Source organism: Solanum dulcamara, chromosome 12 (assembly GCF_947179165.1).
Source record: "Solanum dulcamara chromosome 12, daSolDulc1.2, whole genome shotgun sequence".
Taxonomy (NCBI): Eukaryota; Viridiplantae; Streptophyta; class Magnoliopsida; order Solanales; family Solanaceae; genus Solanum; species Solanum dulcamara.
In genome coordinates, this window is record NC_077248.1 from 46,319,373 (window position 1) to 46,391,461 (window position 72,089).

General features: G+C 36.1%; 1 protein-coding gene and 1 long non-coding RNA gene across 6 annotated transcripts; both read right to left on the reverse strand.

Moving 5' to 3' along the window:
- Positions 1-12,464: 12,464 nt before the first annotated feature.
- On the reverse strand, positions 12,465-44,917 carry LOC129877261 (uncharacterized). Its single transcript, XR_008763502.1, has 4 exons — positions 44,538-44,917; positions 15,028-15,325; positions 13,881-13,962; positions 12,465-12,946 (listed from the first exon to the last, which is right to left on the reverse strand). It is a non-coding gene; the product is annotated as an uncharacterized LOC129877261 (long non-coding RNA).
- Positions 44,918-55,325: 10,408 nt separating this feature from the next.
- Positions 55,326-59,825, reverse strand: LOC129876085 (tubby-like F-box protein 8). 5 transcript variants are annotated; one of them, XM_055951391.1, is made up of 7 exons: positions 59,704-59,825; positions 59,282-59,342; positions 58,952-59,145; positions 57,832-58,323; positions 57,650-57,737; positions 57,153-57,285; positions 55,326-56,267 (listed from the first exon to the last, which is right to left on the reverse strand). In XM_055951391.1, the coding sequence occupies exons 4-7, from the start codon at positions 58,177-58,179 to the stop codon at positions 55,556-55,558; spliced, it is 1,281 nt and encodes a 426-aa protein (XP_055807366.1). In that variant the 5' UTR covers positions 58,180-58,323; positions 58,952-59,145; positions 59,282-59,342; positions 59,704-59,825; the 3' UTR covers positions 55,326-55,555. The 5 variants fall into 5 exon arrangements, with proteins under 5 accessions (XP_055807366.1, XP_055807367.1, XP_055807369.1 ...); XM_055951392.1 differs by lacking the exon at positions 58,952-59,145; XM_055951394.1 differs by lacking the exon at positions 59,282-59,342 and having other exon boundaries at positions 59,704-59,807.
- Between the last annotated feature and the right edge of the window lie 12,264 nt (positions 59,826-72,089).

Here is a 72,089-nt window from a genome sequence, read left to right on the forward strand (position 1 = left end):
GGAGAAGAAGAAGAAAAGAGAGAGAAGCTAGGGCTTTTTAGAGAGAGAGTGAGGCTGCAAAGTGTGTTCCCAAAAAACCAAGGGTAACATATATATAATTTGGGTAAGTTCCCAAATTACCCCTCCTCAAAAGTTCTGAAAATAGGCTAAAAATGCACCTGGTGCGATAGTGACGCATCTCGCCATGGCAGCGCCAGGCTGAATACGCCTAAAACCTGCACACCTCGTAGTGGCACGCCGCGCCAGAGACCAAACTACTGAGGCATGTTTCTGGCGCGATAGTGGCGCATCGCGCCCTTACAGCGCCAAGGCCATTGCTTCTGAGTTCTGGGAAATTGGCCTGAAAAACCCTGCACAACTTTTAGTGGTGCGTCGCTCCAAGGACCAAACTACTGAGGCATGTTTCTGGTGCGATAGTGGTGCATCGCGCCCTTACAGCGCCAAGGCCATTTCCCCAGCAGTTGCAACCCAAGCCAAGAATGAAATTCCTGCCGTGCTAGTTCATCTTAGGATCATCATATCTTTTGACTCCGAACTCCAAAATTTACCTTCTTGGTGGCATTGGAAAGAAGACTCAACGACCTTTGATTTGATAGTTCGTGGGCCATCCAGATTGATATATTTTAAAAGATAGGGTCGTTACAAGTTGACCCTTATACGAACTCATTCTAAACTTAGCCACGACGAATCTTTTGGATTTAATTTGATCCTAGGGATCCTTCATGACCCCACCTCACCTCTAATACTGCTTAAATTCTCAAAGACTCATCTCAACTCATGCATACGCTCCTCAATACTCGAGTTTGACCCTACCCATATATAAGAAGGGTCCGAATCCTTGGGAAAATTTTGAGGGGTGTTACATAAAGCCTCCAACCGGAGGGGGTAGAGTTTGTAATATAAAGAGTTCAAATGGAGAGGCAGCTATTAATGTAAAGCCTCCGACTTGCGAGGCGGTTGTAATGTAGAGCCTTAGTCTAGCGAGGAAAAGCTTGTAATGAAAATTTATATTTATCGGTGACGGTGTTACTAATATACATGCCCCTGATTGGTGGAGCTTTGATGATGCTACTATTATATGGTCTCTGATCGATGCAGTGACAATTTCTTTGCTTACATAAGGCTTTGTGTCACTCTCCAAGAGGGTACCCTGGGTGTAGCCAGCACTCGAAGACCATTTCTGGTCCCCAAATGAACCACTTGGTCCAATCTTACATTCATTCATTCAGTGGAAGACATAAATGCAAAAAAAAGGGGACAATCGTGAGTCCGAGAGGGTACCCTGGGCGTAACCAGCACTCGAAGACCATTTCTGGTCCCTAAATAAACCACTTGGTCCAATCTTACATTCATTCATTCAGTGGAAGACATAAATGCAAAAAAGGGGGACAATTGTGAGGTCAAATCAAATCAACAACGCATCAAAGAATAATATATTTAACCAAATACCAACTCAACCCAAGTCAAAGAATAGTTTTAAAAACTAAAACAATGAATCAACACTGTCACTATATGTCTATGAATCCTCTAATACTATTCGGAAGGTGCCAATGACAAGTTCATATCTATCCAAAAAGAAATACTCAAAGAAAAGATAACTAATCTAGAGTACCTCCGGATGCAAGAACAACTCACCAAACTTGAGAGTAGAAGTGATCTTCAACTATGCGCCTGTTGAGGATCTCTAACACCTGTATCTGCATCATGAAATGATGTAGGCCAAATAGAGTCAATACATGGAATGTACGAGTATGTAAAATCATAAGAAGGAGAAACAGTCAACAACACTTACCTCAAGCTCATCAATTATCTCAAAGGATATGTAAAAATTTATAATTTAGCAAATGTTTCTCAAATCGACTCAATCATCTACAATCTCAATCAAACAATCCTATCAAACAAGATCATATCCTAATTGGGAGTTTCTCTAATCAAAAACCATTACCTATGAGCCGGTGATGTACAATAAAGCGGTGTTGTTGCCATATTCGTCCAATACCTTGCTAGAGTAAAGGACGATTCACTATCATTAGATCTACAATCAATCAAAGTCCATTGTTTTGGGACTTAAGAGCTTTAACCCTCCATCCTACTGTCATGCCCCGGGAGGATACCCTAGATGTAACCAGCACTCAGAAACCATTTCTGGCTCCCAAGCGAACTACATAGCTTGATCACACATCCGCTCATTAATTCAATCAGTGGAAGACAAAAAAAATAAAGAGAATATTCGGTGGGCAACTCAAAACATCAATCTCACCCAAAGAATAAAGGTCATGGGCCAACAAATCAACTCTACTATTTGCCATTAAAATAGTTTGACAAGAATAATTTAAGAAAAGAAATACTTAATCAATCCTTCACTATCTAGTCTATGAAGCCTCTATCACTACTATCTAATTGATGCCAATGACATATTCATGGCTACCTCAAATCGAATGAAAAGGGCTAACTCGACGCAAGAATGACATAAGCGGTGTCCTCTGAATGTAGGGGAGGACTCACCAATACGCTGAATACGATTAGATCCCCAATGGTGCTCCTATTGACGATCTCTTAAACCTGTCTCTGCATCATAAAATGATGCAGGTCGAAATGGACATCAGTACATAGAATGTACGAGTATGTAATATGGCAGAATGAAAAATACCTCAAGGAAGAATATCATCGATCCAAATATCTCACATTAGAAAGATAAGAGAGACTCAAATAAGGCGTCATAATTCTAAAGTAAGAATACATTTTTAGACAAAGACCAATCACACATCATACAATCTAATCCAATCATACACGATACAGTTCAATCAAATCGTATATCATCCGATTCAATCTAATCATATACCTTTCCATCGTACACTATCCAATCACATATCATATAATCCAATCCATCACACATCACCTAATCCGATCATATAAAATCAACTTAACAAGCAACTCAACAATTAACTCAAAGGACTCAACTCAATAACTATGCAAATTAAATAATGCAATGTTTTACAATTCAATTCAAATCATCTACAATCACATTCAAATCAATCATATCAAGCACAATCCATTCAATTGGGAGTTTCTCTAACCGATAACCATTACCATATGAGCGAATGATAGTACAACAAGCCAATGTTGTTTCTACGTCCATTCATACCTTGTCAGGGTATGAATAAATCAACCAATCATGGATCCCATCCAACCAAGTCCTATAATGTCAGGACAATAAAATGGGAAGCATCCGACTTTAATGGTTCCATCCCCTCCTATGTTTGGCGTGGTAGTTTATTAGTTCTAGTATGGACAATACTCTTACCCAATTCGGTGCTTGATACTCCTCCCAAAACTCAATATGCTCATATCTATCAAGTGAGTAAAATATTCAAAATACTCATTTAGTCTCATTGGACTCTTTCAAATCAACTCATTTAGTCTCATTAGACTCTTTTCAAAACTCAAATCAAATCTGGCCTCATTGGACCTTCTTTCAAATCGACTCATCTCAAATCATCAAACGTTTCTCTTTAAATTGATACCATCTCAACTCAATGGATGTAGAAAATATTATATGCATTTAAAATATAATTCCAACTCCTCAACTCTACCTCAAAATAGACATTTTTATGTAAAAATATTCAACTCATTTATACTCAAAATACTCATGTTCAAAATAATTAAAAGACTTTTCAAACTCAACTCATGCTTAAACTCTTTTTAAATCATAGATGAAACTAATAATTCTTTAGACTCAAAATATTGTGTAAATAGTTTATGCAAAAAGGTTCACAAATAATTTATTTAAAGCTCCTCCTCAAAAGATCATTTATTTTCAAAATATTTCTATAACTCCAATCAACTCAAATTATGCACATCACATACCACAAAATCGCATTAGACTCCACTCCACTTCATCACACAACATCCTCATCAACATAACCTCTCCATTCACATCATCGTCAAATACCATTATTCACATCGTCATCAAACATCATCATCAAATCATCATCATCATCAAACATTATCATCACATTATTGTCAAATATCATCATCATATCAATTGTCAAACATCTACTCCAAAATCCTTATTTTAGTCCTATGTTCAATTTATAGAAGCAAAAGGACATTCTTAACTATCCAATTCATTATTTTCATTCCAATCAATACACATATACACAAAACCATCCATCTCAAATCAATACAAATTATGACCAAAGAAATCTCATCTTGGGTTTAAGTGAATGAAACATGAATCCATACTCTCAACAAAATGCAACTCAAGAATATCGTCAACATCTATAAATCTATATACAAAGATACATTTGTAGTCAATTATATGAAAGATAACTATTTAGTAACTCAAGTCATTAAAATCATCAACCAACCAATAGTATCTAAAAACATTCTATAGTTTAGGAAAACATTCAAGAAAACCTTCTTAGAAGGTTCAACTCTTTCACAACTCCTATCCAACACATCTATGGGCATATGGAAGAACTCAATCCATATTTTAGGTTAGCCTTACATACCTTATGAAGACTTGAAGAGACCTAGTTGCTGGGTATTTAATGGGAGACTTGAATTCTTGAAGCTCTTGGAATAAATCCTTGTTGGAAATGGAGAAGAAGAAGATAAAGAAGAAGAAGAGAGAAGGATTTTCTAGGGCTTTTTAGAGAGAGGATGAGGGATTGAAAATGGTCCCAAAACGTGCTAAGGCTGATACATATATAATTTGGGACAATTCCCAAATTGCCCTTTCTCCAAAATTCTGAAAAATAGGCTAAAAACGCTCCTGACGCGATAGTGGCGCATCGCGCCATTGCAGCGCCAGTTCGATTAAGTCTAAAACCTGCACACCCGTTAGTGGCGCGCCGCACCAAAGACCAAACTACTGAGGCGTGTTCTTGGCGTGATAGTGGCGCGTCGCGCCCTTACAGCGCCAAGCCCAAGTTTTCTGGGTTCTGGAAAATAGGCTTGAAAAACCCTGCTACCCAAAAGTGGCGCATCGCGCCAGGGAACAAAATACTGAGGCATGTTCCTGGCGTGATAGTGGCGCATCGCGCCCTTGCAGCGCCAAGGACATATTCCCAGCAGTTGCAACCCAAGCCTAAAATTCCTGTCGAGCTAGTTTATCTTAGGATCATCATATCTTTTGACTTCGAACTCCAAAAATTACCTTCTTAGTGGCGTTGAAAAAAAGACTCGACGACCTTTAATTTAATAGGTCATGGCCAACCAGATCATCATATTTCAAATGATATGGTCATTAGAAGTCGACCCTTATACAAACTCCTTCGACAACCTACCCAAGACGAATTCTTTTGGACTTAGCTTGGTTCTAAGGATCCCTTATGACCCCACATCATCTCTAACACTCTTTAATTACTTAGGAACTCATCCTAACTCATGCACACGCTTCATAATAATTGAGTTCGACCCTACATGAATACAAGAAAGGTCCGAATCTTAGGAAAAACTTTTAGGAGGTGTTACAATATCTCCCCCTTGGGATCATTCATCCACGAATGAAGATCAAGCAAAGCTGGACTCGAGGAATGAATAACAATCGCGACTCAATAACATCAACAAATCAACCAATCGAGAAGTTTGGAAAATCAACTACCCCCCCCCCCCTCCGCTCAAGAATAACAAATCGATCAAAGTCAAGAGTAGGGACATCTCCTTTAACACCCTTATCATTAGGAACGAATAGAACATGGAAACTCTACCAACCGAATCATTCAAACATCTACATCCTCAACCGTCGAACTCCAATTCATAAGCGATATTCCCGATCCTCTTCACAATTTCGTAAGACCAATATATCGGTGCCCCAAACTTCCTTTCTTTTCCAAGCCTTATAGCACCCTTAACGTACCTCCAATCTTTCCCCCAAATGCTATTATTAGCCACTACCATCACTCTCATAGTGACAACCATACACTCAAGCTTATCACTCTAACTACCTTACTCACATATAAGAATTGTCATGCTTACTCTAACACTTATACCCTCGTCATTGTATGAGCTCTTTCCCGAAAACACACTAACATACTTTTACCTATCTATTGCTCATCACAAGGTTTTATCTTGCTCCTCCTCCACATATTTATCCTCGACTAGACAAGTGCAACACAACTATCACAATCGGGAAGCACTCACTCTCTCTCATCTACTTTCGCTCAACTCTGTCTACTATCATCTTGGCCAACTCATCACTATCGAAAGCTCAAGACTTACATTGGCTCATTACCCTATCATCTTCCCCTTAGCTTAAAGGCATCGACTAAAAAATACTAATTAGTCACCCAAAGCAACTCATAAATTTAGAACCTCATATAACTCTATACTATCTCATATGCACATTTTAAGCCTCTTCTTAACAAATAACTTAGCCTCAACTCACTACTTACATTTGAGGGTCACATACCCCTCTTTCTATGACACGTACTCCTCATGAGTTAATATCCTAATCTCTTGCATATGTCATGTCAAGCCTACTGAATCAAACCTTAAACTAGCACTATCATAATCATTCTCTACACCTCGTTACTCACCTTATAAATACTCCACCTTAGCTACAGGTCTCAATCAACCACCATTCTCACTATTTGAGTTCTACTCCTCTAACTCCCTCTTTCTAACTCTACAACCATTATCTCAACCATAGCTCTCCCTGCCTCGGATCATATTCCATCGGATGGTGACACTTATTACTTAGATACGTAACTTTCCCCTCGAAGGTAACATTCGAATCAAGACGTAGAGATGAGATTCTAGGATACATCTCGCTCTGACTTAACGCACGATCTATATGAATGAGAGTACATCCTTCCAGATCAATAGAGTTAAGCACAGTAATCTGCTCCTCTCAAGCCTTATGCAATCCCTTCACTTCCTCAAGACTTTATCTTAACTCATCAATAAGAATCTCATACTTACTGTTTTAACTATCTTGAGTATGAGGGGTAGTCGAATGGATATGAGCAACGCATGAATTAGAAGGGAACTTTCCTAGAGTTAAACTCTATCGCACGAATCTAGAATATGAAAGAAGGGAAACAATTTTTAATGTCCTATAGCCTCCTGATTATAAGTGTGGTGCACAACATACCCATAAGCAAGACTCTACTAGACATGGCTTCATAGACTCCCTAGGACTCTTGAACTCTATGCTTTGATACCATATTTATCACACCCTGGGAGGGTACCCTAGATGTAACCGGCACTCAGAAACTATTTCTGGCTCCTAAGCGAACCACATAGCCTGATCACACGTTCACTCATTCAATCAGCGGAAGACAAAAACAAATAAAGAGAATATTCGGTGGGCAACTCAAAACATCAATCTCACCCAAAGAATAAAGGCCATGGGCCAACAAATCAACTCTACTATTTGCCATTAAAATAGTTTGACAAGAATAATTTAAGAAAAAAAATACTTAATCGACCCTTCACTATCTAGTCTATGAAGCCTCTATCACTACTATCTAATTGGTGCCAATGACATATTCATGGCTACCTCAAATTGAATGAAAAGGGCTAACTCGACGCAAGAATGACATAAGCGGTGTCCTCCGAATGTAGGGGAGGACTAACCAATATGCTGAATATGATTAGATCCCCAATGGTGCTCCTATTGACGATCTCTTAAACTTGTCTCTGCATCATGAAATGATACAGGTCCAAATAGACGTCAGTACATGGAATGTACGAGTATGTAATATGGCAGAATGAAATATACCTCAAGGAAGAATATCATCGATCCAAATATCTCACATCAGAAAGATAAGAGAGACTCAAATAAGGCGTCATAATTCTAAAGTAAGAATACATTTTTAGACAAAGACCAATCACACATCATACAATCCAATCCAATCATACACGATACAGTTCAATCAAATCGTATATCATCCGATTCAATCCAATCATATACCCTTCCATCGTACACTATCCAATCACATATCATGCAATTTAATCCATCACACATCACCTAATCCGATCATATAAAAGCAACTCAACAATTAACTCAAAGGACTCAACTCAATAACTATGCAAATTAAATAATGCAATGTTTTACAATTCAATTCAAATCATCTACAATCACATTCAAATCAATCATATCAAGCACAATCCATTCAATTGGGAGTTTCTCTAACCGATAATCATTACCATATGAGCGAATGATAGTACAACAAGCCAACGTTGTTTCTACGTCCATTCATACCTTGTCAGGGTATGAATAAATCAACCAATCATTGATCCAATCCAACCAAGTCCTATAATATTAGGACAATAAAATGGGAAGCATCCGACTTTAACGGTTCCATCCCCTCCTATATTTGGCGATGTAGTTTATTGGTTTGAGTATGGACTATACTCTTACCCAATTCAGTGCTCGATACTCCTCCCAAGACTCAATATGCTCATATCTATCAAGTGAGTAAAATACTCAAAATACTCATTTAGTCTCATTGGACTCTTTTCAAAACTCAAATCAAATCTGGACTCATTGGACCTTCTTTCAAATCAACTCATCTCAAATCATCAAACTCTTCTCTTTAAATTGATACCATCTCAACTCAATGGATGTAGAAAATATTATATGCATTTAAAATATAATTCCAACTCCTCAACTCTACCTCAAAATAGACATTTTTATGTAAAAATGTTCAACTCATTTATACTCAAAATACTCATGTTCAAAATAATTAAAAGACTTTTCAAACTCAACTCATGCTTAAACTCTTTTTAAATCATAGATAAAACTAATAATTCTTTAGACTCAAAATAGTGTGTAAATAGTTTATGCAAAAAGGTTCACAAATAATTAGTCTTGGGTAAGTTGTCGAAGGATTTTATATAAGGGTCGACTTCTAACGACCATATCATTTGAAATATGACGATCTGGGTGACTACGACCTATTAAATTAAATGTCATCGAGTCTTCTTTCCAATGCCACTAAGAAGGTAATTTTTGGAGTTTGGAGTCAAAAGATATGATGATCCTAAGACGAACTAGCTCGACAGGAATTTTAGGCCTGGGTTGCAACTGCTGGGAATATGGCCTTGGCGCCACAAGGGCGTGACGCACCACTATCGCGCCAGGAACATGCCTCAGTAGTTTGGTCCCTGGCGCGATGCGCCACTATTGGGTAGCAGGGTTTTTCAAGCCTATTTTCTAGAACCCAGAAAACTTGGGCTTGGCGTGTAAGGGACGATGCGCCACTATCGCGCCAAGAACACGCCTCATAGTTTGGTCTTTGTCACGGCGCGCCATTTATAGGTGTGCAGGTTTTAGGCCTAATCGACCTGGTGTTGCAATGGCGCAACGTGCCACTATCATGCCAGGAGCATTTTTAGCCTATTTTTCAGAATTGTCGAGAAAGGGCAATTTGGGAATTGTCCCAAATTATGTATGTATAGCCTTAGCACATTTTGGGACCATTTTCAATCCCTCACCCTCTCTCTAAAAATCCCTAGAAAATCCCTCTCTCTTCTTCTTCTTCATCTTCTTCTCCATTTCCAACAAGGATTTGTTCCAAGAGCTTCAAGGATTCAAGTCTCCCATTGAAGACCCAGCAACTAGGTCTCTTCAAGTCTTCACAAGGTATATAAGGATAACTTAAAATATGGATTGAGTTATTCCATATGCCCATAGATGTGTTGGATAGGAGTTGTGAAAGAGTTGAACCTTCTAAGAAGGTTTTCTTGAATGTTTTCCTAAACTATAGAATGTTTTTAGATGATATTGGTTGGTTGATGATTTTAATGACTTGAGCTACTAAATAGTTATCTTTCATATAATTGGCTACAAATGTATCTTTGTATATAGATTTATAGATGTTGACGATATTCTTGAGTTGCATTTTGTTGAGAGTATGGATTCATGTTTCATTCACTTGAACCCAAGATGAGATTTCTTTGGTCATAATTTGTATTGATTTGAGATGGATGGTTTTGTGTATATGTGTATTGATTGGAATGAAAAGAATAAATTGGATAGTTAAGAATGTCCTTTTGCTTCCATAAATTGAACATAGGACTAAAATAAGGATTTTGGAGTAGATGTTTCACGATTGATGTGATGATGATATTTGACAATGATGTGATGATAATGTTTGATGATGATGATGATGTTTGATGACGATGTGAATAATGGTATTTGACGATGATGTGAATGGAGAGGTTATGTTGATGAGGATGTTGTGTGATGAAGTGGAGTGGAGTCTAATGCGATTTTGTGGTATGTGATGTGCATAATTTGAGTTGATTGGAGTTATAGAAATATTTTGAAAATAAATGATCTTTTGAGGAGGAGCTTTAAATAAATTATTTGTGAACCTTTTTGCATAAACTATTTACACAATATTTTGAGTCTAAAGAATTATTAGTTTCATCTATGATTTAAAAAGAGTTTAAGCATAAGTTGAGTTTGAAAAGTCTTTTAATTATTTTGAACATGAGTATTTTGAGTATAAATGAGTTGAATATTTTTACATAAAAATGTCTATTTTGAGGTAGAGTTGAGGAGTTGGAATTATATTTTAAATGCATATAATATTTTCTACATCCATTGAGTTGAGATGGTATCAATTTAAAGAGAAACGTTTGATGATTTGAGATGAGTCGATTTGAAAGAAGGTCCAATGAGGCCAGATTTGATTTGAGTTTTGAAAAGAGTCTAATGAGACTAAATGAGTATTTTGAGTATTTTACTCACTTGATAGATATGAGCATATTGAGTCTTGGGGGGAGTATCGAGCACCGAATTGGGTAAGAGTATAGTCTATACTCAAACCAATAAACTACATCGCCAAACGTAGGAGGGAATGGAACCGTATTTCAAATGATATGGTCATTAGAAGTCGACCCTTATATAAACTCCTTCGACAACTTACCCAAGACTAATTCTTCTAGACTTAGCTTGGTTCTAAAGATCTCTTATGACCCCACATCATCTCTAACACTCTTTAATTACTTAGGAACTCATCCTAACTCATGCGCATGCTTCACAATAATTGGGTTCGACCCTACACGAATACAAGAAAGGTCTGAATCTTAGGAAAAAAATTTGGGGGGTGTTACACCTACGCTGGCGACGTAGTTCATAGGAATTGAGTTATAACTACACTCTTACCCAATTCGGTGCTCAATAATCCTCCCAAGACTCAATATTCTCATAATACTCAAATCAATCAGTTTATACAAGTCAGTCCATCTAGTCACATTGGACTCTAATAAACTCAATAATCATCTCAATCATAACTTCTTTCAATTAGACATTCTTTTCAAGACTCCTTCGTGACTCATCAGAACTCCAATCAACAATCATTTAGAGTTTTACTACCCAACTCAAGTTTGACCCATGCTCATTCAATATTTACCAATTAAACTTTTAGACTCAATCATTGTGTAATACATTAAAATTTAATAGTTAAATAGGGTTCATGTCAGGAGAAATATAATCATTTATTTTAAGTGTTTAATTCTTGAAAACTTTCAATCATGCAAAGTTATGCAAAAATATACTAGGATTTAAAGAGATCTTTCAAAGTTCATTCGTAGGAGACTTATATCAGTTACTACTCAACAATCATATACTTAGGGAACTTATAAGAACTTAAACCACGCTTTAGTTAGGCTTACATACCTGTAACTCGAAGAACAATCAAAAGATTGGAAGATGGAGTGAATGATTGAACCCTAGCTTCTTTCTCTTCTCCAATCCTTGCCCTCAAATAAAATAAGTGTTAATGAGGGCTTATGCATATAGGGTACTATTAAGGGACTCAAAATAGTCCCAAAACATCGAGTTTTGATTGCAAAAAGGGTGGGAAAAGAGCAAACTATCCTTCAAAAAAAACTGATTTTTTGGCCTTGTACGGGTCATTTCTATGACTCATCGAAACTTTGACGAGTCGTAAGATCCACTCATCCTGTCAAAATCTAAAAATTGAGTCTCTGAATCGCTCTTCTATGACTCATAGACTTTTTGATGAGTCGTCATCATCACTCATAGAAATGACTTTACTTTTGGAATTTTTCTAAGTGCTTTCGAGGTTCCACGGGTCCTTTTTACTAGTCGTTAGAATTCCTATGAGTCGTAATCAAGAATTGTAGAAAAGACCCCAAAGACTAAAAAATTTCTAAGTGTTTAAAGGTTCTACGGGTCGTACACATCTCTACGGGTCATAATGTTGACCAATAACTTCTGATGGTCTAACAACCTCTAGTAAAATAGTCATAACTTTCTACTCCGAACTTGAAATAAGATAATTTTAGTGGAGTTGGAAAGAAGACTCAAAGATATTTAATTTGATAGGTAGTGAGACACCTAATTCGTTATATTATAGGAGATATGATCATTTGAAGTTGACCCAAGTAAAATCTTATATCAAAACTGAATCGGCAACAAAGCTTCCAACTCAACTTTGTGCTAGAGGATTATTGTGATCCTAATTCACTTCAAATACATTTCAAACACTACAGAATCATTCATAATAATTATATTACAATAGAATTTATTGGATTCGGGCCTATAAGCACACAAAGAATGGTTCGGGTCTTAGCGTAATAATTTTTGGGGAGTTACACTTTGATTGGCGGAGTTTTGACGATGTTTGCTATGTACAAACTCTGACTGATGGAATTTGGAAAATGTTTACTATATACAACATCTGATTGACGGACTTTGGACGATGTTTGCTCTATACAACCTCCGATTGATGGAGTTTGACATTGTTTTCTATATACAACCTCTGTTTGATGGAGTTTGACGTTGTTAGATGGCATCCTCCAATTGATGTAGTTAAATGGTGGTCTTGGATGGCGGAATTGTTGATGAGGAATGATGACAAGCTCCAATAAGTAGAGTTACTTTCTAATAAAAAGTAAAACTATCTTATTTGTCCTACAGGCCCCTTTGTCTTCAATATTTTGATCCAGATCTTCAATGCACCTGCAAAGATTTACAATGAAATTGTTTTAGACATAAGATTCATGTTGAATTACTTCCAAGAAATAAAGTAGGGAGAGAATAGTTTTGCTTATGATTGTTATAAGTCGAATGTTATCTTCCATTTTTCTCCGAGACTTGATGTTATCTTTCTTGATTCCTGTCTTACTGAGCCCAAAGAAAAAAAATTAGTTTGGGAGGAGGTGTTGATTTGTGTTGACTCGTAGATTTAGGCCTCGTCAATAGAATTCTTCCACACCTTCTTAATCCGCATGTGATTTCTTACCCTAACTTAAAACAAAACCTAACCAAAAATACTACCTCTCTACCAACTCCTTTGCAGTGCTACACAACCTTTCGCAAGAGTCTTCACTTCCAACTACAACATTGTGGACAGCCACCAACGCCCCTCCCTAGAAGATGCAACTCCTCGTTGTTCTCTCTTCAAAACCATCAAACATAGAACACAATCTCCCCTTCAACATTCTACTTCAACAATAAACAAACAGGTTTTCCCTGCTACATATGCTTAGCAAAACGTACGACCTAAAATAATTAAGTCTTCTTCAACACCATTTCATTCAATTTTCTTTAATACTCAACATTTTGAAGCCATCATTATTCCTCCTCCCACTAAACGCAATCAAATATTGGAATAGACTTTGATGAGATTGCTCTCCACCGTTCAAGAATGGTAAGTTCAATTCTACTTGTTTTTTGTGCCTGTTTATTTACAATTTAAATCATTTCGCTTAAATTTATTCTACTCTTTAATTTATCAGTCAAACTGATGGTGAAATCTTGCATCCCAAAATTCACCACACTTTTTCTTTATTTGACGTAATCTGTTTTCAACTTTAAACTTGAGTATTGATGTTGTTATCTAATCATATAATAACCATTACCAAGGAAAACGGAGAAGAGGTTAAGAATATACTCGGTATTGTGACTTGATGATCCACTGCACAGCTATTGTCCATTTGGACATATTTCTATTAGAATAGTTGCTCGTGAATTCCCTACAAAGAAAAAAATAGATGCCATAGTAGCCTTAGATGTTTGTTGTTGTAGTAAATAATGTAATAACAAGTGATCTGCAATAACCTAAATGGTTTGTGAATCCAAGGTTTATGTTATTAGAGTGGTCCAACTTTTGCCAAATCAGGGGAGCGTACATAATTAGCAACCTGAGGCGGGTACTTTAAAAGGAAAAGGATTACCAGAAAATACTGTAAACACTATACTTGAGGCGTAACGCCTCTGCTACCAAGAATTATTTGACATATAAACCCAGACCCATATTTTAAAAGGAAAAGGATTACCAGAAAATATAAACACTGTACTTGAGGTGCTAACGCCTCGGTCTCCAAGAATGTTTTGACATATAAACCCAGACCCACAACTATGGTACTACCATGAAGTCTTAGCGTCTCACTGTGTGTGCCAAATCTTATAGTATACGATGTTAAAAAATTAAATTACTACTCTATTACTAAAATAAAGCTCTTTAAAAAGTAATTATAGTTGAAAGAATAAATTACAAATATTTGTGAATGATCAATCTAGATTGTCATAAGGTGGCTTATTTTTTAGATCAAAGTGGTCGTATGTGGCTGGAGCCTTTGAAATGAATATTGAATGTTTAAATGTGGGGAGAAAGTGATATTTATTTGTAGTATTAATTTTTTACTTTGGTCAACACTCTACATATGGCCCAGGGTCCAATGCCCACACTAAATATTCAACATACTAGACTAAATACACATAAATATGGTGCAACCTGAGTGCCTGAATGCCCCTAATTGTGTAGATGTTGTCTTAGTCTTTCGAATAACTACTCCTCATGAATGAATTTCCCTGTACACTCTTAAATCTATGATTAATAACTCTACAATGCATACACCACTGAATGAAAAGTGGAAAAACTTTCTATAAACTATGATGACAAACCTTGGAACATGGACTATATCAGTGTAGACTTAGCTTGTTTGAGATTGATGTGTAGTTGTTGTTGTTGTTTTCATTAGTATTTGTGATTTCATTATTTACAATAGGAAGAGTTTATCAAGTTCTCTAAAGCTTACCGATATGAATATGTTGATCTGATGTTCTGATAACTTAGCTGGTTCATCTTTTCCATTACCCTCAAATTCAAGCAACACATCCAAAATTTCTTTTGTTTTTTTCACCATGTCTTCTCACATCTTCATATGTTCCTTGTTGTACATATTGAAATCAATAACTAATGATATATGTACATAGTACTTCTTTGTTAATTGAGAAAAATCTTGATTAGAATTGAAATGCAGGAGATGTTTTTAGTCAAATCAGAGACTACTAGCAGCAACGTGGAATGGACGCTGATGTAGCTCCTACGCCACCCTGAAGCAATAGCAAGAGTAAAAGCAGAGATCATTGAAATCGTAGGACATCACAAAAAGTTTGAAGAAAGTGACATTGGCAATCTGCTATATGCAAGTTGTGGTTAAAGAAGCACTAAGATAACACCCTCCTCTTCCTTTCTTATTACCGAGAAGAGAGACGCACAACACTAACTTCATGGGGTATCAGTAGACACTCAAGTGTTGGTTAATTTTTGGGTAATTGTATGAAACCTGAATGCTAGGATGACCCTTTGGATTTCAAGCCCGAAAGGTTCCTTAACTCGAAGACTGATTTCAAAGGACAATGTTTTGGGTTCCATCCATTTGGTGCTGGCATAAGGATATGTCTAGGCGTTCCTTTAGGTAATAGAATGTTATGCTTCATTTAGGCTTGTTGCTTCATAATTTATGCTCAATTATTTATTACAAAATATCTTAATCTTTGGCGCTAAAATCCTTGTCGAACTAATAAAAAATGTTAAAACGACGTTCTTCCATCAATGCACAATAACAACAAAAAAAAGTAAACCATCCAATTAATCGAACATAATGGAGTATTAGTTACAAACATATATTTGGTGAGCTTGAATCATCCATTACAACTATTTGTTTAGATTGTCAAGAATTAATGCTTAAATTCTACCACTATGGCATATCGAATAGTTTAAGCAAATGTAACATGCATATGATTTTTTGGTTATATTAATCTCAAGACCAGGCATGCACAGGAGTGTGTGTATATATATATATATATATATATATATATATATATATATATATATAGAGAGAGAGAGAGAGAGACCCCTTTTTATTTTTAGATTATGACATGCTTTGAAGACCATCATGCTTCACCATATCCAAATGTAATCTTTCTCATAATGATGTCTTCTGGTGACACTTCTCTTGACTCTTTCATGAGATCGTTCAATTTCTAATGATACATAACTAAAGGAGGGTTTTCAAAAAGTATGACCGAACTTTTAAGGGTGCCTACGTATCCTCAAATGGGAATCAGGTTTGTACGTAGTTCTAGGGTAAAAAGAGTGAAATTATGCAATGCAGTGACCAAGCCTGATTCAGGTTTCCTATGTATACAAGTCGAGTATAATAGGAAAAATAAAAATATATAATGTAATGGTCAAGCCTGACTCAAGCTGCCTACATATCCAAGTAGAATTAGGTCAGAACGTAGTTAGAGTATAATAGGAAAGTAAAATAATAAAATGACTAAGCCTGACTCAGGATACCTATGTATCCGAGTAGAATCAGGTCATGATGTAGTTCAAAAACATTAAAAAAGTGAAAATAAGGACCAAATCCGACAAGGATTGCCTACGTATCCTATCGAGGGAAGTCAGGTTGAGGGTAATTCTGAACACATGGAAATGATGTTTTTGAATTTTCTCAGGGAGACCGGACCTAATGTGAATTTCCTACATACCCCACCGTGGGAAGTTAGGTTGAGATGTAGTTATGTACATGGAATGCAAAATTACAAAAAAAAACTAGTCTTGATGTCTTCAGATGTACTACTTCTTGATAGCGGCTGAATTGATTATCTTCGTTCTCATTATGCCATCCATTTATGCCATGTAGGGACCCTACTAGTTTGGTGCAATTTTTCCAGTAGCTTATCTTTGGTGAGGAAATATCCTCTTCAATACTAACTGTCCCAGTGTGAACTGTCGAGGTTTGACTTTCTTGCTGAATGCTTTGGTCATTCTATTCTGATAGAGTTGATCATGATAGACTACGTCCATCCTCTTTTCATCGATGAGCATCAATTGTTCATGCCTGTTACGTATCCATTCTTCATCATCTAGAATAATCTCTTGAATAATCCTTAAAGATGATTTTTCCACTTCGACAAGTATTATTTCTTTTGAACCATAAACCAACATATAAAGAGTTTTCCAATGGATGTTCTGATTGTGGTGCAATAACTGAGCAAAGCATATGGTAGCTTCTCATGCCATTACCTGTGACTGTCCACTAATTTCCTCAAGATCTTCTTGATATTCTTATTACCAGCCTCAACTACTCCATTTATCTATAGTTGATAACCTATGGAATTTTGATGAGAAATCTTGAACCTTTCACAAGTTTCTCTCATAAGATCGCTGTTGAGATTGGTTGCATTATCTGTTTTGATTGATTCTGGAATTCTAAACTGGCAAACTATATTATTCAAACAAAGTCTTCTATTACCTTCTTAGTCACTACCATGTATATCGAAGATTCAACTCACTTTGTTAAATAGTCGATAGCAACTAGGATGAAACAATACCGACTCAATGCAGGGGGCTCTATGGGTCTAATTACATCCATGCCCCAAGCAGCAAATGGTTAATAATAACCAATCACATTGAGCTCATTCTGTATAACCCATATAAAATCTCCATGCACTTGGCACTAATGACATTTCTGTAGGTATCAGATGCTATCTCTCTCCATGGTCATCCAAAAATATCTGTCTCTTAAAATCTTCTTCGCTAGAGTGAAACAATTCATATAGGGTCCACATGTTCTTAAATGTATATTTCCAAAAGTCTTGTCACTTTTGTGGCATCGACACATCTCATTAATGCTAAATCCAGAGTTCTCCTATAAAAGATTATTCTATTTAGGATATTCTCATTCTTCTATCAACCTTTTGATATCGTAGTACCATGGCATTCCTTCCAGTTCCTCGTCTACATGAAAACAATATGCATGTTAATCATGTATCTCTACCTCGACAAGAACAATATAATTCTTGTCTGGCTGAATTATCGAGGACAGTGTTGTTAAAGCATCAGAAAACTCATTATGAGCTCGAGGGATATGATCGAACTAAATCCTTGTGAATCTTCTACTCAACTTCTTTACGCAATGCAAATAGGAAAGGATCTTGACATTTTTAATGGTCCATTCTACTTATACTTGATGAACTAATAAGCCAGAATCATATATTACCAAGAGTTCTTTGATGTTGATGTCTACGGCCATCCTAAGTGAGAGAATACAAACTTTATACTCTACCATGTTTTTTGTACAATCAAACCTGATCTTGGCCGAGATCGATTAATATTGACCTATTTTTAAAATTAAGACTACTCATATTCCAACTCCTTTGGAATTTAATTCTCCATTGAAGAACAACCACCATCCATCATATGAATTTGATATGTCTTCTCCTGCAAACAACACCACTTCATTAGGGAGGTAGGTTGTGAGTGGCTTTTATTCTTGATCCACCAAGTTTTCTGTGAGTTGATCAGCCAAGGATTGTCCTTTAATGGCTTTTTATGTCACGTACAGATTATCAAACTTGTTCAACAAAATTTTCTACTTTGCCAATTTATCTGTAGGCATTGGCTTTTGAAAGATGTACTTAAGTGGATTTATTCTTGATATTAAGTATGTGGTGTATGTAGAATGGTAATACCTAAATTTTTGCGCGATCCAAGACAAAGCGCAACATATTCGTTCCAACAAGGTATATATTGCCTTATATAGTGTGAACTTCTTACTCAAATAGTAAATGTTATACTATGTTCTACCTATCTCATCATGTTGTCCCAATACACATTCAAATGCACCATCCATGATAGATACATTCAGTAGCAAAGGCTTTCCAGGCTCAAGTGGAACCAATACTGATGGGTTGGACAAGTATCCTTTGATTCTATCAAAAGCCTTTTGACATTCTTTTGTCCATTTTATGGCAGCATCCTTCTTTAGTAATTTAAATATGGGTTCACAGATCACCATGGATTGAGCTATGAACCGACTGATGTAATTAAGTTTTCCCTAGAAACTCATCAAGTCCCTCTTGGTCTTGAAGAGAGATAGTTCTTAGATTGCCTTGATCTTTGAGGGATCCAACTTTGTGCCTTTCCTACTAACAATAAATCCTACTATTTTTCTTATGGTTACTCCAAATGGACACTTTGCTGGATTAAATTTTAGATTATACTTGTGAAACCTCTCAAAGAACTGTCGTAATTCATCCAGGTGGTCCAAACTCCTTTTGGCTTTGATAACAACATCGTCCATATATACTTTAATCTCTTTGTGAATCATATCATGAAAAAGAGTAGTCATGGCCGTCATGTAGGTAGCACCAAAATGTTTTAGACCGAATGGAATTAGTCTATAGCAATACACTCCCCATGGAGTGATAAAAGCTTTCTTTTCATCATCATCTTCATTCATCAAGATCTGGTGATATCTCGCAAAGGAATCAACAACTAACTTCAACTCATGTTTTACATAATTATTGATGAATCTATAAATATTAAGAAGAGGGAAATCATCCTTAGGACTAGCTCTGTTGAGATCTCGATAGTCCACACATATTCTAATGTTTCCATACTTTTTTGGCACTAGTATTATGTTGGCAAACCAAGTGGGTAATTTGTAACCCTCACAAAGATAGCCTCAATTTTCTTAGTTACCTCCTCCTTTGTTATAACCCATACTTTTGTACTTCAAAAATCTTTCTTAAACTTCTTAAAGGTTGCCACGTGAACAAGATTATTTATAATGTTATCAAATAACTCTAAGGAAGGGAGGATGTGATGCGCCATAAGTAGGAACATTGGAGATAGGGTTATAAGGATTTGAAACAAATAAGTTGGAGGCCAAAATAATAAGTCGTGGGACTCGACTTACTTGCGTAAGCTACCAATTTGGATGTCTTACGTACTTAAGCTACTGGAGTACATGTTGAGCTTATGTAAAAAGAATTACATAGGTTCTTAAAGTGAGACGAGATTACGAACCCACGGAAGAGGCGGAAGGAGGCGTAGCACCTACTTGGAATCAAGTAGGTGATGCACCTACTTGAACTTAGGTGATGCACCTACTTGGACCAAGTAGGTGACTCACCTACTTAGGTGGACCCCACGCTGCCATATGGCAGCCAAGGATTGGAGGCATGGCATGAGGCGTCTCCCTAGTGGACTGCCACGTGTCACCCCTAGGGGGATGTACATTATGCTAAAATATAATTCATTATCAGCATGTTTATCCTTGGAAAAAGAAGAGAAAACGTTGAGGAACAAGAGAGGGCAGCCATGGATTTAGCCAATTTGAGGTAAGCCTCCGACTTTCATTTTGTGAAATAATTATCTAAGGTATACCACGATGAAATGAAGGTGTTAGTAATGTAACTTTATGGTTTGGAGAAGCACCAAAAGGATACAAACAGTCCACTAAAGTTTCAGCACGTTAAGGAACTTCCGAAGCCAATTTTCAGCAAGTTTGGGAAGCCGTTTGTTAAGATATGGCTTGATTATCTTCTCCCACGTTTTGGTGAAGGTTTAAGCATGTTATTTTTGTGTAAACATGAGTTGGATATGTGAAAATATGGACGTTATGGCTTAAGGAAGTTGCAGGTCGTGTAGGGACTGTTTTGACGTATTCTAGTGGCTTAAAATATAACTAGTGTCGTTGTTATTGTAGTGTCGTATTGGGAATTGTTTTGTAGTGTTGAAGGGATGGAAACATGTCTAAATATGGGTATAATTTATTCTGGTTGCATCAACATGATACCCCATTTCGTGTGGTCAAGATTTTACGAAATAAAGATTGAAAACCGTATTTTGGAGTTGTAGTTTTGAGCGGGCTGTTTGGGACTTGTTTGGTGTGATGTTGAGGTAGTATAATTGTGTATTGGATGCTGGTTGTTGTTTTTGATTGGATGTACTAATTTAAAATGTAATTGGAAGTTCGAATAGGGCAAGTTATAAAGGAGATGCTGCTCGAATTCCGTTAACTTCTTGACTACCTAATAGAGTAGTCGAGACTAGTCAAGAAAGGCGAATAAGAAATTGATTCCTATGGGTGCTTAGTTGTGGATTTAGAAGCTGGAAAGTTAAATATTATTAATGTTAGTACTACCTTCGTGTTAAATAGGTTCAGAAGGCGATGAGGCAAGAGGGGTTACGGTTACTCTATAAAACATGACGCCGTATACGATGGTATGATGCCGTATATGATGATATGATAACCCCGAGTCCCACAGCAGGTCGGGTACGGTATGGGAGGATGACATACGTGCCCTCATTTTATAAAATGCAGGTGCAGTGATTTACTAAATGTTATACTTGTTTCCTGCACCCCTAATTCTGTTGTAATCTCACTTATACTATGTTATGCTTTATATACTCAGTACATGTATCATACTGACCCCCTTTTTTCAAGGGGTTGTGTTTCATGCCCGTAGGTATAGATGTTTATTTTGGAGATCCGCCAGCTTAGGATCTCTGCTTAGCTATGTTGAAAGTGCTCCACTATTCTGGAGCCTAGCCTTTGGGTACTGGTCCTCCTATGTATATTTTTGTTTACTCAGGGGTACGGTGGGGGCCCTGTCCTTCCATATGTCGCTATTACTATTCTTAGAGGTATGTAGACATATGTATGTAGGTTGTTTGTAAGTTTGTTTCAATTGTACTTATATGACACATTGCCAATGTTTTTATGTTATGGAAGCCTGGCCGGCTTGCATGCCCTTTCATAATATAATACGAATGAAAGAGGTTACATGTATATAAAAAGATTTTGACCCATTGGGGTTTTTGTGTATAGCATCATAGTGTTCAGAGTTCAACTTGACTATAGATGATAGGCATGTATATAGGGGTCCAGGTCGGACCACAGTTGCAGCCCACGAGCTTGGGTCATAACAAAAGTGGTATCAGAGTAGTTCGTCTTGGAGTGTCTATAGACCATGTCTAGTAGAGTCTTCTTTATCGGTGTGTTGTACACCACATCTATAAATAGGAGGCTACAGGATATTTAGGATGTTACCTTTCTTTCATATCTAAGATCGTGCGATAGAGCCGAGTCATAGGGAATGAAATTCCTTATACTAACTTTTGACTTCAGCAAGTGACTGACGATATTTGAAGTTGTCAATCACATAGGTAAGCAATAGCACGAAGGATATATGTCAGGTAAAGTATTGAAGTACGCTTGAAATGTAAAGTTGAAATTGAAAGGAAAGGTAGACAGGAAAGTATAACAGGTGCAGTTGAGTTGGACATACGAGGTAAGTCCATCATGTTATACTATTATTGATATTGGGCGCCTTGTGTGGCTTCAATATGACATGATATGAGTATATATGTTGGCCCTCTGAGGCATTGATGACATTTTTTGTGTGTAGGTGTTGAGATAGGGAGAAATACAAAGGAAACTCTGCCCAAATTTTCCTAGAAATAAAAGGAGAATGAGATACAGGGTTGTAGTATGCCTTGTCCATAATAAGAATGAGATTTGACTAAACTACGAGTATGGATGACCTCAAGAAATAAGTTAATTACTGAAGTAATAGTAATGGTAATGAGGAGTTCAATATTGGTATGAGAAAACTTAAGAGTAAGTAAAGGAAGCGAAACAAGTATGACAAAATAGACTGCAACTGCGTGTCAGTACAATAAAATGTGTGGAGCAGAGTAAGCCAAAAGCAGGAAAGGCTATGACTAAAATGGAATACACTTGGTACAAATTGTACAAGAATAGTTATGCAACCTACGAATGTTGGCATGTTGAGGGTGAGATCAAGTGGTTACTTGATAAAAATAATAAGAATTCAATAACAATAAGGTGATTACAATATTTCGGATACGCCAAAGGGAAGTATAAGATGGCTTGAGGAAAAACTATTGAGATATGACTAGTATCGAGGTCAAAAGCCATAGTGAGCCCAAACATCAACTGAAGGAGGTAAGAGATAATATAAAGCCTGCATGAAGACTAGTGGGGAAATGCTAAGGCATTTGCTAGGCTGATCTAAGTACCTACTCAGGTTCGTGTAAAGATTGCAATATGATGTGGGGCCAGAGAACTAGAAAGAAGAGCTGAATAAAGGCACAGTAGAATATACCTGGAGTGTTGCAAGTTGGGTTAAGAGAAATTTTATGATAACATAAACAAAATTAGGCATCAGAAGCCTGGTAGCCTATTATAGGAAATAAAAAGCAGTTAATATGGATTATAGTACATACTGACCTCGCAATCTATAGAAGCATGAGTTCAGATGGGTTATAGTAGATAGGCTGACAGAATCAACCCAGTTTCTTCCTGTTAGGAAGACATATTCAGCTAAGGGTTATGCGAGATGATATATTAAGGAAACAGTAAGATTTCACAAAGTTCCCACATCTATTATCTCAGACAGGGAAGTTCAATTTACAGCTAACCGCTGGAGATCATTCTAGAAGGGATTGGGAACACAGGTTCCCTATGTCTACAGGAAGTCTAAACTCCTAGATTAGTTGAGTTGATGAATAAAAGGACTATGGATGACAACTATTATGAAGAATTCCTTAAGTCCTCACAAGGCCTTATGAGACTAGTTAACATTCGAGGACAAATGTTGTAAAGGGGGAAAGGATGTTATGCCCCGTACTTTTGTACTTAGAAAAGCTTTCTTAAACTTCTTAAAGATTTCCACATGACCAAGATTATCTATAATGTTATCAAATAACTCTAAGAAAGGGAGGATGTGATGCACCATAAGTGGGAACGTTGGAGATAGGGTTATAAGGATTTGAAACAAGTTGGGGACCAAAATAACAAGTTGTGGGATTCGACTTACTTGCGTAAGCTATAACTTAGATGTCTTATGTACTTAAGCTACTGGAGTTACCATACATCCTGCTGCCTTAGGACGACTGCACGTTACATCATAGCAGCACGACCAAATGGAGGTGGAAAGCCCTTGTATAGGTTGGGCGCTAGCTAGCGCCTTCCTTATACTAATAGAAAATGTTGGGCCTTCCCCTTATTTATTAGTATTAGTAAAGTTGCTCGAGGACTTCTACTAGGAATGAAAGTTCCCTATTATAGGATCCCTAGTAAAGCCAATTTAATGATGGTCGCTTATCTGAGTAAGAAGATGATGGCTCCTATTATTGGTGAGCGATCTCCTCTACACGTTATCTTTGGGCATTTTACTCTCTTTCAAAGAGATGACTATTCAAACCGATGACTATTCGGATGCACGTGCTTTGTGAAAATTCCATCTCCTACACAACACAAACTGAGCCCTACATCTCACTCTATGTGTTTTCTTGAGTGAGGTTAGGGTACCCCTCTCTCAAAAGGGATACAAGTGTTAATGATCCTTCTACACGACGATTCCACCTTTCTCGACATGTCACCTTTTTCAAACTTACTATGGAGCTCGGGGCTTTGAGATTCCCTGTGATGGTGGTCATTCGAGTCGTCCAGCGAATCCTCGGGGGGGAGGGGGGGGAACCTGATTCCTTATGTTGAGCTTATGTAGCAAGGATTACATAGATTTTTAAAGTGAGATGAGATTACGAACCCATGGAAGAAGCGGAAGGAGGCATAGCACCTACTTGGAAGCAAGTAGGTGATGCACCTACTTAGACTTAGGTGATGCACCTACTTGGACCAAGTAGGTGACTCACCTACTTGGACCAAGTAGGTGACTCACCTACTTGGGTGGACCCCATGCTGCCATGTGGCAGCCAAGGATTGGAGGCATGGCATGAGGTGGCATCCTAGTGGGCTGCCACGTATCACCCCTAGGGGGATGACATGTGTCACCTTCTAAGGAGGTGTATATATGTACAATATGCTGAAATATAATTCATTTTCAGCATATTTATCCTTGAAAAAAGAAGAGAAAAACGTTGAGGAACAAGAGAGGGCAGCCACGGATTTGGCAAATTTGAGGTAAGCCTCCGACTTTTGTTCTGTGAATTAATTATCTAGGGTATACCACGATGAAATAAAAGTTTTATTAATGTAAATTTATGGTTTGGATCAGCACCAAAAGGATACAAATAGTCCGCTAAAGTTTCAGCACGTTAAGGAACTTCTGAAGCCAATTTTCAGCAAGTTTGGGAAGCCGTTTGTTAAGGTATGGCTTGATTCTGTTCTCCCATATTTTGGTGAAGGGTTTAAACATGTTATGTGTGGGTAAATATGAGTTGGATATGTTAAAATATGGATGTTACGGCTGAAGGAAGTTGCAGGTCGTGTAGGGACTGTTTTGACGTACTCTAATAGCTTAAAATGTAACTAGTGTCGTTGTTATTGTAGAGTTGTATTGGGAATTGTTTTGTTGTGTTTCAGGGATGGAAATATGTCTAAATATGGTATAAGTTCTTCTGGTTGCAGCCACATGACACCCCGTTTCGTGTGGTCAAGACTTTACAAAATAAAGATTGAAAACTGTATTTTGGAGTCGTAGTTTTGAGCGGGCTATTTGGGACTTGTTTGGTGTGATGTTGACGTGGTATAATTGTGTACTGGCTGATGGTTGTTTATTTTGGTTGGATGTACTAATTGAAAATGTAATTGGAAGTTCGGATAGGGAAAGTTATAGAGGAGATGTTGTCTGAATTCCGTTAACTTCTTGACTAACTAATAGACAAGTCAAGACTAGTCAAGAAAAATGAATAAGAAATTGATTCCTATGGGTTCTTAGTTGTGTATTTAGAATCTAGAAAGTTAAATATTATTAATGTTAGTACTACCTTCGTGTTAAATAGGTTCTGAAGGTGATGAGGCAAGAGGGGTTATGGTTGCTCTATAAAAGGTATGTAAAGCTTATCTCTTCGTTTGTTTTAGCATGTCTTCAAGTTAAGTAATAAATAATATAAACTTGAGGGTAAATCTACTCATAAATGTCAAGCATAATTTATGGTCCTTATTTACTTCTTGATGAAAGTACTCTTACAGTAATTGAACTAGGGCTTCTCAAGCCTTCCATACGTTAGGAAGTGATGAGTATGTGAAGCTATCCTTCTTTTCTCTTGGCATGTCTTAGACATAAGTGGTTTGTATATGAAATGTGGTGATAATACCATTCATAAAACTCCAGGAATGACTCGTAATTCTTACCCACTTCTTGGTATTAGAACTCCTGTAATACCTGAGTTATTTCCTTTTAAGGCTTCTCTATGATAAAGGGTAGTATATGCAAAGCCTGTCTCTTCTTTCTTTCGGAATGTCTTAAATATAAGTGAAATGAAATATGGTATGAGTGTGGAGTTAGTTCCCACTGTAAGTTCCGAGTATAACTCGTGACCTGTGTCTACTTCTAGATGCTAAGGCTCTTAAGGTAGTGAGTTATCACCCTCGAGCCTTCTATATGTAAAGACATGATATGTTGAGTAGTGACTGAGTACGTAAGCTCCTATTTCTAAGACTTTGTGATGATAAATGTCTCTGATTGCATAAGTTGTGTAGCATTATCTTGATGCAAGTCTATGATTCGTAAGACTCTGTTTGATATGGCCCCTGATGGCACTTAGAGGATGCTTGAGATGATGATCATTTTGATCCTCAAATGATAGTTCATGACAATTGTTATACCTAGTCTCAGATAATGAGCTAATTGCATATGGTGACTCACTACTCTACTCGTGCATGTTAATACATCTTCCAGTGAGTCCCATGAAGGGTCGGATATGATCGAGTCCCTTAAAGGGCTGGGTACGATATATGATGACATAATTATTCACCGAGTCCCCTGAAGGGTCGGGTATGACCAAGTCCTATAAAGGGTCGGGTATGATATATGATGATATGAGCATTCACCGAGTCCCATAAAGGGTCGGGTACGACCGAGTCCCATAAAGGATCGGATATGATATATGATGGTATGATAGTATAAATGTTTACCAAGTCCATCATTAGATGGCTGGGTACGACACATATATGCATATGATTACCTAATGAAACATTTGTGACACCAAGTCCCCTGATGGGCCAGATGCAGTATATATGTAAGCTATATGTTCACTACTCTCTTTACCGAGTCCCTTACTAAAGGGTCGAATACAGTATATAGGCATGCATATGAAAATATGATGATGTATTTGTAACATAAGAGATGACACTATCTAATGGTATGATGCCGTATATGATTATATGATAACACCGAGTTCCACAGCAGGCCGAGTACTATATGGAAGGATGACATACATGCCCTCATTTTATAAGATGCAGGTGCAGTGATTTACTAAATGTTATACTTGTTTCCTGCACCTCTAATTCTGTTGTAATCTCACTTATACTGTGTTATGCTTTATATACTCAGTACATGTATCGTACTGACTCCTTTTTCCGAGGGGCTGCATTTTATGCCCGTAGGTACAGATGTTTATTTTGGAGATCCGCTAGCTTAGGATCTCCGCTCAGCTATGTTGAAAGTGCTCTACTATTTCAGAGCCTAGCCTTTGGGTACTGGTCCTCCTATGTATATTTTTGTTTACTCAAGGGTACAGCGTTGGCCCTGTCCCGCCATATATCGTTGTTACTATTCTTAGAGGTCTATAGACATGTGTATGTAGGTTGTTTGTAATTTTGTTTCAATTGTACTTATACTACACATTGCCAATGTTTTTATGTTATGAAAGCCTGTCCGGCTTGCGTGCCCTTTCATAATATGATACGAGTGAAAGAGGCTACATGTACATGAAAAGATTTTGACCTATTGGGGTTTTTTTTGTGTAGCATCATAGTATTCAGAGTTCAACTTGACTATAGCTAATAGGCATGTATACGGGGGTCCAGGTCAGACTCTAGTCGCGGCCTACGGGGTTGGGTCGTGACATCCTTGATCCTTAGGCTCAAATCTGACTTAAACTTTCTTCTCTTTTGCTTAAACGGTAGGAAAGTGGGATCGGTTGGTAGTCTATGTGAGACGCTATCAGTGCTTAATCCTAACATATCATCTTAAGACCAAGCAAATATGTCAACTACTGCCTAAGAAACTCTATTAAATCATTCTTTCTTTCAGCCTCCAGATGTATGCTAATTCAGGTTTTCTTCATATTTTCCTTGTCTCCTTAGTTGACAACCTCTATTTCATCCATATTGGGTTTTTTTTTACTTTTAAGTTGCTCAATCTCATGTGGTAAATTTTCAAGCGTCATTCTTTCATCATATTCTTCGTGATCTTATTCATTGTTTTTACTTTGCTCGATGGATTCGTTACATCTCATAACCATTGAACAAGGATTTTTATTAATATGAGCACTGAAAAGTGTAAAAGGCAAGTAAAAATAAATATATATTTCAAAATAATGAGACAATTTTTTGCATAAATAAAGACTTTTTATTTAAAAGAATTCTAGCTTTCAGAATAGGCAAATGACACAAAGGATCAGGCATGATTCATGCCTCAATTTTGATCATGCAAAATTTTATAAAGCAAAACTACTTTCCGCACTACCAGGATTCTTGCCAATACAAGGACGGACTGACGGTCCAATTCTTCAAGGTTTCTCTAGACTTACAATCGTGGATGGTCAATTTGCTGAGATCAATCTCTATCTCTTACCCAATCATGTCCATGAACAAAGTTCATATTCCTTCTATGATGTCATCATCAACTGCTTGATCAAGAATTGGAGCTTGTTCTGGTACAAACATTTTCCTGCTTAATCCTGCATTTTGGACTCCTTCCAATGTAGGCTCATATCCAAGTCTGGTGGTACCTTTATGATGTTTCAATTGGATTGGTTCAACTATGACACTGGATTTGGGTCCAAGCCCAGTATTAGGCTAATACCCATACTTTAGCACCTCTAATGTGACCATCTTGGCTGCTCTTGACAATTTTGCATCAACTGTCTCTACTTTCCTGTCAACCCTTATATCTTGCATAATTTCTAAAGTGTGATAAGTGGCTGCATCTAACTCCTTAGTGACTAGAATAAAATTGACAGAATAGATGGGAGATTGAGCTCCCCATGAATGGTAATTCTTTGCAACCCCACCCAAACTTTACACTCTGATAAAGAGTTGAGGAAACTACTTTATCCATAGGGACCCATGGTCTTCCCAGTAGTAGGTTGTTGTTGGATGACATATCCATTATTTGAAATAGGAGGAGGTATTCTGCTGACCACACTTGAAATATGAGATAGATTTCTCCAATGACGCTTCTCTGTGCTCCATCAACAACTCTAGCATTCACAAGACTTTTCTTTATCTTTCCCATATTCATAATGAAATCTCTCATAGTGGTAAAAGAGTAGATATTAAATCTGGAACCGCCATCAATTAGAACTCGGGTTACGATCTTATCACAATATTTGATTGCGATGTAAAGTGATTTTTTGTGTCCAGTCCCTTACGTTGATAGATCATCATCATGGAAAGAGATCTTGTTAGCTTCTACCATTCTTCCAATTATTGTAGCTAAGGTTTCACTTGTGGTTTATTTTGGAATATAGACTCCATTTAACATTTGCATCAATGCATTTATATGTGCCTCAGAACTCATTTTCAAAGACATTATAGATATGTGGGTTGGTGTTTTCTCCAGCTGCTCTTCGACTGAATAGTCCTTAGGCTGAATCTTCTTCCAAAATTTAGCGGCTTCAGCATCGGTAACATTCCTCTTTAGATTCTGTTCTTTCCCAATAACTCCTCGATTTGGATCCTCTATAGCTAACACTTTCCCAGCCTACTCATTCCATGAACTATAACAGCATCAATCATCTTGCCCCTGGCTTCTACTTTATAGTCCCATGGTCTGCTTTGGTGTCATACTCAGGCTTTCTAGTAACTTTAGTGATCACTACAACTCTTGGGAGATATGTTTGGGTAGTCAGAGGTTCCTTCAGTTGAACGGTGATAATAGGTTATGCTGGAAATGCAGTGGCAACTTTTTTGGTATTCCAAATAGGCACAATGGATCCTTCCAAGTTGTGCTCTTCTTCTAGAGTAATCATGTTAACTTCTTAATTTTCATGATTTAGAAAGGGGATGTTATTATATTTTTAGATGTTGGAATGCATTTTATTAATCCTCTTTTTGAATGAAGACTCTATCTAGTTCTTCCAGCCATAATAATCTTCTGTGTCGTGTCCTTGGATTCTCGAGTGGTAAGCGCATCTCTTGTTTCTATCAAAGTTTTGACGTATTATATCAGGGAGTTTTACTCAACACTCCTGCTGACCTCATCCTTTCAAACAATTGGGCATAAGGTTCGGCAATAAGTATGTAGGTGCAAGTATTTCTATCTTTGAGATTTGGATATGGCCTTGGTGTATATGCTGATCTATTTTTGTGTATTGGTACTTAGACTGGGACATGTGGTCTAATAGATTTTGGTATGCTGGTGCTTAGGGTTGATTATAGTCTAGTTGGGTATTATATACTGGTATGAGATATAGATTATGTGCAATAATTTGGGGAATACTAGGGTATCGATGGGATCGTCCCTCATTTTTGTAAGTGAACATTGAAACACCATCATCTTTCTTCTTGATTCCACCAATAGAGCCTAATTATATGGCCTTACTTGTGGCTTGCAATACGGCCATAGACTGAATTTTACCAAATTCTATGCCTTCCTCTATGAAATCCCCCATCTTGACCAATTCTACAAACTCCTGGCCCATCATCGACTTTATCTTATCAAAGTAGATACCTTCTTGAGCTCGGATAAAGTACTTCGAGAGCTCACTCTCATTCAGTGGTGGTTGAACCTTGGCGCCCTCAATTCTCCAATATTGTGCATACTCTTGAAAGTCCTAAGATGGTTTCTTCTGTATGTTGGCTATTGAGAACCTATCTGTAGTGATTTTGGTATTAAGTTTAAAGCGTTTCATGAAATCCTTGATAATTTCCTATCAATTATACCATTTACGAGGACCCTGGTGCGTATACCAAGTCAATGCTTCTCTAGATAGACTTCGAATGAACAACTTCATTCTTAGCTTCTCATTTCTCCCTACGCCAACTAACTTATTGCAGTATTCCCTCAAATGTGTGTGAGGGACACCCTTTCCATCAAATATGTCAAACTTCTTGATAGATGCATAAGTCATCACAATATAGGCTCTCTATTCCCCTAGTGACTAGTAAGCTTTTTAACACCTTTTTAGACCACAAAGTAGGGTGTTTATCGACTCATCTTCTTTTAATTGGGCATTTTTCTCTACATCTTCATATTAATCAACCTCATATAGGACCTTGACAATAGATGGAATCATGAAAGTATGAGCTTCACGGGCATATACATGTGGCACGGGTGCCTCATAAGGAGTGGCGACGTATGCCCCAAATATCTGCTGCATTGTTAGGTAGGTAAGCATGGTGGGGTCTTGAGTACAAAGTTCAGGAGCAGTCCTGACTGCGGACTGAAGAGACAGTGGGGCTTAACCATGAGTAGCAGCATGTTGGGTTGTTTAGGCAAATTTGGTAGATCAGCATAAAGCAAGTCAGTTCTTGGAAAGTAGATAGGCTTCTTGAAAGTTGGGAAAGTAGTACCCGGATGTTTGCCAAGTCTTGCACTTGACGTAATTCCTCCATTAGTATCTCAAGTTTATGTGCCATGTGAGCCATTTTCTCATCATTTTGAATGCCTGCCATAGTTTGAGAACCCTCATGGTTCTCTATTGGTATCATTATGTTTGCAGAAGCGCTAAATTATTCTCCATATATCGTCTTTCCTTTGGATCGAAGGTTGTACCATGAGTTAGCCAGTTTGCAAGACGACACAAATAAAAATTCTTGGGGAATTAATGATAAACAAAAAGAAAAGAAAAGAAAAAAAAGGGAACTTTGTTAGTTTGGGAGATATTCAAATATGTAACAAATATGTAACACGTATATACGACAATTTGGCGACATTCCAAAATGCGTCCTAATATGGACCTCTTTTTTCTAGAGGTTGGCCTATGTTTCAATCAATTTGATGATAAATGATCCATTTAAACATATTTTGGATTTGGACCTAACATAAGAAATAAAAGTATAGGGGTGGCCACAAGACGTACAAAGAGATGAGCCATACGACTCTTTGGGGAAATATGACAGAGTATAAATAAGAAAATGACAATCTAAGTCTATGTTGGAACATCATTATCGTCGTTGTAATCGATCATATCATAATATGGCACTAGGTAGTACTCTTGGATTCATCGAGGTTATACTTGGATGCCAAATTTGTATCTGTCTCTCCTCCATCTCTCAAATCATAGATGTTGGAACCAGTTTCTGAACCCTTCTCGAGGTATACCTCCATCTCTTTTTCTGGCTCTTCCTCAAGATCCTCCTCTTCTTCTTCTTCAGGCTTCGCTAGGTCTTCAACGGGATCTTCTTTAGGGTCTCCTCGGGGTCTTCTTCAGGGTCCTTCTCCACTACTTGTATCAAATGATCTACAAGACCCTAGAACTATCTGATTATACATAGGTTTCATGAGCTCTATGTAAGGAAGTATTTCTTCTCTGACCCAATTGACCCACTGGTTGTCTACAAAGCCTATGACTCCCTCTACACTTGGTTGAGATAGATGGCTAACAGTGGGCCACCATGTGTATTACTTCGGTATACACCATCTTTCCTCTCCCATATTTAGTGTGATCATATAATCCCACTATGTTTGCAGGTTCCTTACCCATGCTGGTGGTACTGAGGTAAAACCATTCTCATGTAATGCCATGGTCGACCATAGTGGTATGTCTTGGACAGCTCCAAATTGTCGTAGAACTCAAAGAGGTGCATACAGCCCTATTGTCATGACCCAAACCTAGGTGTGATTGCACTTATCTCAACCTACGAATATAATTTAGTCTAAAATCCAATGAAAAGTAAATGCAAAAGAAATACGACAATACAATACATAATTCAAATGAAAATGGATAAATAAACTCAATATCCCCTAAAATTGGTTGTCATGTGTACAAGCCACTAATAAAATACAGAATAATAAAATAAATATAGTCATAGTGTCTTTGCCTCAAGAACAAGACTAAAACATAAATAGAGTAAGAGGTGTCCATCGGAAGGATGCAACAGCTACCTCAACTCTCATACAAAAGCCTTGGATATGGTAGAACTGCTAAAAATCACACGGGTCGGGGCTCACAACCTACACAACTGTAGAAGCAAGGAGTGAGTACCAAACAACATGGTACTCAGTAAACGGACAACTAAAACTAGGCAAAACTAAATAGAATACAAGTACTCCTGTCATCCCAACCAAACCTCCTCAACTACAACCTACACAGAATTCAACCCAACCTAACAGTTCAAGTATCATATACTCCCAATCAATAATAACTCATCAATATCCTAGTCAAATCATATCAAACTCAATAATATCAATCACGGGAACAACAAGGGTTAAACACAATCCACAAATGGCAAAAGATATGCAATGAAATTTCATATATAGTGAATCATGTATGTCCTAATAATACAGATATGCTGACTAGCAGTCTGGACCTCATGGGGGACTCACATGGTACATGTATCCACTGGAATCATTTTTCATTGGTATAAATATCAACCGTCAGAACAATTTCTCTTAGGCATTATCGGAACCATTTTCCTTTGGCATCATCATCTCAATATCATCACAATATTCCAAAACTAATGCAAATAATCATTTTTCATACAAATCAAGATAATATGATGATATCAACAACAATAGACAAATCATATCAAGATAATCATGTCACATATCCACAAAGTATCAAGGTATTCATTGCATCAATTACATTAATACAGATCAACAAGTTGCCATTTTATTACCAATCTTCTCCATTATTAGGATCAATTAACATAAAAAAGTAACCCAAACCAATTTCCATTACTCCCCAACACATATAACAAGAAATATGAGATTCTATAAGCTTTAACGAAGATTTAGGAGTTCACTTTCCTAATCAATACTCAATCAATCACACACTTGAGTTTTTCCATTCCGAATAGTGGCCAGATCACCACAATCTAATCAAAGATGATTCATAACAAAATTTTAGAACTAATGACACCAAAATCACAAACTTCGGGCAAAAGGGTCAAATGACTGAAAAAATCTGATTCTGAAAATCAGGTCCAAATTAGAAAATTTATACATGAAATTTTTCTTAAAGTATTTAAAATTCATTAGTAAAAAACATTTTAAAAATAGAGACAAAAACACTCCTCAATCACCAATTTAAGAAAACTTTGAGTTCTTGAGAAAATTCCGATTGGATCAAAGTCAAACCTTAGTCTGTAATAACTCAAACTTCCAACTTATGGCCTCGAATCCCCGAAATGACTCCAATTTCAAAAATTACAACCCTCCTAGATAAAATTGAATATTTTGAAGCTTATGAAATTGACGGAGTTCTATTCCGAGACTCGTAGCTCTAGTTGGTCTCAAAACCACTGTTGAACAACATAGGCCTCAAAAATCCAAAACCTTCCAAACTCTAAACTTTTTCAAGAGTTTCCAAAACCAAAACCAAACACTGATCAAAAATGACTCTGGGAAACTATCCGAAGGGGTAAAATGGTTATTTTGTGAAACAACCTAAAACAATGACCTTCAGGGTCATTACACCAATCAACTCAATGAAGTAGAGATATCGAGTCCTGACAAACGCTGATCCTACCATCCAAGAATACTTCCATTGGATGGAATCTCCTGTAAGGTTGGTCAGAAACACATGTCACTCTTCCTTTCCCATGGGCGCATTTCAATATCCGAGACGATCCTCGTGGCTTTGGATCCTTCTATGGGCATCTATGTAGTGGTCTATTTGCGGATTCTGGTGATAGAAGTGTTCTACTTCCCAAATATGTAATAATAGGTTGCAACCTCCAAAGAAGTTATGCCCTCTCATGCATGCTGATAATGACCAAAATACCTCGGTAAGAATCATATGCATCAAGGAATGTCTTTGCGTCTCTATGAAGTGATTCATAACTATCGGCAAAGTGTTGATGTCGATGCATTGAAATATCATTGGGAAGACCATGGCTCCCAAAAAGGCCATCATGATGACCCTTGGCCTCATGTATACCCATTGTCTACGGGTACAGATGAATTCTTCTTGATACTTGTTGAAGCTCTCGAGACGACCATACCTTTTTAAGAGATATTCTAGATTTACCTTTCTATTTTCCACATTCCTTAATGATGGAATGACATGCAATCCTAAATGCCTTAGAAAATCTCCCTTACTTACGGCTGATGGGAATACCGGCATTATTCCTCTTATCGGTAGTTCGGAAAAATTAAATTCTTCTAATATAGGAGTGATCTTAAAATCTAAAAATTTAAAGGTCACCATGCTTTGATCCCAAAACTCCATCAGTAGAGTAATGAGGATTTTGTTGTCTTTGGTCCCCATGAGTGATAACAATGCATCCAAATTCTCTCTAACCTTGACTCCATATGCCCCATGAATGTTTTGCCACCAGTTTTGTAGGTTGTGTGGGGCTGAAAAAACCATCTGAATATTTGTTAGGTTTTGGTTGATGTTCATCTGAAAGAAGGGTAAAGGGTACGATAAGTATGTTTACTCAAAATCCATCATGTGTTTTAGTTTAGATCATTCACATCAATTTTCATACAAAATATATCGTCAGGTGTGTAACCTTTGGCAAAGGGTGGCTTCCTAATTGCAAAGACGATACCTTAGACCATCTAACCTAAGTTGTATGTAACATGTCCTATTTCTAGATTAGGATTTTTTCCCTAGATGTTTAAGAGTATGACTAAAAATTTGCGAGAAGGCATACTAACCTTATTGTGCCAACTCTGAAACTAAGGAATTCAAAAGACGGTTTGGGGAAGTGTGAGACACTCTACATGTGAACCACAATGTGTGTATGTGTACGGCCAAGGACTCGATAGAAAGTGCAAATGAGAGTAGAAGGAATGCAGTAATATGTAGTGTTTTCAAACAAATAAGGAGTGAAAGTTTGAATTTGGATTGCGTCCTTTCAAATAAAGAGTGATATAATAAATTACAATGAAATAATTAAAGTAAATAATAGACATATAATAAACAAATATCTCTTAGTTCTAAAAATAAATTCTACTAAGGTTAAAACCTAAAATGCTAACTACATGGGTTTCCCCAATAGAGTAGCCAAGCTTTCGCATCCTATTTTCAAACTGATCGAAATAGTTCACAACATACAGTGGTTATGCCTCTAATTTTGAAAATTATTTAGAGTCTCCACCTAATTTTAAGGAAAAGATTAGAAAAAATATTTTCTAAGAATGTAAATGTAAACTCTATTTTCACTCAAAAGCAGTATTTTATCCTCAAACCTACACATTTAATGTTCCTAAAAAATACCTGTGTTTTCACTCTAAACAAGTCATTTTTATAATAAAAAACTGCATTAAGAAGTTCTAAAAGAAGGTGTTCTTGGCCTCAAAAGCTGCACTTTCAATACTCAACTTGCTATACTTTAGAACTCTCAAATGGTTACTTTTAACCTCAAAAATCTGTACTTTGAGTAGCTAAGGAGGTGTTTTCCTGCCCTCAAATTCTGCACATTGCTAAAATTTAAAACTCTCAGAAAACTATAATTTTAACCTTAAAATTCTGCACCTTTTAAGCTCTCAAATGGTGATGTTTTAACCTTAACAATTTGTACTTCTTTCAACTTGAAATCTGCATTTTTGAACCAGCAAAATCTGCACTTCTCGGCTAATAAAAGCTACACTTTAAACACAATTTATCAAAAACAAATATGAAAATAGGTACATTATATTTGAGAAAAAACATTGTTCCCTAGTTTCACTTCTTTGAGAAAATTATGCTTTAACAAAATGAAAAAAATGTTAATTAACAGATAATAATTAATTAGAAAGTATCACTCTAAGACAAATTAGTATACTAAACCCAATGTCTAAAGGGATGGGGAGGTGAACGACTACATCGTACTATCTTTCTTAGTTAATTTGTACAACCCCAAAATAAATATAAGTGTGAAATACTAATATGTAAAATCTTAGTCAAGAGATAACAACGAGCACAAATTGATGCAACGAAGACTGCTAAACACGAGAAAATAATGTAGCGACGAGCACAAATATGATTTGGATAGAAATAGAGTCATATCATAACTCCAAATGTTCTTCCAAGTGTACAAGTTTAAAATAAAATAAATACAAGATGATTAAAAGCGTTCTTAATATCTCATAAATAAATGAAGCAAAGGATCTTAACATCGTATAAATAAATGAAGTAAAGGATCAATTAACAAAGTATGTAAATTTGAAGTGATACATATGAATGCAAATCATCCTCCAGAAAGAAAAAATAAAAGGTAAAAGAAAAGCCTAGACATGATGTTGTGAGGATCAGTGCACATCGTGTTGTTTTTTTAACAAGCCTACACTTCTATATAATAGTAACACAATACTTTGATGGCAACTGACATGTATTGGTATAAAGAAGTTGATCTCTTTTTCTACTTTATGGATATTTAGGGTTATCACGTGAGGGATGGAGGGTAAAAATATAAATCTTGATCATGTTACTCGGCTATTAAATAGAGCTAAATTAAACTTAATCTATCTAATTCATAAAAATAAAACGACAGCCACGTACAAACTGAAACATGCAGTAGCCTATTGTTGACATATTAATTTCCATTTATGTAAAGACCCTCCAGGACATTTCCTCCATTTTTCGATCTTTTTAGCATTTAGAGCTTTTTTATAGTTACCCCAAGTCATTTATGACTTGTTGGCACTGAAAGTTCAGTTGCATGGTCGTTCAGTTGGGTTTTATTCCCGTTTTACAACTTTGGAGCTCTTGGAGTTTAAATGGTTGACTTTGGTCAAAACTCCAAGAAAATGACCTCAAGATGGAATTTTGATGGTTCAATCAGCTTCAAAATGGTCATTTTAGGCAAGCAGCTTATTTGGCTCGAGTATCGAGGATTTTGATACGAGTTTGAGCCATTAGGTGTTTTACCCTTTAAGTTTTAGCCTAAGTTTGACTTTGGTCAATATTCTTGATAAATGTGCTCAGATTGAAATTTTGTCAATGCGGTTAGCTCTGAAATGTTGAGTTTGGTCTAGAACAACCTTTCATGCAGTTTTCAAGGCCTTTGGTCTTCTTCCGAGCCTCCTTGTGAATTTTTTTTTAAAATAGCGCTTGGGTGTGGGATCCACTTTTTGATGAGATGACCTCGGATGGAAATTTTGAATGCTCTGTTGAGTTTGGAACATCGAATTTGGTAGTGTGGCATATTTCACTTATATGCACGGAGTTTTGAATGAATCTCGAGCACCCAATCGGATATTCTAAGTTAAGCAAAAATGAGATGATGTGCATCAGCTGGTGCAGGAAAGAATTTACCTCCGTGTTCACAAAGACCTAGTTGGTTGGCAACTGTATTTGTGGGTGTTAGGTTGCATTCTTGTAGGTCAGTGTGTTGACCCTCTGCGGTCGCGATCCAAGAGTCGCGTTCGATGGACCCTCCGCGTTCTTGGTTGGCCTCCCGCGTTCACAGAGCTTTGAGGGCTTGTCTTCTGTGTTCGCGGACCTCCCCCTCTGTATTCACGGAGAATATTTTCGTCTGGTCTTTAAGTTAAAAGACAGACTAGACTCAGCTTTGATCCATTTGGTGGTTTGGCAATTTATTGAGCTTGAGGGCTCCATTTTGGGCGATTTCAAGTGTTAATGGTTTGTTTTGATCATGTCTACACTGTGGAGTGTTCGGAGGACTTCGGAAAGCATCGTTTTGAGGTAATTTCATGCTTAAAGAGGTTGCCCTCCTTCTTGATTTCTCCATTAATAGTGAATTGATGCATTAGATGATTTCCTTATTCGAGCATCGAATTGTATTGTATTTTGGAACATAAGTTCAGTAATCCCAAATGAAGGAGTTGATTTTGGGATTCTCAGCGTAGGTCCCACTAATTCTATTTTAGACCCAATTTTGAGTCTGTCTCCAAAAAATATGATTTTGGTGTCCATGTGTTTGCATTGATGAGGTGATTAATATTTTTTTAGTATGGGGGCAATTATAGGTGATTCGAAGGTGGGAAACTTCAAATTGATAGATTCAGAACACACGTGATCGGCTTTGACGTAGGCTACAATCTCTTACTTTGACTACACTTTATGCGACTTAGGTTGGTATTTGCTGAAATTAGAGTGCTCCTCCTCCTATTCTATTTTCTTGAGTCCCGGTTGAGACTTAGACTAAAGTAGTCCTATGAAACACTTAGCTTAGGCTATAGGACACATTGCTGGTATTGCCTTACCATTATTAGTCTTCTAGGAATTATATCAATGGCCTTAGGCTAGGTTTGGGACTTAGGTTCTTTAGTGTATGCTTTGTTTCCCTTATAGCTAGGCGTAGCTTTTGGTAGGGCTTGTTATGGATGGTGTACCTTTATTCTAGTGCTTGATAACTCAGTGGCTCATTGTAGCCATAGGTTTAGCTTAGTTGTGCTCATTGGGAGCTAAGATGGAATATTTTGGGGTAAGGCATCAATCTTAGAGAAATTTTCTCCCCCTATGTGATTTTGAGCCATTTATCGATTACTTTGCTTTATGTTTAGCGGTAGATTTGTGATGCCTTTATATCTATTATCTACTGTTGGGACCTAGGCCTTATTCGAGGAGTGATTATATCCTAGGTTAGTTCCTTAACTTGATGTTACGTTTTGGATTGTGTATGTCTTATTTGATTGCTGGTGATGGCATGCTTGCATTTATTGAGCATTTTCACATATTTTGTGGCACGATCCCAGTTCCTTCACACACTTTTTACTACTACTTTTGGGAAAGCATTCTCACACTTTTACTATATTTTTAAAACTAGTTTTTAACGGGAGTCGTACCACTTGGATCATTTGAACACTAGTTTTGAGACTTATGAGGAATCGAAGACATACTCTTCTTATATAGATAGTATCAAAGGCATCTAGGATACGCTCAGTTTTTATTGATTCTCAGTGCGGCATCGCCTTTTTACTATATTGGCTGCACAAGGATGCCTTTGGCCTGTATTTGACTATCCGTTGCGGCATTGCCCTTTCTACATCAGTTTACCGACTCATTATGGGGATATTATGTATTTATATAAGCCCTGATTTGGGTCCAGGCAGTGGATATAGACTTTTGATGTCCCCTATGGCCCCCTCTATCTAGTGCACCACTGAACTACATGAGGGAGTGTATATAGACTTCTGGTGTCCCCTACCCAGGTAGTGTATATAGACTTCTGGTGTCCCCTATGGCCCCCTCTATCCAGTTCACCACTGAATTAGATGAGGGAGCTATATGGGTCCCACCTAGAAGGCTGAGGGCTGGGGAGAGTCTATACACTTATTATTGATGATCTCTCAGAGCCACCAATGAAGGTACTAATTTTACTATAAATTTGCATTCATTAGCATTGCCTATCACTAGTCTACCTTTTTATTGTTTGGTCCCATGATTTTATTGGGGGCATAGGTATGTTTATCATTGTATGTAGCTTTCATAGGTATGGTTTCCAGTCGGTTAGTGTCTGATTATACTTATACTTATCCATTTATGTATATGCAGTTGGTTACAGGGGGGTGTTAGTCTGGATTTGTTGATTAGTACTCCCTGCTAGGTAGAGTTGGGTTAGTCTCAAGATAGCTATATGATTAGAGGTAATAAGGTAATAGTCAGTATCTCATTCTTGCTTAGTTGACTCTTATAGGGCCTTATTATTGCAAATAGGTTGTTGGTTTGTGCTTTCAGTTGCATTTCTTGACTATGTTCCTTTTTTTATGTATCCTATCTCTTTGCTTTTATTTTGTTGTACTATCTTGTGTTAGGTCCTGATTAATTACTTGTGTTTTATTTACCTCATTATATGTTACCTATACTTGCGTAATCTATGGAGCTCAGTCAGCCTATGCCTACTGAATACCATTCATTTGGTACTCATACTATACTTCTGCACCCTACAGATCATAGTACAGGTTATTGCTAATGATTTGGACTTTGTATGGAGTAGCTTGGATTATGATATTTGGTGATCTCCAAGCATTCATAGTTATCGATTTCCATCTATTTTGGGCTAGGACTAGTCTTTACTTACTTTCGAAGAATGTTTATATCTATAGTGTATTTGTAAAAGTCATGTACTCTTATTTTGATTAGATTCTCAAATATTGACTGATGCCAGATCTTGGGGATGGTTCTTGGATATATTTAAGTTTATTTATCTTTCTTTTTATTACTATCATTTTTCTGCTACATATGTTTCTCTTCTGCTTAATAGCCCGTTGCTTCTGGTTTCTGGCTAAAGGTTAGACTTACCTACTGGTGGGTTATAGTAGGTATTTGTAATGACCCTCCAAGTTATTTTACTGCTTCTGTTTTTTCATTTAGAGACTTCTTGTAGAGACATCAGGTCATTTATGACCTGCTAGCACGGTAGCTAGATTGCTTGGTCGTTCTTTGGGTTTTAGACCCATTTTCCTATCTTGGAGCTTTTATAACTTAAAAATTGACTTCAATCATAACTTTACGTAAATGGCCTCAGAACAAAATTCTTACGATTCTATCATCTCTGGAATGGCCAAATTAGGCTAGTTGCATGGTTAGCATGAGTATCGAGGCAATCGGTATGAATTTGGGGCCATTTGACACTTTTGCCTTAGAAATTTGGCATATGGTTGACTTTGGTCAATATTCTTAGAAAATGAACTTGGATAAAAATTTTGACATCACGGTTAGTTCTGGAATGTCGAGTTTGGTATAGAACGACCCTTCATTTGCTTCCTAAGGCTTCCGGACTTACCCTAAGCCCCTCGGTGGAAATTGGTTTAAAATGACACTAGTAGTGGGACCCACATTCAGTCATAACAACCTCGTATGGAAATTTTGACTGCGCCATTAAACCCAAAACGTCGAATTTAGTAGTGTAGCATAGCTCATTTGCACGCACAAGATTTTAAGCAAATCCTGAGTACCCTATCGGAGAATTTGGACATGCTGTCCATTTTGCACCAGCTAAGTCTGTGCCGATGCTAAAGCGACTTCTGGTCACCAAAGCGAGTGCCACTAAAGTAGACAAGAGGTCTATAAAATGACTAGGCCCCATGGGCGGGTTTTGCTAAAGCAATAGGTGGCCGCTAAAGTGACCCATCGCTTTAAGCGACAGGATCCTCGCTTAAGATAGGCCCGCCTCTTTGAGTAGGTTGCTTAAGAGACCACTGGGGTTTCGCTTTTGCGACACCTGAGGTTATTTCTTATTTGAATTTCAGTTTGAGGTTTATCTTTGAGACTCAATTTTTCCTACAATTTAGATGTGTTTTAAGTGACTCCAAAAGTGGTCACTAAAGCAACAGGGTCCTTGCTTAAGCGAAGCCCGGCTCTTTGAGGAGGTCGCTTAAGTGACCACCGGGTGTTTACTTTTGCGACACCTGAGCCTATTTCTTGTCCAATTTCAGTTTGAGATCAATCTTTGAGACTCAATTTTTCCTTCAATTTAGATGCAATCTAAGTGATTCCAAAGGCTAGACTGTTTTTTCGAGGGGATTCCAGTGGTGTGATCAGAACCAAGATTTAAGGCTTTGTTTGAGATAACTCTCTCTCTTTTATTTGGGTTTTAGTGTTCTTAAGCTAAGTTTTGATTTTGGTGCATGTTTGATTGTAGCTTATTATTCTGTGTGAATTGTTTTTCTTTTCAGGAATCTTGTTGGGGAAGCATCTGGTCCCAGTCCTGGCCTCTACCGATTTATTAGTACGACGAGCATCCGGATCCTAATCCCGACCTCGATCGTGCTGATATATTATGGTGACCATCCGGGTCCCATTCCTGGCTTGGAATACATTGAGAATTTGGGTGAGCATCTGTGTCCCAGCCCCGGCCTCGATCCCTAGAGCATTCTTGGTTCTTAGAAAGTCTTGGTTCGAAAATGATATGATTCTCCAGTTCTCAGCATCATAGACTTTTAGTTCCTAATGCTAGGTAGTTGTAGCTAATCTCTGTACCCGACGGGCCTATGAGGGTTCGTACAGATTTTTATTTAAACTTGTGCATGAATGTCCTGGCTTGGCTTTTGGGGGCCCAATTGGGTATAGAAAATTTTGAGATCATTTATGTCTCCTTCAGCAAAGATGGCCTGTCTTTTGTACTTTCGAGACTAGTATGTGTTGTATATATATTTTGGTCCACTTTTGGGACTTGTACTCATTTATTTTGGTAGTAACTCTGTACTGGTGAATTCAGGTTCTGGGAGGGATTCAGTAATTTTTTCTTGTATATATGGTTATCTTTCTCCTTATTTACGCACTTATTCGGTTTCTCTTATCTCTGTCTATCATTTCACCCTTATACCCATTACTTGTAGTTTTGAATTATGGGTCTGGCTTACCTACTATGGGATTATGGTAGGTGTCATCATGACTTGAAAAACTGGGTCATGACAATTTTGTATCTCAAACTCTTATAGTCATGTCTTTGGTCAAAGTAACTTCAAGATACACAATACAATTGTTTAAAGTTTTAATCCTTATTAAAGCATGAAGGACTCAATGATGTATGCATTTCAAGTAGTAATAAGAAATGCAGTGATCCAAAACTTGATATCAAATCTTGAATATATTTTCAGAATAGGCATTGATCAACTTGAAGCTTGAAAGATTAGAATTAATCCATAAGCATGTCACAATCAATAATAGCTAAAATATTTTGTCAAAGCTGTAGACTAACTAAACATATACTATGAATTAAATTTAAAGGACTCGAGCTGTAGAGCGTGTACAGAAGCCATTAAGCTATCTTATACATGGGATAAAAGAGGAATTCTTACATACACTGAATGATATTCATTTAGATTAAGCTAATATCCTTCAAGAATGAAAGTTAATTTAAGGAATCTTAAGACGATAAGGGGAAATATGGGAAGGGGGCAGACTAGAGCTTTGTGAATCAGATCTAGACCAACCAACGCAAACTCGGTAAAATTTTGAAAACACAAATGGACAACCAGATCATGCAAATGCTCGATAAAACATGTTTTATAATAGAAGATCATAGCAATTCCAAAACATAACTAATGAAAATGTTAAACCAAGTGACTACGAATTTAGAACGAATAGGGAATTCAACTAAGAGGGTAAGATCTTAAAGTTAAAATAACCAACAACAGCCTTTGAACCAAAAATAGCAACGTTCGTAAACAAAAATTAAACTAGGACTTTTCAGAACAAGATTAGGCTATATTGTTGTCCAGAAACTTAAACCAGAAACACTTTCTCAATGATTCATATATACACATCCTAAATCGTATTCAAGTCAAAGTAAGCATAAAGGAGATGTATATCATTGTTAAATGAAAACTAACTGTACTATAAGTAAAAGACTAAAATCTGAACAAGCAAAGAAACTTAATCCTTACGGAAATTATCAAAATTCAACTAAAACGACCAACTACAGCTTGAACAAGAAAAGAAGATTTAAATAAGGGCAAGGCAGTGTACCTTTTTTGGAGCAGCATACTAGGGGACTTTTCGTCAGGGTCTAGATTAGAACTCAGCTTTATAACTCAAACTCGAGAACCGGAAAACCCCCAAAAAGAGAGCAAACAATTTCTGAATCAATTTTGATTCAGTTCTCCAGTGAATTTTTTTTGAATGCCTTTTTGAATCAGTTTCCAATAGATTCTTGGATGTGAATTCTGGGTCTTTTTTTCGAATGCCTTCAATCGATTTTTGTATCTTTTTTCAATCGATTCCTAGGTGTGTACTCTATGTCTTTTTGGAGGTGAAAAACATTGTTATTTATAGGCAAATTCAGACTTGTGTATTGGAGTTTGAGGGTTATTAGGAGCAGTACTTTCCTTTGGCGGAGTTTGCGTACAACAACATCTACCACTCTAGTATTCAGATGGCCCAGTTCGAATCCTTATATGGTAGGCGTTGTTGCACTCCGATTGGTTGGTTCGAGTCTTCAGAGCCTAGGCCGCATAGTACAAATTTACTTCAGGATGCCTTAGCCAAGGTCCGGATTATTCAGGATAGGTGCTTTGAGGTTGGAGATCGGGTGTTCTTGCGGGTGTCGCCCTTGAAGGGTGTGATGAGATTCGACAGGCGGGATAAGCTTAGCCCAGGTATATTGGGCCTTTTAAGATTCTGAGGAGAGTTGGAGAGGTTACTTATGAACTGGCTCTATCTCCAGCATTTTTAGCTATACATCCAGTTTTTCATGTTTTTATTATGCGACAGTACATCACAGATGAGTTTCACGTGCTTCGATATGATTCTATTGAATTGGATGATCGCCTGACTTGTTTTGAGAAGCCAGTTACTATTCTAGCCAGAGATGTTCGTCAGCTTCGTTCTAGGTCCATCCCTGTGGTTAAGGTCTAGTGGCACCATCGTTCAATCAAGGAGGTTACTTGGAAAACCAAGAAGGAGATGCGGGAGCAGTTCCCTAGCTTATAAACCTTCAGGTATATCTTTGTCTTTACTTTTGCAGATGAAAGTTTTTTTAGTAGTAGATGTTATAATGATCCTCAAGGTGATTTTCCTTATACTGCTTCAATTTCATCTTTTAGAGCATTCCTATAGTGATCCCAAGCCATTTATGACATGTTGGCACCTGTAACTCGGTCGCCAAGTCGTTTGTTTGGGTTTTAGATATGTTTTCCTATTTTGGAGCTTTTATAACTTGAAAAATTAATTTCGGTCATAACTTTAGGTAAACAATATCATAACAGAATTTTAATAGTTCCATCAGCTCCAAAATGGCCAAATTAGCCTAGTAGCATTATCGGCATGAGTATCGAGATAATCGATATGATTTTGGGGTCATTTGGTGCTTTTGCCTTTGAAATTTAGCCCATTATTGACTTTGGTCAACATTCTTCAAAAATGCACTCGAATTAAAATTTTGATAGCCCGATCAATTTTGAAATATCGAGTTTAGTCTAGAATGACCCTTTGTTCGCTTCTCGAGGCTTTTGGTCTAATCTCGAGGCCTGTTATGGGATTAGGCTCAAAATGACACTCGAGTATGGGACCCACTTTCATTTGTAATGACCTCGTATGGAAGTTTTAACTGCGTCATTGAGTCCAAAATATCAAATTTGGTGGGATATCATATCTCGTTTTCACCCACGGAATTCCAAATAAATTTCGAGCACCCCGTCAGATTATTTCAACTTGGTGAAAATCAAAATTTCAATTGATATCTAGTGCAAGCGAAATTGTTCTTCGTGATCGTGGGCCCTTGGCCGCGTTCACAGAGGCCTAGGATTTTGGTCTCTGCATTCTTGGGGTCTGGGCCGCATTGGTGAAAGTCTGTCTTTTTTGCCTCCGCGTTCGCGGGACACTTAGGCAGCGTTTGCGAAGGTCAAATCCTTGGTCTTTAAATAAGAGACCAAAGACGAACTCAGCCATGCTTGCCATTTTAAAACAGTGGTTTCTCCTCCGATTCTCGATCAATTTTGGTGATCCAAGGGCCTAAGTTCATGGAAATTGCGTGAGGAATTCATTGGTGAGCTCAGAAACTTGATTAAAAGCTTCATGTGAGGTAAATTCGCTAATTTAACTGTTGTCTTTTAGCATTTTCGAGTTGTAAATGTGATGAATTTTGGGTGATTGTTTCTTGGTTATTTTAGCTCCATTTTTAGTGATTCTCGAGGCAAAATTGTGGGGTTTTATGCAAGGAACATTGTGGAATGCTTGGTTTTTTTTGGGTCGTAGGAGCTTCATTTTGGATAAATTATTGTTCCTAGATGCTGCCTATCTTTGTTTTTAGCTTGAAATGTGGGAATTTTGATGCATGCTCAGTGTTATTTTCCAACCGCGAGGTGCATTTCAATTTGTTACTTGAAATCGCGGTGCTATTTTGGACTAATTTTTAGGGTCAATTCTAGAATTCTGGATGCGGGTCCCACATTTCTCATTTTAGAATTTGAAACTATTTCATCTTTAAATATTGTGATTTTAGTGTCTAAACGACCGTAGTGATGTTGTGAATCTATTTTTAACAGCATGGGAGAATTCCAAGGTCGTTCGGAAAAGGAAAGCTCAGATTCCTTAAGTTGGAGCGCGTGCAATCGACCTACAGGTAGGCTATGACTTCTCTCTTTAGATTGAGCTAGAATGTGTGAAATCATGTTGATATTGATGGAATTTGGGTTGGGTAGCTTATCTGTATATATTAGGTATTTTTTCTTTTTTTTGGGGTAACAGACCTTACCCAAGGATCTCACCCCTCGTTGTGGTCAGGGTTGCGCCGCACACCCCCAAGCCTTATTATAAATAAAAAAAGAAAAGTACAAGGAGAGGGACATAAACCTTACCTCCATTCTTAAGTTGGTTCATGAGTCGGCTAACCTACTAAGGTCGGCTAACTCATTCCCGATACAATAAAGTGCCTCCTAAATACAAGAAAAGAGAAATACCCTATGAGAGGACTCCTCTCAATTCAAAATATCTAGGAAAGCAATAAACGAGGGAGACTCTCCCTTTTACAAATAGTCCTAACTACAAGATCCTTAAAGGAGCTATAACCAACTAGAGAGAGCAAATGTGAAGATTCAGCAACACATTAAGTATGGAGAGCTCATTAAGTAAGGAACATCTACAAGATGACCATTGCAACTCTAAGGAAACAAGTCCAAAGCACAATGAGTCTTGTTTGGTCTTTTTCAGATTTGTTCTTCTAACGTTTGTCATCCCTTGTTTGTCCAACTCGAAGTAACTTTGGTTGTGTGTTCTCAAGTATATGGTAATACTTAGACAACTTGAAGTAGCTTTCGTGAATTGGATAAGCTGATGTAGCTTGCTGCAGCTCTGCATGTTGCTTCAGGTTATTGGATGCTGAAGAATTCCAAGTTTGATTGTATTGGAAAGTCTGCAGATTGTTGTGTGGTTGAGAGACTTGTTCTTGGATGCTACAACTCTGTAGTGTACCTGGATAATAGTAGACAATAGAATACAAGGGCCTCTAGGAAGCTAAGAAACTAAATGAGATGACTCCTCTCGATACAAAGCGACTAAGAAAACATAAATAAGGGAGACTCTCCCCTTACATAAGTAAGAAAAGAAATGAAACTACCTAGTACTATTCAAGTAAGCTATGACTTAGCAATGGCATATCCAAATTGAAAAGGAACAAGTATACAAAAAAGATACAAATAAATAAAAGGGCTCCATGATGAGTGAGGGAATGCAAATGAAATGTTGGTCTTCTTAGCTTTATGTGAACATCAAGATATGGAGAGCTCATAGTGGATTTGTAATCCTCTAGTTTTTGCCTTCTGAAACTTGCCATTCCCAGTTTATCTATATATCTTAGGTGTAGAAATCATGTGTTAGGCTTTTATCGGCCATTTCAGATAATTGAAAGCATGTGATCTCTTCTGTTAAATGTTGGCACTTTAAGTGACGTCGATTTCATATATTTGGTATTGTGGATCATGTTGACCTTAGTATAGGCTGTTGGAACATGCACTAGATGCCCTGACATCGATCCCGTGGGCTTAGATCTTTGTAAAATGGCGTAGCAGACTAGTGTATGATAGTTGGGCCTTAGTTAGATGGTAACTTTACTCTCCTGAACAACCTTATCCATAATTTCCTATGATTGCGACTTTTGAGATGCATCGGTGATACTAGACCTCGTGTTCGGCTTATTTCATTTCCGATTGAAGTCCTGGCGATATACCAGTTAATTCACGATGGAGGGAATCCTTAGGAACTACTAGCTTCCGGTTGGAAAGGAGAATATTTGGAACCATCGGTTAAATTATCTGTGAGCATTCGAGTCCCAGTCCCAACCTCCACTGACTTGTTAGTGTGGTGAGTATCCGCGTCTCAGTCCTTGCCTCGACCGTACCGATGTATTATGATGAGCATCCCTAGCCTTGACCAAATTGAGAATTCGGGGTGAGTATTTGGGTCCCAGTCCCAGCCTCAATCCCTAGAATATTCTTGATTCATTGATTGTTGGAGAATCTTGGTTCGGAAATGATATGATTATTCGGCTCTCGACATCGTAGACTTTTAGTTCTTAATTCTTGGTAGTTATAGCTAATCTGTGTATCCGATGGGCATATGGGAGTTCATTTGGGTTTTTATTTAAACTTGCACAGGAATGGCCCGGCTGGGACTATAAGGGCCCAGTTGGGTATAGTTAGTTGTAGATCTCTTAGATTGTATCTTCCGATTCGTATGGATGTTTACCTTCTTTACCTTAGCTGCTTATTATGACTTCTATCTAGGCTTATTCCTCTTTTTCATATTGCTTTTACCTTTCTTTCTCAGTCTACCTATGATGTCTACTGGGTACCTATTGTCTTGGTATTCATATTACACTTTGCATCTACTTTCGTGATGTAGGACCGAGCACCAATCACCGTCACAGATAGATCGAGCAGTTGCAGTCAATTTCGAAGACCAGGGTGAGCATTTGATGTTTTGGGATCATTTTTGTCTCCTTCAGCATGGATGGCCTGTCTTTTTGCCATTTTGAGACTAGCCATTTGTTGTATATATATATTGGTCCACTTTTGAGACTTATACTCATCGTTTTATTTTGGTAGCAACTCTGTAATAGTGACTTCCAGGTTCTGAAAGGGATCTTTAGTTGTATATAAGGTCATATATATACCCCAAAGGGTTTAGGACAAAATTACCCTCATTATAAATAAAACGAAAAAGAATCAAAAATGTCCTTAAACTATGTGAAATGAACAAAAATGTTCTCCGTTTATAATTTGGTTCAAAATTGTCATTGCCGTCAATACTTTGGTTAAAAAAGTCCCTATTGTTACGAAATGTATCAAAAATGTCCTTTTTCGAATAAATATTTTATTTCTTTTTATCTTAAACACATCTTGTTCCGAATAAAAAATTAATTTTAAAAAACTCTATTCTTGTTTTTTCTTTTAAAACTACTTTAATTAATAAAATGTAGGAAATAATTTTTTTCTTCTTAATCTCATTTTATGAATTAAAATAGAATTATTTTATGTATCCTTTTAACTGATAATAGCATATATATATATGATCATAAACTCATCATTAATTTTTATTTAGATAACGATAAAAAATAATGATAATAAAATAAGAAATATTTTTGTATTATAATTTTTTTTGGATTGAAGTAAGATAAATATTTGCTAATAGAAAAATATTAGTAGGAAATTTATGCATTCAAAAAGAAAATAAATATTATATATTTATTTGAAAAGTGGGCATTTTTTGACCCATTAAGTAACAAAAGGGGGATTTTTGGACCAAAGTATTAACGGCAAGGATATTTTTGGACCAAACGATAAACAGAGGGCTTTTTTGTTCATTTCACATAGTTTAAGGGCATTTTTGATCCTTTTCTGTAAGTAAAATCAACAGAATTCCACGCTCACAGGAACGAGTGACAGCCTCAACTAATAGATTGACGCTCAAGTGACGGGCTGTCGCTTCTGACAAACTGCAACATCTCTGATAAAATGATTATAACATTTTACTCTGCATTCAAATTTACGAATGGTTGGTGGAGTTGGAAAGAAGTCTCAAAAACCTTTAATTGGATAGGTAATGAGACACATAACTCAACATATTCTAAGAGATATGATCGTTGAAACTTGACCCAAATAACAATTCATACCAAAACTCAATTGGTAAAGAATCTTTCAACTCAACTTTGTGTTGGAGGATTCATATGACCTTAATTCATCTCCAAAACTCTCCCCACACTAAAAAATTATCCTATAAAATATGCACAATTAGGAATCATCTAGTTCAGACCTATACGCATACGAAAAATAATTTGGGTCTTAAATAAATTTTTGGGGTTTACACTTTACAATAAATAAAATTGGCATTTACTATTTTCCTCAAATAATTATCATTCTAATATTTAAGACTTTGAAATTAATTAATTTTTAACAATTAAATCTTTTATTTATTTGTAAGATTTGAGAACTCCTAATGCTTTCAATCTTCCAATTTTAGAAGTCCTTTTATAACACTTCTAAATTATAAAATTCTTTCCCGTTTTAGGAGTTCTTTTTTTTTTAGGTTAGGGGTATTTTTTTAATTATAGCATTATGGGAACAAAATTGCCATAGGCTAAAAAGGAAAACAAAAGAAGAGAATAAGTACGAAACTCCTCATGAATAATATTGCAACAAAGAGTCAAAAGAGTGTTCGAAGTTTTATTTATGAAAACAAAAAAACGGAAGAAAAAGAAGGAGTGGGTTGGGGGGGGGTAATGAAGAGTGAAAAAGTGTTTAAAGTTTTCGTTTGAAAAAAAAAAAAGGAAAGAGAAGGAGAGATCAATTGGAAAACTCCTTTAATTATTCAACAAAGGGAATTTTGATTCATATCCCAAGTTGCTGGGGAAGTCTAGGTTAAAAGGGAAATAATAAGATCAAATGTGTATAAAATTTATTATTATTTAATTTACATATTAAAGAGTATGAAATAAGACAGTTAATACCCGTAATATTTACACGTGATTATTTTTCAATTTGAAATTTATAAAAAAATTCTAAATTTTTATATTTTTATACAAAACATTTGTTAAATATTATATTTTTAAAAAATCTTTTTTCTATTACTATGGTCTATGGTGTCATAATTTTGTATGTGATAACAAATATGATAGCTAATAGATCTTTCAACTAATTGAAATACTCTAAATATATACATAGAAATAGAGTTCTAATAAATATTTACTTCGTTCTACCAATTTAGCTGCAAACACTTTTAGACATATTTTGGCAGCATAATAATACCTTATATGAAAGTGGAGTTTGAAAAAAATATCTAGATATTGATTTAGTGGAAAAATTATGGTGTTGTTATCCTTCTGCTAGATGACTTTAAGTTTTCTTTCATAGCAACTTTCAGGTACTATCATCCTTTTTTTCATTGTTAATTTGTTACAAAGAGTTGTGCTATATTGTTATGTCATCTATTATATAGTTTATTTTTCCTTTAACTCATTATTTATAGTGTGTTTTCATGTAGTAATACAACATAATTTTAACTTTTGATATCAATGCTGAAATTTTGTTCAATAAATTTAATTTTGCCCTTAATTATTAGTGTGATGGTGAGTTATCATATTCTTCTTTAAGTACACTATTTATCTAAATAAATTATGTCATATTATTTAAAGCTTTGTACTTAATATAACATTTAAACAATAATTAGTTCTTTTTATATTAATTTATTGTTAATTAATGCAATACACACATCAAATCACGTACTCTTAACTAGTTTTAAAAAATTTAGTTACAATAAATTCAAAATAAGAGAGGTACATGTATTATTCGAAACCACAAGAGAGATGAGTTTATAAGATTAACCTAAAAAAAGGTCTCTAAAATTACTCTTTTTTTAATTGATTTGATTCGAATTCAATTTGGATAGTCTTTTAACCAAACCATGAACACCCGTATACCGGATACCTACACATACCAGGGGTAAACTATAAATCTCATTCTCATTGTAAATGCACTTTGTTTGTTGATCTTCAATACCATAACTTATGGTCCACAAGATATTCCTCCTCAGACCAGCCAACCATGTCCGATAGTCTAAGATCATCTCCACTCTATTTCTGTTTTACTTTCTATTTTTTTATATTTGGAGAGTAAAATAGAAAATAATTTCTCCAACCATCCTCTATTTCATTCTCTATTCACCATTTATAGAAAGGTTGAAGAACTACTATTTATCCTCTCTATTTCACTCTTTGATTTTTTTTTATACTATTAACAATCAACATATCATAAAATCATATAAGACCATTAATTAAATCTCTAATATTCGTAGTTATTTTTAATGTAATATAACATTTTAAAAAATATATATTATTTAAGAGGGCTAGTCGGCTATAGAAGTGTGTTCAGCAGTGACACTCGTGGCTCTGGATTTATGCACCGGGCTTTTCTGAGTATGCTTTTCAACTTATCTTTACTACTTTTCCAACAAGTTTATCTGACAATTTCTCCAATTTCGTGATGTGCACAATATAGTAGGATCTCCATGCCTATTTATATAACGATAGCAGAAACTGCCAAAAAAGGTAACTATGTGCTAGAAATATGTGGATGTGAGTGTATCAGGTCAGCTCAGTTGAACTTTGTAATCACACATTCTTGTTTGGCATTAGATGGTTCCAGAAATTACATGGGTGTTACAAATGTACCCCTATTTATATCCCTGTTCTTTCTTTGAATCCACCTTGGGTAAACCATCCCCCTTTTTCTTTCTTAATGTTATCCTCTGTGCTTTTGGTGAGCTGAGATTCTTCATGGGCCAGTTTTATCTTTGACAGGGAACAGGGAATTTGCACTCTTAGTCCCTCAGATATTGACATATTCTAATTTTGGTCCTTGTGATAATATGACTAAGCATATTTAACATTCAATTAATACGTGTCCTTCTGGCCCTTCCATATAGGGAATATGGTACATTTACACTATTTTAAGAACATATTACCCTCATAATACATGGATATTAAATTATGCAATAGTTAACATAACTCTTTGTCCCTCAAATATTGACATATTCTGATTTTGGTCCTTGTGATCGGCTCATTTGTCTATTAACGTTTGATTTCTGCATTTGATTACTACTTACATTTGTTGGACCGGTTTACTTTGGGTATCCTATTTATCTATAGTAGTTAATGCTCCTTTCTTTCCGGTCTTTCCTACCCTGACTTTCTCGCTCTCATTATTCATATTTTTATAATGTTTTTGATATGCTTGGCTCTACTGACCTATGTCTTATTTTTCTTATTTTTCTGCTCTTGTTCTTCTCTCTTAAGCCGAGGGTCTTTCGAAAACAGCCGCCCTACCTTTCAAGGTGGGGGTTAGGTTTGCGTACACTCTACCCTCCCCAGACCCCACATGGTGGAATTATACTGGGCTTGTTGTTGTTGTTGTTGTAATGTATACTACTTTCATCTCGAATTAATAATATTTTAAATTATTTTAAAAAAAAATGTGTTACTTTAAATATATAATTTAAAATGACTAATATTATTTTTCACTACGAAAAAAAAGACAGTTCGATGCACTAAAGCTCCCGCTATGCACATGGTCCAAGGAAGGGCCTGACCACAAGGGTTTATTGTATGCAGCCTTACCTTGCATTTCTACCAGAGGCTGTTTTCAAGGCTTGAACTCGTAACCTCTTGGTCACATGGCAGCAACTTTACCAGTTACTTCAAGACTCCCCTTCTATTTTTCACTATGAAGAATGCGCAAAATTATTTAGAAACAAAAAAACTAAGGACAAAAATACTCATCATAAACTCCGTAATGTATTAATAGAGCATTTATAAGAGCAACGTAATAATTTTGAAAGTTGAGTATTATCCTAATGTTTATATAACATAAAATTTGAATTTAAAATAAAAAATAATAATAAAATATCTAAATTTTGAATCAATATATTTGTCCATGGACTTCTATAATATCCTTGCATTGTACGGGTACGAAATACATAGATTAATCATGCACTTAATTTGTGTATTCATATTTGTATTTTATAGTAATTTATTTAATAATCTCTCCATTTTAATTTATTTGTCCTATTTTAATTTTTCACGATATTTAAGAAAATAAAAGACTTTTTGAATCTTGTGATTTTAAAATCAAACATATGTCAAATATACAAAAAGTATCTTTTAATTTTGTGTCTTAAACATATCACGTAAAAAAATTAAAACTAAAATGTTACTAACAAGGTAAAATAATCAAAATAAAATTTTGCCTTTATAATAGTTCAACGGAATACATTGTAAAACTAAAAGTGTAGCTTATCATATTCGTTAGCTATATATATACATTATTTTGATATCATAACAAAAAAGTTGTGTACTAATAATATTAATTTAATGTACTCAAATAAATAAGATAATAACTTTTTATAATTAATTTTTAAAAATATTAAAAAATAAATAATAAATAATGTGACACGTCATCTCATTAGGAAAGGAGTATATTTTAAAAAAATAGAAATAGTTAGATGATATTGTGGTCCTAAAATAAACAAAAGTAATATTATAGGACAATTTCCAAAATATGAGTGACTATATAAAGAATTCTACTTGAGAGTAAAATAGAGAATAGGGTTGAAGGCCTAAGGAGTTTGAAAATAAGGAACTACGAGAAATTCCAGTACTATGCATGCTTTAACCCCATTAAATTTAGGCATTTTATTCAAACTTTTGAACAAGTTAGTTTTGCTAAAGCTTACAAACAAGATTATTTACAAGATGAAGTAGATTCTAGAACCCCTAAGAGAGTCCAGAGCATAAGCATGCTGGACACGGAGTAGCAATAACATTCATTTGTGGCTTTAAATAAATGTATCAGGGCCACTATTATAATCAGGTCTTTTTACAAGATGAAAGATTAGGGACAACCCCTAATTCTACTGGCGAAAAGGAAAATAAAGTAGGCATAATATATCCAGAACAAAGTCAATTGCGGTTAATTTCTTTTAGTATCCATCCTAATCATCTATTCACATGCCAATTTGGTGTCAAAGCTGCTCAAGCATATAGCAAAAGCCTGAACCGCAGATAGGGGATACCTGTAATCCATAGTAAACATATCTTTCCCTATCTTGCCAAATTGCAGGATGACTTTGTCATGATCTGATTGACTTGACCGAGAGGTTGTCGGTCCCAAAGCAGGTGGTTGGTTGGCTGCTATCAACTGAAAATTCTTTACAGATGCAACTGTCACCCGTCCTCGAAAATTTAGGCACCAACATTGCAGTTGTTCATGCCAACGCGGTGACTTGTTCTTTAGAACCAAGGGTCTCACCTTACTATCATCTTCCGCACTGGATGATGCTCTAACAATATCGGAAAACCGTGAGCTACTGAACTCAGCAGAATGATTGAGTAACTTTGAGAAAGAGATACTCCGGAATGAATCCTCAAGGGACCTTGGGAGAAGCTCCGGTTGTCCAGGCACTGAGCCACCCACATCAACTGCTGAGGAAGGAATCGAGTGCATGACACAGTGCATTTTCCGTGGACCCCGTGTTCCAAGAACATTTAGCTCGTATTTGATCTGGGCTATGCTGTAGCTTCCAGTTGGGACTTTAGGAGAGACTTTCTTGGAATAGAATCTGCGGCTTGTGCGGCCTGGAGGCGGGATGTTTGCAGAGGTGTATGGAGGCTGTGTGTCATATATAACGAATTTTGTACCCAGAAAATTTGACCTGCAATAAACAGCAGTATTATATACATCTCAAAACACGTTCTCATTAATCATAAATACTTGAAAAACATCAACTTCACACTCCAGTAAGTGCATATAAGCACTACAAAGCTGCGTTAGATGAAATATAAATCACATAATCCGTTATTTAGAGCAGTTCAGCAGACATCGCTGTATCACTCAAGCCTACAGCAGAAGGCAACATTTATAGTCAGATTATGCACTAAATTCACATTTCTTGTCTTTCTACTTTAAGGGAACTTAATTTTTTCTGTCTTATAGAAATTCCTCGGCTCCTTTTTTTGTGGATAATCTAGTTTCCTGCACGTCCTCTTTTTTTTTTTAATACCCACAGGCATATTTAGCTAGCATAACTTTCAGCCTAATCTACATCAGCATCAGCCATTCTCAAATGGACTTCCTCTGGCTGAAGAGAATGGAGAGAGGATCCTGTACTGGATGGAATACATCAGTATCAGCCATCCTTAAGGAAGAACAAATTGTACTAGATTGAATAGAATGGAGAGAGGATCTTATACCCTAGACCAATGATATGTAATACCTGACAGAACTTGAGACCAAAGTTTGTCTAAGACATCTGGGATGTTATGGTATCAGGTACACTCTCCCCCCACCCCCTACCCCAGCTGGACATAACTTCTTGTGTTCCTGATGTATGTACTAATGCACTAATTAAGGTAATACTAATTTCAAGCATTTTAAAATGCTCGTGCTTAGTATTTGATGCAAGGCTAACTTGGGAGAAAGGTTTTCTCTTTGAGAAGTTTAAGGGGTAAAGAATGTCTTCATTTTACATTAGTATTTCGTGAAACATCTCACAAGAAACATACAGGATAAAAGAAAATAAATAGCTCCTCTGCTTTACCTTAATTTTCCAATGTAAGTGTTGCTAGATCGTGAGATGTTTTCTGCATCCATTGAGACAACATACTCCGTGCAAGTAGTCCGCCTTGTTCTCTTTGCAGAGAGAAGGAATTTTCCATTTTCAACTATTAAAGCTACAAATGAAGCAGAATTTTTTTAACAAACTCTGGAAAACTTTGTATGCAACAAAGCAAAAAAATCTCAAATTGCAACTGGAAATATAAGTACTTAGGAAATCACACATCGCAGTCCGCCCTAGAAAAGTCTTAGTAACATGAGTTTTTCTTTTTGGGTCTTCCTTTTCAGGGGAGGTGGGGAGGAAGGGAGATTACAGCTAACGAGAGAATAGTGAAAAAGGCATTAATGCCATCATTTGACTACATGTTTCTGAATCGCCATTACCTTTTATGCCTCATCTATGCTTGGAAGATATCATAAACTAACAAGACATCAACCCCCTATCAGCCCCACAATAGCAAAATTACAAAGAATTCTTACCAGGACTGAGACACAAGAAAAGATGGTAAGTCAAATTAGATTTATCCCTCTTGATGAAGCATTGAATCATTCCATCACGAGGCCCAGGCTGAATAAAAGAAATAAACAAACTCGTCAATTCTCCTCCAAAAGATTACCGTTAGTAAATACTCTTCTCCACTATGTAAGGTGGGCTTCCTTACCTGCTTTAACGATATTGGAAAAGTAAGCTTTCCACAAACTTCAGGACTTCTAACAATTTCCTGGCACATAGTCCTCCATGACCTGCAAACTGAAGCACATGCTACGACATGCTTACGGGCAGGCCATGAGTTCTCGCTCTCTTCTAATCTTCTGATTACATCAAAAAGTAGTTCGGGTGGGAGATTAGCCCAACAACTGTTCTGGTTAACAGGTGGCTGGTCACTTAAGTCATGAAATGAACCGTGTGATTTACCCCTTTGATGTCCAGAGAGCCTTACTTCAAAGCTTCTCCTGGATAAGCTGCCAAAACTATCTCTTACATCTCGAACTATACTGCGGAACGACATCTAATAGCAAAACTATAGACAGATGCCCAAACACCAGAATAAATGGTAGTTCTCCCTCCCTCTCTCTCTCTCTCTCTCTCTCTTCCCTTCCTTAAAATATAAAGCTTTTCCAGTTAGCAGAAGCAAACTTGTCAAAGGACACAGCTGCAAAAGAGCAATAACTAAATCATGTTTCACTATAGAATAAGTTGCTAAGAAGAAAAGCAAAGAGAGAGAAGCACGAAAGGCATATAAAGACAAAAGAAAAAGGAAAGAGAGTAGAAAAAGGAAACCTTCACAAGGATACCAAAGTACAGTTATTCACATGAGATTTATCAGATACAACTTTTTAAGATTCTTAAAGTGATGCTAGTTGTCTCACTTAGATGCAAGACAAGAACTGATGGGACATATGAAAGATAACTGCTTTTCTGATGTAGCATTGTTTCAGCAATTCCAGCACATAGCCAAGAAGCCAACAAAAATAAATCATGTAAACTTACTAATGTTTGACAACACACCACAGGCACTAGAAGGAAAAACAAGCAATCTCCATCAAGGTTCTAGTTAGAAAGAATAATTCAACTACTTGTTGGGATATCAGAAATTGTTCCGATTTAAATCTATGCAAAACAAAGAGAACAGATAAAAAACTGTTTTTGCATAGAATCTTAAAGTTGATTCACAACTTGTTAAGCTACAAATATCATGTAAAATTCCAATAAGCAGTTGGAACAACTAGCTGAATCTAAGGAAATACGGATAGTCTTGCAAGTACCAGGGAAAAAAATACCCTTTCTTTAAAGGTCGAGCTTTGTAAAGTTGTTATCGATCCTCTTATAATTTCCCTAGCCTAGTGATATGGAACCTCGAAGCCATCGCCAAGCTCTTACTGGTTCATTTTCATTTTCCAGTCAGAGAAGAGTTCTATTTATTTTTATTAACAAACAACTTGTGATTTTTGCAGTGCAACTCCAATCTCTTCCCCTGGCACATTTATGAATCAAAAGATTAGGTCTAAAATTTTCAGTCTACACACCATAGATTCATGAGATTTACTACTTAAACATATAATAACCAAACTGATACAAATCTATCAAGAGGAAGCCTGATTAGAACAAACCTGTTAAAAGAGTTATAAGCTAATTTTGGCACTCCTGCAGAAACCAAGAGAATAACTTTCTCTACAAAAATAAATAAATCCATAAAGACACAAACATTATAGTACCAGTTAATATCAAATTAAGGAACAAAACCAGAAGATGCGAAGCCTAGAGCAAATTTTAGAAAAGGGATCCAGAAAAAAACTGGCATAAATAAAAGCCTAAAACCCAAGAGTTCCTACACATTTTGAATACAGAAAGGCTAAAAATTGAAAGATGACACAAATAAAGATAGCCTAAAAGACAAGATCTGATGGTTAAAAACAAGAATCAGAATCAGAATCAGAGATCTGTGCCTTAGAAAGAAGAACTATTATCAAAATTCAGAGATCTTTAGCAAAGACAGAAGAAGTAAATCATTAAAAAGGAAAAGTGGGTCAACCTCCAAGAAACGCTTGTCTTTCGATTTGGAATGCTGTAACTTCAAAAGAGAGAGAGAAGAAGAAGACAAAGTAAACAAAATAAAAGTTGTATGCATACTTTTCAGTGGAGTTGTGTATTGTTTAATGGTGGTATATACAGTAGTTGAATAGTACAAATAGTATTAAATTGGTCACTACGTGAGCAGAATACAGCAACTACCATGGAAATAAAAAATGCACCTTTTGACTTTTTGGTTTCTCAGTTTGGACAACTCTATCATCTTTTATTTTTGTGAGAAATACTACATCACTTCATTTTTGATGAAATTTAGAAAGTCCACCAAAATTTTTGATTATTTTTTTTATTAATATTTTAAGTTGTTAATTTTTTAAAGATTTTTAATTGTTAATTATTGTGATTTAGAGTATATTTTTACGTAATTTTTAAATAATATATATTTTTTTATTTGTTCTAATTTATATGACACTGATAGAGACTCAACCATAATTTTTATACGTTTTTAAAAATATTTTAAATTGTTAATTATTGTGATTATAGAAATTTTAGTGTAATCTTTAAATATATAATGTATTTTAAAATTTGAAGAGGTGTTTGCATGTAGTATCTTATTAGACAGTGAAATATTTTATATTCTTAATTATTGTGATTTATAATTTTTTTAAAGTAATTTTCAAATATATAACAAAAAAAATAAATTGGTAATTATTATGATTTATAGTACTATTAAAATGATTAATAAATATATAGCGAATTAAAAAAGAAAATAAGATAAATAAATTAAAACAAAAAAAAATAATTATTTTGAAGTGGGCCCCCATTTGGAAACACATAGCTCAAGCAGGCACGTCGACCATGAGATGTGTGCTTCAAGCCTCTTCTATATAGTATTAATTAAGGATCATTTGGTTGTGTGAGATAAAATCATGATTTGAACTCATATTATAAAATCAAATGAGATAAAGTTTTTTTTTAAAAAAAAATAGACATGCAATTTGAATTTTTAAATTGTACTTTTTGTTCATAAATATCTATCTATCTATCATATCATATCATCATCATCATCATCATATATCATCATATCATATCATCATCATCATCATCATATATAATCATATATCAAAAGTGAAAAGATTTTAACCTCAAAATTAAATTACTATTTTGCCCCTACACTAAATTAAAATATTATAATATTTAATTAATTAAATATTAAATAATAATTATAACATATTATTTTATTATTTAAAATTAAAAATGGGAAGGTGTTAAGTTATAAGATGAAAGGTTACATTATTTGCATTATTAGTCTTTTCATATTTCAACCTTATTTATTTTATCCTTTGAGCTTCCCCTATAATTATTCTTTTCATAATCATAACTCTATTGTCTTTCTTATCTCTCTTGTATGTAACACCCCCTAAAAACGTTATATATGATGTTCTAATTTTCGATGAAAATGATATTGCTTCTGGTTAGGAAGAAGGGGCTCAATGAAGGCTGCATTGAGGTTTTTATTCCAAATTTGAACATGATTGTTGCAATTGTTCATTCCTTAATTTCACTATCATAGATATCGTCACACGAGAGTAGGTGGAGGACTTCTTATTCATAGTTGAGATACTCCCAACCTCCACCAGCAAGCAACACCGGAGTGAATCATAACATTTCGATCTGGGTCGCGATTGAAAACTCTCCGAAAGGGGGAAGTCACAAACGAATCATTTGACGACTGATGAAGAGTTTTCTGAGCTAGGATCACATCCTTTGAGGATGTATTTTAGGCATAACTTTTCATAGGATGATCTAAATTAGGTAATTCAAATTTTTGAGTAACCACAACATCATTAACTACAACTTTTGTGAGAACATATCTTAAGATTCAGAGTTTGAGTAGGTCAAATAAATTAATATTTGCAAGACCTGGTGATGTGACAAAATGGAGTATTTGTAGAAGAAAAATCATATCTCACTGTAGGATTCTCCAAATCAGTTGATTCTTGAACGACATGAAAGGAAACTTCTATATCTACAATTCATATAAGACACCAAATCCTAATTAGGAAGTTATCTTATTCAAACGTAGCTCCGAAAAAGGGTATTCTGTAAAAAGAAGATTCATCTCACCAACCATAAAAGATCTAGATCCATTTGACATCACCCATGACATCAACAGTCCTCCATTTGACATAACTCATGACATCACAATCCTCCATTAATTTTTAGATTTTCTTTATAATTATTTTGATTATTATTATGTCCCTCCTTCACACTTATAAATACCCATCTTATTTCATCATTTTGTTCATCAAGCTTTCTCAAGCAACACTTCTCTTTATACATTTCTTTAATTATTTTCAAAATATAGTTTTAGTTCTTAATAGTGTAGAAATACTATTCTGGCGATTCATATACTCCGGATAGTACACAAAATGCTCCGGCGAGGAGAAAAGGCTAGGATTCAAGAGTGTTTATTAAGTCCTTCGATTTTGAGTAAAGCTTTGGATTTCAGGTATGTAAGGTTTCAATGAGAGTATTCCTTCCACTCTCATGCCTAAAGTATTTTGATTATATGATAAATTATGTTTATTTACCCAATTCTTTTCAAGATTTACTCTAAGGTATGTGGATGTTTATCCATGGGTTTATTTTGCACCATGTAGTGCAAAACTCTTTCAACTAAATCTCTTGATTTCAAATAAGATTTTCTTATGAGTAATTCTTATTCCTACTTAATAGCATGAATCATGATTAAACTAATGATTATTGGTCTATTTTGATGCAAAATAATTTCATATGTATGAATTGATGGTTTGCAAGTATTTTCTCTATTTATCTCTTTAAAGGTGCTTGAAATTATAACGACCCATTAGGTCGTTTTGAGTACTAGGGATTTTTATTTCATAAAAGACTCACTCCATAAATTTTTAATGGTTATTTTGGACTATTCGATAACTATGATTATTTAGTTGAGGGGTGAATTTAAATAACTAATTAAATTAATGGGTTAAAGTGGTAATTTATTTAATACCCTATACCACTTATCTCATATTTATTAAATTAGAGTTAGTAGGTTTGATAATAATGGGTCATAATTTTTGTTTCAAAACAAAAGAGGGAAAAGTCGACGACGGAAAAAGAGTGCAACCGCAAAACTACATCAGATAACTACGCCTAAACCTTGAATTGGATATATCGGCAGGGGGGCATATTTCTATAATTGTTATTGTATGTTGGTGTCTAAAGAATTGGTCATTAAATTAATACAATGTTGGCATATTTTGTTCGTTACCGTGGACAACAACTATTGGCTAATTAGAATGTAATTTTGACCATAATGATTATCTCATCATTGGGAGGAATGTTATGAATTTATATTATAGGATAGATGCACAGATAGCATTATGCCTAACAGACTCACGGGTAAATATAATTGTCTTCGTGTTTTAGGTATTGGTTTTGATTTCAAATTTATTTCTATAATTATCACAATGTAATTAAATATTAGGTATATTGTATTATATAAATACCATTAGAGTTGCGTTATTTGAAGGAATTGAGACTTAGCCCTAAGCTTGAGATTTAGAAAATTGGTTATAGTATATGGGTATCTACGGACTCGTCTGCTTACGATTATTATATATTTGATAGATCAAAAATGTTTTGAGGCATTGAAGAAAGAAAATGCATTGGTGAATTAGCTTGCTTGAATTCAGTTCTTCGGTTGAGGTAGGTAATGGTTTATTCTATATCATAGATAGACTCTTAATAGTGATTGATAGTCATTGAGTAATGTGTGAAGTTTATCATGCATTTAATTGTTGTGGTTTGGATGGTTGGTATGTTGTTATAATTGGTCTGAAATTCCAAGACCGTGAAATCCATAATCTTAAACTTGCCACATCAAAAGTGATGCCTTAAAAAAAAGAAGGCTTGAGGAAATATTATTAATAAAGTAGAAAATAATAATAAAGAATAATAAATTAATTATATTTGAATTAGGTGTCACATTTTGATACGGTATATTTGCATCGGGTGTCACATTCCGACACGGTATATTTGCATCGGATGTCACATTCCGACACGGTATATTTGGATTGGATGTCACATTTCGACATGAGATATTTAGATCAGGTGTCATGAGCCACCACGATATTATAGGATCGGGTATCATGTTCCGACACGGTAATATTAAAGAAAAAAAATTAAAATAACTTAATACTATCCAATCTCCAATAACTTATTTCCCAAAGGAGCGTGATGTGGAGGCCTGAGTCCTTATGCGTGATCTTAATATTGTTGATTGGTTATGTAATTATTCATTGTGTTGTCACTTGATCTTGATCTTGTTGGTTGTCACCTGTTAAGTGCTATGGTTGATTTCCCGCTATTATTTTATGCATATTGATTTCTATTTTGAATCGACCGATGATACCTACTCAGTACATGATGTCCTATACTGACCCCTATGTATATTTTTCTTTATTTTATTTTGTGGAGTGCAGCGAGTGTTCCATCGTCTTCTACTCGACCTCAGCTCTAGTCAGTATCCAGTACATTGGATTGCAGGGTGAGCTATTCGTTCTAGCTCGTATCGAATTCTCTCGGTCATGGCATGATGTCCTTAGAACATATTATGTTATTTATTTATTCTGGTGTTTGATATTTTCAAACTTAGTATTTTAGAATTAGATGTCCTTGAAGAGATGACTTTCAGGTTTTGGGAATACGTATCTAATAAACTTTAGTGGTTTTATTATTTCTTACTCTCATAAATTGAGCTTCCACATTAGTGCCATATTTTATAAGTTGGGGTTTATATCGTTGGTTCTCCCACCTAAGAGGTTAAGTGTGGGTGCCATTCATGGATTATTTTGGGTCGTGACAAACTTAGTATCAGAGCTTTAGGTTCGGTGATCTCATCACACAAGGACAGATCTAGTAGTCTTGCAAAATGGTATGGGGACGCCTTTCTTTTCTTCAAGAGGCTATGGGACTTTAGAAAAACTCCATTCCTTCTTTATTTCATTTTATTACTTGAATCTAATTGGTATCTAGGTGATACAAATTGGTATATGACCTTCTTCACTCTATTTTCGCAAATGTTCAAAACTAGAACAATAGCATCGCCTAAGCCAGCCATTAGGACTGTAGCTAGAAGGGGGTTAGTGACGAGAGATCATGGTAGAGGTCGCAGGAGAAAGCCCACTAGGGGCAGAGATCAGATAGCTGGGCAACGTCTTCTGACTTCTTCATAGAGAAGTATATCCCCAGACTTAGAGGGATAAGAGGGGAGATGAGTTTTGAAATATAGAGCAAGGGAAGATGTTCGTTATAGCCTATGAGGCTAGGTTTCATGCCTTATTCAAATACTCTACACAACTTTGCTTCAGTCTAGTAGAGCAGATTTTGCCACTTTGTGAAAGGATTGTGGTCAGAATCTCTATTGCAGTTTCATAGATTGAGTGTATATCAAAGAGGGTCAGGATATGATTACTATAATGATATCGATGCTTACTTGGTTAGATTATGGATTATGGTACTTCTGCTAGCGACCTGACCTACGAAAGAATGTATATTGCTTAGGATAGAGACAGAATGAGTCAAATTTTGTAATGTTTTACAGTTATTCAATGGGTAGGAATGTGCAGGTCATTTGGGTACGGTCTTCTTGATAGGTATAATATGTTCTAGGGGTAGATCTTTGATACGATTAATGCGTTTAGGTTGTTGAGTATATTCCAAAGATTCTAGATAAGGATTGGTGATTTCATCGTAAGCTCTAAGAGAGTGGATCGGTATAAGAATGACAAGATTATGGGTACAGGAAGACCCAACAAATAAACTTGGGTAAAGACAATCAAAGATTTTAGTAAGAACATGCATATAAAATTGGGTTAGACCTTTGGAAGTGGTTGATTTTGTGATAGAGGTGGAGGATGTGAAGCCAAATAACTTCACTACAGAGCCCATTGTTATGCTTTCCCCGAGAGGTCAGAGGCATCCGATGCTATTATCACAAGTACTCTTCTAGTCTGTGATAGCTTGGCTTTCGTATTGTTTGATCCTGGATCCATATTTTCTTATGTATCTTCTTCATTTGTTGATGGACTCAATTTATATTGTGACTTACTTGACATGCCTATTCGTGTTTCTACCCCTGTTGGTGAGTCTGTGCTAGTTGAGAAAGTGTATAGGTCTTGCCTTGTGACTTTTGTGGGGAGCAGAACTTATGTAGATTTGATTATTCTGGAGATGGTTGACTTTGATGTAATCTTGGGTATGCCTTGGCTCTCTCCAAATTTTGCTATCTTAGATTGCAATGCTAAGACTGTGACATTAGCCAAGCCTGGGATAGATCAGTTGGTGTGGGAGAGTGTCTATCTTCCTGCCCTAGTTTAGATTATCTCTTTTCTCCATGCTAAGAGGTTGGTGAGTAAGAGTTGTTTAGCCTTCCTAGCACATCTTAGGGATGATAGTTCTAAAGTGCCATCGATTGAGTCTATTTCGATAGTGCATGAGTTTATAGATGTTTTCCCCGCAGACTTACTTGGTATGCCACCTGATAGGGATATAGATTTTTGTATCAACCTAGAGCCCAGCACTCGCCTTATTTCTATTTCACCTTATAGAATGGCCCTGGCTGAGTTGAGGGAGTTGAAAGCTCAACTTTAGGAGTTGTTGGGTAAAGGTTTTAGTAGACTAAGTTCCTCTCCTTGGGGTGCTCCAGTTTTATTTGTAAAGAAGAAGAATAGTAGCCTGAGTATGTGCATAGACTATAGGCAGCTGAACAAGGTAACTATTAAAAGTAGGTATCCCCTTTCTCGCATTGATGACTTATTCAATCAGTTGCAGGGTGCTTGTATTTTCTCAAAAATTGATTTGAGGTCCGATTATCACCAACTGAAAATATGGGCAGCAGATGTACCAAAGACTGCTTTTCGAACTAGATATGGGCACTATAAATTCTTGATAATGTCTTTTGGGCTTTCAAATGGACCTGCTACTTTTATTAGTCTGATGAATGGAATCTTTAAGCCATATTTGGATTTCTTTGTTATTATTTTTATTGATGATATATTGATCTACTCAAAGAGCATAAAGGAAAATGAAGAGCATCTGAGGATTGTTCTAGGATTATTAAGGGAGAAAAGGCTATATGCCAAATTCTCCAAGTGTGAGTTCTGGATTGATTCAGTGTCTTTCTTAGGGCACGTAGTTTCTAAGGATAGAGCGATGGTGGATCCCCAGAAAATTGAAGCAGTAAAAAGTTGGGCAAGACCCACTAATGTCTCAGAGGTAAGGAGCTTTGTTGGTTTGGCTAGCTACTATCGCCGATTCGTCAAGGGATTTGCTTTCATTGCTTCTCAGCTGACCAAACAGACCAAGCAGAAAGTTCTATTTATGTGGTTGGACGAGTGTGAAGAGAGTTTTCTAAAACTCAAAACCTTATTGACTACTGCACCAATTCTTTCCTTGCCAGTAGAAGGTAAGAATTTCATTATTTATGGTGATGCATCATATTCTTGTTTAGGTGCAGTGCTAATGTAGGAGAAAAATATAATTGCCTAAGTTTCAAGGCATTTGAAGGTGCATGAACACAATTACCCCACTCATGATTTGGAGTTGGCTATGATTGTATTCGCATTAAAGTAGTGGAGACATTATCTATATGGGATAAAATGTGAAGTGTATACAAATCATCGCAGTTTACAATATGTGTTCACTCAGAGAGACTTGAATTTGAGGTAGAGGAGGTGGATGGAATTGCTAAAGGACCATGATATCACTATTTTTTATCACTTGGAAAAAGCTAATGTAGTGGCCGATGTCTTGAGCAGAAAAGTAGGGAGCATGGGAAGTTTAGCTCATATGCAGGTTTCCAGACATCCATCGGCTAAAGAGGTTCAAACTCTGTCTAATGACCTTATGAGGCTGGAAGTAACTGATAAAAGAGGATTCTTGGCCTATGTAGAGGCAAGATCTTCTTTCCTTGACAAAATTAAAGGAAAGCACTTTGATGATGAGAAGCTGAGCCGAATTCATGATATAGTCTTATAGAGAGAAGCCAAGGAGGTTGTGATCGATGAGGAAGGCATCTTGAGGATTAAGGGGAGGGTATATGTGCCCCGTATTAATAATTTGATTCAGAATATTCTTGTAGAGGCTCACAGTTTGAGGTATTCTATACATCCTAGTGCAACCAAGATGTATCGCGATCTGAGATAATATTATTCGTGGAGTGAAATGAAGCGTGACATTGTAGATTTTGTTTCCCATTGTCCAAATCGTCGGTAGGTAAAATATGAGCACTAAAGGCTTGGAGGGACACTTCAAAAAATGCTCATTCCGGAATGGAAGTGGGAAAGGATTACAATGGATTTTATGGTTAGTCTTCCAAAGACATTGGGTAAGTTTAATTCGATATGGGTGATTGTTGATAGGTTCACTAAGTCTACTCACTTTATTCCAGTGAAGGTGACTTATGATGCAGAGAAGTTAGCCAAACTTTATATCCGTGAGATTGTTCAATTACATAGAGTTCTGATTTCTATCATATCAGATAGAGGCATGCAATTTAATTCTAACTTTTGGAGGACCTTGCATGCTGAGTTAGGTACTAGATTGGATATTAGTACTTTATTTCACCCTAAGACCAATGGGCAGTCTGAGAGGACAATTCAAGTACTGGAGGATATGCTTCGTGCATGCGTGATAGATTTTGGTGGTCATTGGGATCAGTTCCTATCTTTGGTAAAGTTTTCGTACAATAATAGCTATCACTCGAGTATTGATATGGCTCCATTTGAGGCATTGAATGGGAGGAGATGTAGGTCTCCTATTGGTTGGTTTGATGCATTTAAGGTGAGATCCTGGGGAACTGATTTTTTGAGGGAATCACTAGAGAAGGTGAAATTCATTTAGAAGAAGCTTCTAGAAGCTCAGAGCAGGCAAACGAAGTATGCAGATCGAAAGGTCAGGGACATGGAGTTTATGGAGGGAGAGCAAGTGTTGTTGAAGGTTTTACCCATAAAGGGTGTGGTGAGATTTGGTAAGCGAAGTAAGCTCAGTCCGAGGTATATTGGACCGTTTGAAGTTCTTAAGCATATTGAAGAAGTGGCTTATGAGTTGTCTTTACCTCCAGGTTTGTCCGGAGTACATCTAGTGTTTTATGTGTCTATGCTAAAGAAATATCATGGTGATGGAAATTATATTATTCACTGGGATTCAATCTTGCTTGATGAGAATTTGTCTTATGAGGAGGAGCCTGTAGCTATTCTTGATAGGAAGGTTCGCTAGTTGAGGTCAAGGGAAATTGTGTCTATGAAGGTCCAGTGGAGGAATCGTCCTGTTGAAGAGTCCACTTGGGAGAATGAGACTGATATGTGTGCAAGATATTCACATTTATTCGTCAATCAGGTACTCTTTTCTACCCTCGTTCTTCTTTTGACCGTTCGGGGATGAACGGTGGATAAATTGGTATTTGTTGTAATAATCCATTAGGTCGTTTTGAGTACTAGGGCTTTTTATTTTAATAAAAGACTCACTCCATAAATTTTAATGGGAATTTGGACTATTTGATAACTATGATTATTTAGTTGAGGGGTAAATTTAAATAATTAATTAAATTAATGGGTTAAAGTGGTAATTTATTTAATACTCTATACCACTTATCTCATATTTATTAAATTAGAGTTAGTAGGTTTATAATAATGGGTCATAATTTTTGTTTCAAAATAAAAGAGGGAAAAGTCGACGACGGAAAGAGAGTGCAACCACAAAACTGCATCAGGTAACTATGCCTAAACCTTGAATTGGATATATCAGCAGGGGGCATATTTCTATAATTGTTATTGTATGTTGGTGTCTAAAGAATTGGTCATTAAATTATTATGATGTTAGAATATTTTGTTCGTTACCGTGGACAACAACTATTGGCTAATTAGAATGTAATTTTGACCATAATGATTATCTCATCATTTGGAGGAATGTTATCAATTTATATTATAGGATAGATGCACTGATAACATTATGCCTAACAGATTCACGGGTAAATGTAATTGGCTTTGTGTTTTAGGTACTGGTTTTGATTTCAAATCTGTTTCTATAATTATCACAATGTAATTAAATATTAGGTATATTGTATTATATAAATACCATTAGAGTTGCGTTATTTGAAGGAATTGAGACTTAGCCCTAGGCTTGAGATTTAAAAAATTGGTTATAGTATATGGGTATCTACGGACTCGTCTGCTACGATTATTATATATTTGATAGATCAAAAACATTTTGAGGCATTAAAGAAAGGAAATGCATTAGTGAATTAGCTTGCTTGAATTCGGTTCTTCGGTTGAGGTAGGTTATGGTTTATTCTATATCATAGATAGACTCTTAATAGCGATTGATAGTCATTGAGTAATGTGTGAAGTTTATCATGCATTTAATTATTGTGGTTTGGATGGTTGGTATGTTGTTGTGATTGGTCTGAAATTCCAAGACCGTGAAATCCATAATCTTGAACTTGCCACATCAAAAGTGGTGCATTGAATAAAGAAGGCTTGAGAAAATATTATTAATAAAGTGAAAAGTAATAATAAAGAATGATAAATTAATTATATTTAGATCGAGTGTCATATTTCAAAATGAGATATTTGGATCGGGTGTCATGAGCCGACACGATATTATTGTATCGGGTGTCATATTCCGACACGGAAATTTTAAAGAAAAACAAATTAAAATGACTTAATGCTATCCAATCTCCAATAACTCATTTCGCAAAGGAGCGTGGTGTGGAGGCCTGAGTCTTCATGTGTGATCTTAATATTGTTGATTGGTTATATAATTTTTTATTATGTTGTCACTTGATCTTGATCTTTTAGATTGTCACTTGTTAAGTGTTATGGTTGATTTTCCGCTATTACTTTATGCATGTTGATTTCTATTTTGAGTCGACCGATGATACCTACTTAGTACATGTTGTCCTTTACTGATCCTTACTTATATTTTTCTTTGTTTTATTTTTTGGAGTGCAGCGAGTGTTCCATCGACTTCGACTCGACCTCAACTCTAGTCAGTCTCCAGTACATCGAATTGCAGGGTGAGCTATTCATTCTTGCTTGTGTCAAATTCTCTCGGGCATGGCATAATGTCCTTAGTTTTCGAACACATTATGTTATTTATTTATTCTAGTGTTTGATATTTTCAAACTTAGTCTTTTAGAATTAAATGTCCTTGAAGTGATGACTTTTAAGTTTTGGGAACACGTATCTAATAAACTTTAGTGGTTTTATTATTTCTTACTCTCATAAATTGAGCTTCCACGTTAGTGTCATATTTTATAAGTTGGGGTTTGTATCGTTAGTTCTCCCACCTAGGAGGTTAAGTGTAGGTGTCACTCAATCATTTTGGGTCGTGATAGAAATTCATGGTGGGTTGTTTAAAACATGATTTTTAATTAATGGATTTCAAAGTATTTATGCATATTCATTTACATACATGTTTGAAATTTAAAGTGATTTGAACCTAGTTTTACTATGTTTTTAATGAAGTTTGACTTGAAAGCTTTGACTCCAAATGAATATTTATGAAAGCAATGTCTATGATCAAAAAAGAGTCTTACTAAATGAAAGAATGATGAAATGATATGAATGATGGATTCTTTATGCAATAAGGACAATTTTGGCATATTTGAATTACCAAAGGTTTTAATAAGCTATTCTACCAAATATGATGTTTTGAATTCTCAAGCTATATGATATGACTATTTTGAAGTATTAAACTATTCTGTGGGATTGACTTAGCACCAAATGGGTCATTGAGATGGGATTCGATAAGGGAATCCTAGTAGAAACCCTTTGTCTCATTAACTATGTGCCAACATAGGAGCCCTTGTAGGCTTATGGCTAATGGATCCATAAATAACTCTTAAAGTTAAAGTTAAAGAAATGAATAAAGTTGACGAAGTTATACCCGGCAAGTAGTCTCTCCGGCCAACGTAGGGGATTATGTTGGATTCCATATAGCAGCTCGCATGGTCTTAAATGTCGGTTATGGTCATCTTCCCACAAAATAAATGTTTTAAAGGATATCTATATGATTGATTATGCATGCATTGCATTATGTTTCATATTACATAAATGTTTTAATATTTTCTCAATGTTTATGCATGCCTACATATTTAGTACATTCAAATTACTAACGTATACTCTTTTGCCTACATGATATCACCATGTAGGGACCGGTGCTCCTCTTTGTTCTCCTCCACTTGGCTAGTTGAGATTTCGTTTGAAGTCTATTTTTGGTCAGTTCCTATGTTTTGAGAACTGTACTCCTTTGTGTTTCTAGCTTATGATATGTTGAGACCTCTAGACACTTACTATGGAAATTCAT

What these genes read in the sequence shown, in the direction of transcription:
- LOC129876085 (XM_055951392.1), bottom strand. Translation starts at nt 58,179, where the DNA reads ATGTCGTTCCGCAGTATAGTTCGAGATGTAAGAGATAGTTTTGGCAGC. An exon ending in TTCCAATATCGTTAAAGCAG is followed by an intron (nt 57,738 to 57,831) that starts GTAAGGAAGCCC and finishes TCTTTTATTCAG; the next exon opens with CCTGGGCCTCGTGATGGAAT. An exon ending in TTTCTTGTGTCTCAGTCCTG is followed by an intron (nt 57,286 to 57,649) that starts GTAAGAATTCTT and finishes CTTCATTTGTAG; the next exon opens with CTTTAATAGTTGAAAATGGA.